This window comes from Haliotis cracherodii, unplaced genomic scaffold (assembly GCF_022045235.1).
Source record: "Haliotis cracherodii isolate W230 unplaced genomic scaffold, xgHalCrac1.p SCAF_4, whole genome shotgun sequence".
NCBI classification, from domain to species: domain Eukaryota; kingdom Metazoa; phylum Mollusca; class Gastropoda; order Lepetellida; family Haliotidae; genus Haliotis; species Haliotis cracherodii.
The window spans coordinates 46,092,912-46,152,806 of record NW_027266297.1 but is presented as its reverse complement, the minus strand read 5'-3'; the positions used below and the strand labels follow the sequence as shown (position 1 = coordinate 46,152,806).

The following is a 59,895-nucleotide window of genomic DNA, read 5'->3' as shown; positions in this document are numbered from 1 at the left end:
GTGACCTACTTTGTTCTCTTTGTTTTCAGATCAGTATCAGCCCAACCATTCACACCTAAAGTACGTGACCTCCTCAAACATATGTAAACCTGCCTACAAGATATGCCTGACAGAAACCTTTAAAACTAAATACACAATAGAAAGTAAGCTGACCATAGAAACTAAAGCAGAAAGATAAAAGAAACTTGTGCACAGTGCATGTACATGTCTCAGAACCTGGCCTGACCCAGTAAGGTGGCTATTGTTAAATGCAGGATGCAGGGTGCAGAGTTAGGCTTATTGTACTGAGGGCTTGTATGACTCTTAGGGTTTGTAGTGTACTGTATGTAAAGTTAAAAGCTGTAATGAAACATCTAAAATATCTAACTAATATGGACAAATACTTAAATCTTGACTTGGTCACACAATGACTGATAATATCATTTATATATTATTAACTCTGAGTCTTTGCCCAGAATATACACATACTCCACAAGACTCAAAAGAGTTGTTCCTGTTATTCTGCATGCCCCCAGATGATATGAGGTGTAAGTAGTACATGTATAATGTCATAACCCAGTACCCCTATCTGATGTTGTGTTGCAGTTAAATCCAACTTGTTAGATCTGGAAATGAAACATTGTCATTACAGGTATTCACTAGTGTGGGATTAGCTGACTGGTGCTTGTGTATAACCCTGTTTAAGTGAAACCTGGTTAATCTGGATATTACACTCACAGTGGTTCTGTTTTCTTCTCAACTTCTTGTGCATGGGTCGCAATTAACCATGCAGAGTTATGGCCCATAGTCATACCAGGTTATGCTAATCCTTGAATTCAAATACAGATCCAGATTTTGATCTTTGGTTTATCATAACTATACCCGTGTATGTTTCACCAAAGTGTTAAAGCTCAACTACATTTGATATTCGTCACTTAGGTTTTCCTTCCATATTAAACACTAGCCGTGAATACTGTTTACAAGGCCATGACCCGAACTTTTTCACTGTCCATGTCTACGAAAATGATGCACTTGACACTATTATTGATGAGCTGTCTGAATGGGCTCTGTGTATAATCAAGGACGTTAACCGTATTTCAATCTGGGCTTATATGTCGCAAGATCAAATTAATCCCAAGAAAACCTAAACCATACAAAACTGTATTAGGACCCAAACGCTTAACCATTATTTGACAAAAGATATTCTTTCAGTTTGATTATTGAAGTAAACAAGTCTAAGCTCCTGATTATGCAACCTTGTTTCTCATACTGTTTCCTGTACCAGCCACTATGATTGCAAATAGTGTCTTCAACTCAAGCCAGTTAATTTTATAACAACACCCTTTGGAAAATAATATTGACGGCCAAACACTGAAATGTCGTGATCCTGCAGACTTCAGTACAGTGCCGTTTAGAAATTGTTCAACCGATTGATAGAATACATATATAATAACATAAAACAACTGTAGAGATGATCATCTAGTGACATGGATGTAGAGGCTGTGCAGGATGATGACGATGAGGGCTCCTTTTTTTGGTACTCATAAACACACTTTTTAAAGTAAATAAATACATTTGGTTATCCGGTGACGCTGTTAGAATGATAACAGGCTTTCTTCCTTTAGCATACACAGAATCCATGTCTTTCTAAAATAAGTTCTAAAAATACCAGTACATAAATGTTTGCCTTATGTTTGTTGGTTGTTTGTCTACTGCCGCGCTCAGCAATATTCCAGCCATATGACAGCAGTCTGTAAATAACCGAGTCTGGACCAAATGATCCAGTGATTGACAACACGAGCATAGATCTACACAAATGGGATATGACAAGCACTGCCAGATCAAAAGTATATCTTCTGCTCAGTTACACAAGCTTTGTCTCATTCTCATCAAACCACGGTACCTATGTTAACTCTGCATGCAGGTAATGACGATTTGGCAGGTAACATTACATTTTTAAGGCGAATATTTTAACTGAAAGCTTTTCTCTATTGCCTGGTTGTTTATAGAAGATAACCATCGTGATGTAAATGAATCTGTTTATCAGGTTACAATATGAATAGCAATTTTCATAGTTTAACTGTTCAGAAAATGTTATAGAATAGAAATACTGTTTGCTTATCTAAAATGTGGGAGGTTCCTGGACAAACAGATGGTGCTCTGTTGTCAAGAAGTCTCTTAGTGAATATGTTGAGGCATTATTCTCCAGCGTGCATCATAACAAACCAGGACAACAAACCTTTTTATGAAATTCACCCGACAGTGAGTATGCATGATCATGTTGCGTTTGGCCGACATGCAAACTACACGTATCCTCCAGGATGTATCCGACATCAATCACACCTGGTGATGTAACTTTTACTGTGTGCCATGCCATAGTACCAGACAGCAGAGCTCCAGATAAGCTTTTGGTGTTGTGGGTATTTTACCCATGCATTTTAAAACCATTGGGTATCAGTAGTTCTATCTGGGTATTCAAATTTCTGTTACCCACTAGTTTTTACACATGTGGGTATTTAAGTTAAATATTTATAAACAATATTCATGTAGTCCCTGCAAACTGGTGTCGTGTTGGTTCGAGAGCTTTATAGGACTCAAAAATACCACGATACTTCCACAAGAAAGTGTGATGGCAAATGATCATGATGTAACTGTCATCGTGGAGTTTGGCAAGGTTGATGGAATGTCCGTTTATAATTTCAAAATATGTTGCTGATTTGCTAATCGAATACGCAGGGTTATTTCACAGTATTTTGATGATACGCACAAGTTTTACTTTTGTAGCGAATCTGTAATGTCCGTTGCGTATTTGATAAGCTTGGATTTTATTTTACTGCTTATTTCTGCATTTTTGGGGGGTATTTTACGCAGATACGCAGGTTATCTGGAGCTCTGCAGACAGTAGAATACATGTCATCATTGGTCCCGTGAGGATTCTAGGTTAGAATTGGTCGTCAGCAATCTATGCTGGTCGCAAGGGTCGACTAACAGGATCGGGTGGTCAGGCTCACTGACTTGGTTGATGCATGTCGTCGTATCCCGTGTAAGTTGAAATGTTTAAAATGTTAAAATGTAAATATCAATATCAATGTTCAGTCCAGGTGAAGAAGATGCAACACATGGGGTGGTGTAGTGGGGTTGCTGTCCAACCACAGTATGCCGACTTCGGTGTTGGCCTGTTCTCCCTGGAATGGCTGCACCCCGTCGTAGACGTTAGGGTGCCTCTTCCTGGCTAGCTGGTTAATCTTGTGTTGCCACCCTTCAAGATTGTCGTTTGTCCGATGACAAGAGTTGCCAATTGAAAGTGGTACCAGACGTCAGGACTGAACTGCCTCCCACTTCAACCCGTAGTCAATGAAGGTGATGATCTTAGGTCCTGCAGGGCTATTGGCAATCGTCTCCACCCACACAACTTCTACCTTGTCGAGCGGCTCAAGGGGCAGGGCAGCAGCATCCCTATCTACCTTCTGATATAGCCAGTCCTTCTTTCTACACACGTCTCCAGATGCATTGGGGGTAATGGAAGAAGCTGCATGAGCTGGACATGACGAGGGTTTCAGCACCCTGTTCCAAGTATACTTCCTGATCAGAAACGTTCCAGGTTTATCATCTTTTGTGAGAATCCTAAGAAACTGACAATAGTAACAATTCAAATCCAATCAGGTTGTCCCCACTTTCAAACAACATCTGCATGCCCTGGATTTATAACAAATATCCAGCTATAAGACAAAACACTGTCGTAAAGGCCGACTTTAGAATTTTCCAGGGATGCCTTTGTCAGGGGATGAAGATAAAATAAGTGCAAACAAATGGTCAGAATCGTGATCTTGGTTCACGGACTTGCTTATGGTTTACTTTCTCTTGGTGTTGGAAAATCAACTCTTTTCAGTCATTTTAGAAATTCTCATCTACTTCATTATTTCAACATGTCCAATAATCATCCTGACAATACTTTATAATAATCTGTAATTTTCAAAACTGACATTCCAATGTATATTTCTGCATGTCATTGTGAATATCAAGGTGAAAATAACTGTGATGCATGCACATCTATCCTCTGGTAAAAAAAATCTGACTTGTCATGCAATTACAGAGGAAAGTTGTGTGCAGACAGCCTGAACTGTTAGTTAGACACAATGTCGGGAGAACAGCAACACACACCTCACCAACTTACATCTCTTTAAGCAGCAATTGGCTACAATAAACAACACACACCTCACCAAGTTACATCTCATTAAGCAGCAATTGGCTACAATAAACAACACACACCTCACCAACTTACATCTCATCATGCAGCAATTGGCTACAATAAACAACACACACCTCACCAACTTACATCTCATCATGCAGCAATTGGCTACAATAAACAACACACACCTCACCAACTTACATCTCATCATGCAGCAATTGGCTACAATAAACAACACACACCTCACCACCTTACATCTCTTTATGCAGCAATTGGCTACAATAAACAACACACATCTCACCAACTTACATCTCTTTATGCAGCAATTGGCTACAATAAACAACACACACCTCACCAACTTACATCTCTTTACGCAACAATTGGCTCCAATAAACAACACACATCTCACCAACTTACATCTCATCATGCAGCAATTGGCTACAATAAACAACACACACCTCACCAACTTACGTCTCTTTACGCAGCAATTGGCTACAATAAACAACACACACCTCACCAACTTACATCTCTTTATGCAGCAATTGGCTACAATAAACAACACACACCTCACCAACTTACATCTCATTATGCAGCAATTGGCTACAATAAACAACACACACCTCACCAACTTACATCTCATCATGCAGCAATTGGCTACAATAAACAACACACACCTCACCAACTTACATCTCATCATGCAATAATTGGCTACAATAAACAACACACACCTCACCAACTTACATCTCATCATGCAGCAATTGGCTACAATAAACAACACACACCTCACCAACTTACATCTCTTTATGCAGCAATTGGCTACAATAAACAACACACACCTCACCAACTTACATCTCATCATGCAGCAATTGGCTACAATAAACAACACACGCCTCACCAACTTACATCTCTTTATGCAGCAATTGGCTACAATAAACAACACACACCTCACCAACTTACATCTCATCATGCAGCAATTGGCTACAATAAACAACACACGCCTCACCAACTTATATCTCTTTATGCAGCAATTGGCTACAATAAACAACACACACCTCACCAACTTACATCTCTTTATGCAGCAATTGGCTACAATAAACAACACACACCTCACCAACTTACATCTCTTTAAGCAGCAATTGGCTACAATAAACAACACACACCTCACCAACTTACATCTCTTTACGCAACAATTGGCTCCAATAAACAACACACATCTCACCAACTTACATCTCATCATGCAGCAATTGGCTACAATAAACAACACACACCTCACCAACTTACGTCTCTTTACGCAGCAATTGGCTACAATAAACAACACACACCTCACCACCTTACATCTCTTTACGCAATAATTGGCTACAATAAACAACACACACCTCACCAACTTACATCTCTTTACGCAATAATTGGCTACAATAAACAACACACACCTCACCAACTTACATCTCATCATGCAGCAATTGGCTACAATAAACAACACACACCTCACCAACTTACATCTCATCATGCAGCAATTGGCTCCAATAAACAACACACATCTCACCAACTTACATCTCATTACGCAGCAATTGGCTACAATAAACAAGACACACCTCACCAACTTACATCTCATTATGCAGCAATTGGGAATATCGCTTTGGCAAGATCCTGCAACATCTAATCAGATCAGTTTTAAACTTAAGTCGTGTTGGAAATGGTATATTTGATTTGAAAAGACTCTCAGGTGAGATTCTCTAACACTGTGTGAAGCCCACTCACTCACCGGAATCACGAGGTTTGCTGCAAGTCATAAATCGAGAGGCACGGTGTTGCTGTAATAGTGACATGGTGCAGTGTTCAATCATTCAATTTCACCCTCTGATCATGAATTTTTTTTCATGAACATGTTTATCTATTTACCAAATGATATGTCTTTCGTCTTTCGTGAAGGTATAAATTGTTTTGATAAATAGCTATAAAATATATTTACATCTACCAAAAGAAAGTTTATTGTCACTTTTAAAAAAAGAAAAAGTTTTTATTAAAAGGACCCACCGTGTAAGTGGGTAATCGTCCTCGTGCTTTAACTATAAACGTTCGTGATAAAACAAACTACATGTATAATACCTTATTACACAATATATTGCGGTGGAGAAAACTATATTTCTTAATTATACAGTCCATTTGGTTACAATATTATACAACTGAGTGAGTTATTTAAAGCTCCCGACAGTATTCTTCCTAAAGACATGCCTCGTGCGATTGTATTAAATGCGCTGCCGTTTGGTAATCTTATCCATATTGAATTCATAGAAGGATCCCAGTCCTCCGAGCCAGCGACAAGAGGCTACAGCTTCAAAAGGATTGGTTGAAAGATATCACGTGATCCAGCGCCATGACAGTTGTCAGTGGTAATTATGACGCTATAATACTCCAACTCACTGAGTGAGGCGTGGATTGTTCACCGTCCAAAACCAAATGACAATTAGATCTTTCACAACAATGGGTAGTGCTAGTAGTGGTCCAGCTGTAGGAGTGACCGCCAACCCGCGTGTGGTGTATAACGAGAAACTGTCAAAGAAAGAAAATAAGGTAAAGATTGGTCTCTACGAGAGTACACGCATACTACACCAATGATCGTTATAGTTTGTATTGTGGCATGGCAGGGCGACCGGGTGATACGTGTAGCCCCAGTTGTCTTTGCTACGCATTATACAGGTGTGGTCATCTGATTTTTCAAAAGTTCTGTTGTTCGTCTCAGCTAATTTTGTTTATTAATTACCATTAGTATTAAAATAACTGGGTTTTTTTCATGTAAGATCTGAAACCAAGGTGTAAATATTATTGGTAGCCCCTGTGTGATAATGTGATACATCTGTAAACTTAAGATAAATGGATGTCAGTTGTAAATTTGGAAACCCAAGAATTCAGGGTCCTTTTAGAAACATCCCATTGATAATGTAAAAGTATTAAAGGGGCACTGATCTAAAGCAATTCCCAGGCTCAGGTTGCCTTTGTTATTGTTTTTTCCCTGTGAGTACCAAAGTAAATATTTCACCGGAGTATTGCATATTTTGACAGTCAAAATGTGTAAAATTTTCACTTAGGCAATTTATTAAGCGCCTAAATATTCAGTTATTTTACAAATTGACTGAAAAATCTGTCCATTTGTATTATTATGATAACAAATTCAAAACATTTTTATGTTATAATATCATCACCAAGTGAAAATGTTAGGATTAAAAGTACAACTCTATATTGTTTTCGGCTTCTAATTGTAGCATACTTAAACTATTGTGATGTCTATAAGCCCTTTTGAACGTCTTAATCATTTTAAGTCAAGCTGTTGAATACATTGACAGCTATTTCAGTCAATTTGTAAAACGACTGAAATATTTAGACATTTTATGAATTGCCTGAGTGAATCACATTTACACGCTTACAAAGGAAAAGACTCGTGAAAACAATGTCTATCGCGCATTGCAGAACTTCCCAACCAAAAAGTAGAGAAACAAGTATGATTCTGTTCAATGCTACAGCAAATGAATGAAAACAAAATGCAAATATCATAATTACAACCTACCTGTGTTATAGGTATAATTTTAGACAGCTACCTTTTTCGAGGAATGTATCCGTGAATATCCTCATAAAGGAACAATATCCCATACATCTGCAGCTGTACAGAGAAACTTATTCGATGTCACTGTAACAATCAAATATTTCAAAATATGTATAGCGTTTTGGGATATTATAACCCGTGTTCTCAACTGATCACTCAGTTTGCTTTAGGCGTTTCACATAGCCTAGGTGTCAAGTCTCAAAGGTCAGCTGAGAAAACCCATGTGACAACTATTTTCATAATGTCCACGGTTCTTTAAAAAAGTCCACTGAGTTAGATAACAATGAGCACTAAATCAATGTATTATCGGTTAACCCTTTGAACAAAGTATGTTGTTTTTACATCAGCACTTCACATTGGTCTGCTTTAGAAAACCTACAGATGTAAACACTTACTTTTGACATACAGTTTCCTCTGTGCAAGATGACAGTGATTAATCAATCAACATATTCTCTGTTGATCCTTTGATGGCTAGGAATGATCCATTGAGTTACAAAAAAGTAAATCAACTGATAATTCTGACGCTTAGAATAATAACAGGCTTTCTTCCTTTAGCATACACAGAATCCATATCTTTCTAAAATAAGTTCTGAAAATACCAGTACATAAATGTTTGCCTTATGTTTGTTGGTTGATTACTGCCGCGCTCAGCATTATTCCAGCCATATGACAGCAGTCTGTAAATAATTGAATACTTTTCATGATCAGTAACTTTTTTTCTCAATCCCATATTTGAATCTAAATGTGCCATTTAACTTATGGATACAGAGTTAAATATATATATCATGTTTGGTCAATGTCTATCAGAGCAACTTACATTAATTTCTATTTACTTTCCACCTTCTGCTAACCAGGTGGGCTCAGTTGCTAGGAAGCATATACTAGTACATTAGTAGTATAGGTAATAGGGGTTCTGGCTCACTTCCACTGGAGCCGGATTCATATACCTATACTGCTACTACAGGGGGATTTTTTATGCGTAAATGACTATGCGATTCAACGATAGTCATGAGATTCAGCTAAATTGACCACCACCTGGAGTCTATGATATAAATTTTTATAGGTAATAGGGGTTCTGGCTCACTTCCACTGGAGCTGGATTCATATACCTATACTGTTACTACAGGGGAAATTTTTTATGCCAAAATGATTATGCGATTCAACGATAGTCATGATTTGTATTAAACGAAACATCAATATTAATTAATAATGAATAAAATTTACTATAGCCCACGAGGATATTGGAAAGGTGTAGGAGCAATAAAAAAATTAGCCACCGCTGCTAAGGTATCTAAAGATGTGGCCAAGGATTGGTTAAAGAAACAAGCGATGTGGCAAATATATTTACCGGCACCGCGTTATATACCGAGGAAGAAGTTTGATATTTCTACGATGAATGAAGTTCATCAGGCTGACCTCTTGTTTCTTCCTCACGATAAGGTAAAACGCAAAACGTATAAATACGCTTTAACAGTAGTGGATGTGGCTAGTCGATACAAAGAGGCTGAGCCATTAACCTCGAAAGATTCAACAGAAGTAGCTAATGCACTGAGTCGCATATATAAACGCGGACCGCTAAAATGGCCTAAGCTATTTCAAGTAGATCCCGGTCGCGAGTTTATGGGATCGGTAACTAAACTGTTAACAAAGCACAACGTCAAAATCGTCCGTGGTGAAAGAGGGGCCCACCGTAGTCAAGCCATTGTTGAAAGATTTAACCGGACTCTAGCGGAACGTTTGTTTGGCTATCAGTATGGGATCGAAATGAAATCCGAGCGATTGAGATCAACCGAATGGGTGACACGATTATCAGCCGTTGTATCAGCACTGAATAATGAAGTAACGAGATTAATAGGGAAGAAACCATCCGATGCTATTAAAATGAAATCCGTGACTTCCGAATCTTCAGCACCGAGGAGAGGCAAAGAACGAAAACTTCCGGATAGAGTAAGGGTAAGATATTTATACCAGCCCGGTGAACTCGAAGGAGGCCTACGTCGCGCAACCGATCCCATATGGTCCCTTAAGACGTATAACATTAGTCGATTGGTTACGAAAGAAGGAGAGCCTATTCTTTATTATCTTCAAGATGGACCGGGTAGGGCATTTGTACGAGAAGAGTTGTTCATAGTTCCCGACGGTACGGTATTACCACCATAACCATAAGCATAGGTAGTTACACCATCATTATCAATCCATCTCTTTGTATCTAAGGGGGATAATGATGTCTTGTTCATTCTTAATCCATATATCCTATGATCATAACTTCTTAAAGAGTTCATCTCGTGTTTGAACGTTCTACCGTTGAATAATGATTCTTTATACTGTTCGTGTTTGATATGCTTTTTTACCACATACTTCTTAACACCCTTAGCTTTTCTTATCTCTCCATTATCGGACTTTTTTATAGAATACATCTTAGGTCTTAATCCTACATACTCCGCTATAGGAGTCCCAGCACATTCATCCTTCATCTTACCTAACACCTTTTTATTTACTACGCTGTGCAGTGGATTATCTTTAGGGTAATTGCTCGTGTCGTACATATCTATTTTTTCTGCCATATCTTTATACACATCCTCGGTTTGTATTTCCATCAACAAAGAATCTGTGTCGGTATATAACACCTCGCATCTATCGCCGTATTGCTTCTTAAGTTCGTTGTAATAAAAGTCATACATTAAGTGTTTTGACAAGTCGAGAATACTCATACCGACGTACACCGGTCTGTTGAATTTTATATTACTCTTCTGCATATGCAACGCGGCTAAGTCGTTATCGAATATCTTGCTTCTGTTAAAAGCCGGACTGGCTATAAGTTTCCTGAGTCTTTCTTCCTCATTAGATCTGACTAATTTAACATCAACACGCTTCCTTAGATTCTCCATAGTTTTACCGAATACCGAGTTATTCATGAGCTTATACAGATTCTTTTCGAAATCGCTGGTGGCTATCTTTCTTAAATCTGTGTTCAACCTTATATAGGGCTCCATCCAAGGGCTTTGATCGAACTTAAGAACTCTGTGTATTTTCTTAAGTTTCATACCTAACGATAGATACAACTGGAGATTTCTGTAGTGAACTATATATTTTGTCTTATCCATCAAATTTGGTACGAGTTTTTCTACGTTAGCTAACCTATTATTACCCATCAAGGAGCGTTTATATTCCGACATCCAGTCTTTATTAACCATTAATCTTTCGGGAGCTAGCGGATAACTGTTATGGTCTTTATGTAAGGAACTCGGATATTCCAAGTCAACTTCTAGTATGTACCCTTTATTCTCATCATTCACATTGATATCATTCGCATTGACCCATTCAAAACCACCCGTGGGTAAAGGTTGACTCATAGCCCATCCGTACAAATTGTTAGCGTCGAGATATAATATGTGCGTGTCGGGTTTACTCGGATCGTATCCTTCCACTAATTTATTATTAGCCTTAGAATACCTTTTCGCTGCCATCGATATACCCCCTCTTAATCCTTTCTCAATAAACAAGTGCATATCGTAATCTGTGAGTAGTTTTAGTTCTACGCCGGTCTTCTTCAACAATGCATCCCACGATAGTCCGGGACTGGAATAGTACCATGCCGGGTCCAAGCCGTATTGTTTTAAACACGTCTTTCTAAATATCTCGAATATATCGGCGAGTAACAGTACATCGGTTTTTAAGTACAGATCGTGATAATCACCTAAATTCTTACAACCTAATTTATCCCAGACCGTCAGAGCGTGTTCATAATGGGCATCTGTTATTTTAGATTCTGTTAAGTTACTATAGAATGATTCGAGGGGTGGTAATTCAGTTTCTTCGAATCTAGACCAATCATCCATATATTCGTAAGGATATACACCTTTTCTCAGCAGCAAATGACGAGTTATCTTATCTGTATATTGATTTGTTATAGCGAAGTCATCGGGATTGTTCGCTTTAGCTAAATTGTCCAGGGAAGATAACAGAAACTGTACGGAGTCTATGAATCTAAGCCCATTACTTTGCTTTATTCTAGATTTCCCATCCTTGTCCCTATAATGTATAGGTTTAGTCAACGAGAACGATATGTATTTTTCCATATTGTTAGGAATGCACGTTAAACCGCCGTCGGTCTTTGAGATAGCTTGCATAATGAGATGTGAATCGTATCCCCTAAGGTTATGAAACACAACGGGGATGGGTATTGTTTGAGCATTCATTTTTAGTTTCAAGTTACACTCGTTATGAGCGGCTCCCCGATAATTACCCGTGACGTGACAATGATCTCTTACGGAATCCCCATCCAAGGGTTTATTACAAACGTGACAACTCGTTGACTTCTTGTGGGCCCTCCAATCATCTATCGTCATACGCATGGGTTTCTTACACGATAATTCTTCCCTGATTATTCTCTCTTCATTTTGTAGATATTCTAGGAACTTTCCAGCTGCATCGGGACCTCTGTAAATCACGGGAGTGTTTGTTTTCCCATCATACCTTACAACTATATATCCAAACCCACAAGGAATATGTTCTTGAGTTTTGTAGGTAAAACTACTCTCTTGATTATTATGGTTGGTATTTTCTATGGGTTTGATAAGCGCTTCGAAGTCGGCATAAATTACGTACGGTACTGGCATTTGATTACAATAATGTTCAAATTTTAATATATTTTTTCCCTCTTTAGGCATATCGATCCTGATAGCTGTCTGTCCAACACCTCTACAGTCTTCTTTATGCGATTCTAATAGATCTTGTCTGCTGTACCCATGCAGGCATCTTTCGCAGAAATATTTCTTTCCCTTATATTTAGTTTGATCGTATAGCACCCTGTTTAAACTCTTTATCCACGTATAATGATATTTACCATCTTTTTCGATCAGAAATGAATTGATTCTGGGAATATGTTCCGGAGCGGAGCTTATCCTGTGTACAACAATTCCTTTAGAATGTCCGAAAACATTTATAGCTAAATTATTTTGCTTTTCCACCTTATCAATTTGTGATATTGGTGTAGGTTCGTCTATACCATCGAAGTTGAGTCCATCGTTTTGGGGATAGCTAGAAGGTCTGTCCGCATTTTTGTCTACGGGGAACAATGCAGATCTTATCATCATTCTTAAACAATCATCGGATTTATTTTTTACATTAATTATGGCTTTTTTCTTCTTATAATACGGGGGTAAATCTATATAAGATCCACCTTTGAAAGGCATATAATTTGCTATATCTAAATATAAACTATCGATTCTATCCACACCCCAACCCGAACCTCTATTAGTCCAGCGTTCTAAAGTTTCCTGTATCCTCTGAATTGATGTATCTAATGATGCGTTTATATTATCGGATTCGGTTATAACTTCTTGATTGCTTCGGAAATATGGTTCGGTATATTCGACGCTATCATCTGCGTTACTTTTACTCAATGTCATTTTAATCGTCAGCTGGTATTTTATACTTTGTAAATCATCTAATTCCTCGTTAATTTTACTCGATATGATGGGCTTAATATCGTTAACATCCATGTTGGAATTAATATCCATCTTCCAACCTCTTAGATATTTACCAACGCCGGCGGATGTGGGTACAAATATTAATTCTTGTTGTTGTTGATTATCATCATTATTATGTTGAATATCATCCTCGTCTTGTTGATTATCATCTAGTAAAGCAATCAATTCAGCTCTTCTCATTCGAGAATAACCTCTCAGCCCACTGTTTCTCGCTCGAACTCTGAGTTCTCTAACAGTCTGGGGTGGTTCCAAACCGAGTAAGGTAATCAATTCAGCTTTTCTCATTCGAGAATATCCACGTAGACCACGTTGCTTTGCCATAGCTTTTAACTCTCTGACAAAAACCATTGTGGTTGAATGGTATATGCAAAATGATTCATTTGTCTAATTGGTTGTTTTCATATATCTAAATACGTATCCTCCCCAACCTATTCCTCTCATTGATGTAATCTCTCTTCCTAGCATAAATAATCTGATTCCTGACCCTATCAGCACCATGTTTCTTACATAAACAATAATGACCTTTGACCCCTATCCCGCATTCAGAACACTTATAGTTTATGTGTCCACGCTTGATGTAATAATTGTGTATACCGCAGTAAACATCAACACAGCGGCGGTTACATAGAGTCGTCTTCCCCATGAGTGTAAACTTGCAGTTATTCATGGTATATACATCTATCACATCATTTGTCTAAATGCAAATCACATCTACACTAGGGAATAGCTGAAAATCAATACTGCGGATAACCCAATAATAACAAATGCGACCTCTCGGTCTTTCTGAGCCTCTGACGGTGTATAAAACTGACTCATTGTTGGTCTAGGTATTGGGTCGAGTTTTTTCCCATAAACGAGGTAGTATTCGTGCATGGCAGATTCGACATCCTTAAACGTTTAAATTGAATGTCCTTCCTTAATCAGTTTTTCATGAATAAAGTCTAATCTCTTCATTCTCTGCTGCGTATATTGTAACTGAGCTGCTTGGTATTGTTCTAATGCTTTATTATGTCGTTTACGCTCCTCTTCAACTTCTTTAGCGTTTGATTCCCTCATACTGGAAAATAAATAATTACTCCCCGAAAAAGCTAGAGCATTAACAACAGCTCCACCGACCATCATCGCAATTGATGCCATATGAATATAAATATTCAAATGTTTAATTACTTCATTATGTCTTCCGGGATAAGTCCTTGTTTGATGAGCATATCCTTCGTTGCCATTGCTAATCCAATATCCAGAATCATCATACCTATATCATATCCATTAAAATCTAGCTTGGGAGGTGTGGCTTTAGTAAGCATTTTAGCCATACGGGCATAGCCAATGGCCAAGCCGGTGACCACCGCTGAATGATAAGTCGCGTTTACCAACATTTTACCGTCTGTAACTGGAGTAGTCATGCTTCTTATAGCATTATATGAGGACTAACCTCTAATTGAACTTGTTGTTGCGGCGGGGGTGACGTTTTCTCTTCTTCGGTCTTATAAAAGAACCATACAGCCGCTATACCAGCAACTCCTACTAGTGCCCATGTTTTAATCGGATTTGAATTATTTATTAATTTTGCTTTGCGCGCCAGCCCTCCCTTCCTTCCTGCGGCTATTTTTTTGGGGTTCTTAGTAACTCTAGCTTGTTTTTGTGTTTGTGGTGCATTCACTTGTGGTGGTTCCTCATTCACTTGTGGTTCTGTTTCCGCAATCTGTTGTTGCGTTTCCGCAATCTGTTGTGGTGTCACCTGTTGTGTCTCCATTTATATTATTAAGTGGGCACGTATGTTTAAATTGACAATACCTAGCCGTTATTAAAGCTGTGGTGAACGGAGCTAAGAACATTCCGAATCTATGATAAAACTCACAGCTCACTGAGCTTATAGCGTGTTCGATGAATGGGTCTTTCTCTAGAGATTCGCATAAATACATGCGATGTTCTGCCGGGATGGGGAGAAACGTACTAGCTACGACTGTGTATAGTTGTAATATAGACGACCCTATCGTTTTAGTCATTGTAGCTCCCAGTCTAGACTCGTAACGCGCGTACAGTTTTTTAATCTCTTCGTCGGTCATGTTATCAATTTTTTCGATGGTATAATTTTCTCCCAAATATTGGGAACATTTTCCACCGGCTACCAAAGCCGCGAGTCTTTCTCTATGTTTATCTGCATGTTGATCAGGATCAGATTCTTTGAGAATTTGTTCGATGAGTTCGTCGCATTCCATAATGTAATACCTAAGGAGATATTTAAGTCTAACATAATATAATATGACGTATCCAATACATCCGGTAATAATGAACTGTTGCGAAAGAATGATGATTTCGAACCACATTTTATGTAATATTAACCGCTAATGTTCAATTTGCTATAATTTTGCTACAATTTTGCTACAATTTTGCTATATTTGCTATAATTTTGCTATAATTTTGCTACATTTTGCCAAGCAATTGCATAAGCAGCTGGTTGATCGGTTTTTAATACGAGTTTACAGTGCTTCGTTGCAGCTAACACTTTTCTGACTTTGTCACGTTCATTCTTGGTATAAATGACATCATTTTCGCGTAAACATTCCTCGAATGAATCTTGGTCTTTGCAATGAAACAGCGCTACCCATTTGGTCTGCTCTCTGAGATCTTTCAGGACAGAGTTGTATTTTTGAGTAAGTACCCAAACGCTATGTTGAGTATGCCGACCGGAGAATGCTAAATACGAAAGCATATCCTTCTTTTTTGTGAGTTCTTTACTCGCGCTGCAGTCGTCTATTACGAAAAGGGTTGATTCTCCTTTGTATTTTTCGTGACATACTCGGAGACAGTCTTGTAAACGATCGCCCGGATCGACTCTGTGTATTCCGTCGTCATTCATTACCCAATCTCTCGATAAGTATGTTTTATTAACGCTTATAGTCGGGCACAGAATAATAATATGATCGAAAACGTCCCGATAATGACTTTCTAAAATATCTAGAATAAAGGCTGTTTTTCCGCAGCCCGTTTGCCCGCATATGATAGCGCAGTGCGGATCTTTAGGTAAAAGATTATCAATAGATTGCTTGCACAAATCTCCCATTTTGTATATTAAGTTGCGCATCCATAATCACGTACAAATATATGTTTAATTTACCAGCTGATTCGAGAAGCTTCGTTATCTGTATGGTGGCACCCTCGCTAGCATTTTCTATTCTCCTCCCACTGCCGTGTAGTTGGTCATCGTCCGTTGTTCGCATGTCGAGCCATAGCGCGTACTTCGAGGTGAGGTATTCACCCATCGATACACTCCCTAGAGACAGATCTTTCACGACCGCGTTAACTTCCGGAGAGCGTTTTATAGAAGGAAGTTTTTTAATCTCATCCCACTGTTGATGCGATAGCATTCCTGGGCTATATAGTTGATTAGGAACGCCCTCGATAGTCAATTCTACTTTCGTAATCTTGGGATTGTAGAACTTCTCTGTATTTCTTTTAAACGCATCGGAGGGGTCCTCGAACAACATTAAAATACCCTTCAACGACCTCGTGGGGACGTTTAGATTGATATTCCACAACGTATCTTTTTTGTCCATCGTGATCTTTCGGTGTCGCAGCACGCGATCGTACAAAATGGCTAAACTTCCCGAATACTGGTTACGAATTTGTCTGGCTAATTCGGGATCCGTTATCATATCGTACTCGAGCGAGATATTGTCAATGGAATAGCTAGCATCTTCAGCAGCTCTGATTACTCTACCGTAGTCGTTAAAAGTGAGTTCGTATTCTAACCTATCGCCTAGGGATGCTTGATAAAAGGGCATGTGGGAATCTAGTAATTCAAAGTCTAGGGGAATATAGAATCGGTTACCTAATGCGTCGGCAACGGCCTGATCTTTTACGACAGTACCATCACCACTAGAAGCATCTACGCGCAGTCTCAAAGTGTTCTTATTACAAATACCTTGGTACTGTAAGTTTTCCCGCTCTTTATCCGTTCTCCAGAGATCCATGTAACAATAGTATACATCGCTATCGTCGATACTCAAAACCTCATTACCGCTAATTTTAATAGCGATTTTCTTAACGATAGCACGACCTAAGTTCTGAACGGGCTCCCTGTTAACGTCGGCAGAATTCAAAACAATCGTAAATGCTAGTCGGACAGTTCCCGGAACTAACACATCGTGTGCGCCGAGATTAGGAAAGCGAACCGGAAGCGTTTGATTCTGATCGATGGTACTAGGATTATTAGTTATAGTTACAGACTGACGAATTGCTTTGACCCCTAATGGATCTCGAAGTCTGCGTTGTGGGTTTAACTTGCGTCCGTATTGCGAAGACATTGTTATATTGAAAACATGTACCCTATGTTTAATATAAAAATGACTGATTTTGAACATAATGACTTTGATCTAGATAACATAACTGATACTAGTACAATCGAAGAGGGTACTGATGAAACCAGCTTTATGATCCCAACCGTAAATGATGAACTTTTAAAACCAGCCGTTGATGATTATTACGATGCATTAAAAGATGATACTCCAATAGGTCGTGAATATTCAAAGTTTGAGATAGATAGTAAAGGAATATTGCGACTGCGTGGCGCTCCGGATATTGATCTTATGCATTCTCGTACTCGTAAGCCCCTAGCCTTGTCTACAATAGCCGCTAAAAAAGGCATCGGCTTTGTTCGTGATGAATTAGGTTTTGTAGACTACCGACGACTTCCCGCGAAGACTACTAAGGCTCTTCAGACTATGAGGAAAGAACTCGTTAATACAGATGATTTGGAAGCAGCCTCGATGGTGGCCTCGGACGGACTCGGAGAAATCTTAGATACCTATTACGATAATTCAACGCATTCGGAGTTCAGTATTCGGGAATTACGAGGTCTTGACAAGGCAATGCAAACTATGCGGGGAGAACTCATCAATAATATAGCCAAGCTATCCGAAATCGACAAACACATAGCTCAAGAGAAAACAAAACTCGAACAGGCGGGCGATGAATTCAGTAGACGCCGCGTTGCTGAAAGATTGCGTAACCTAGAAGAGGAAAGATTGGCTCGCCTCGAAGCAGCTTCCAGTAATAGAAAGGCACTTCGTTCGCAAATCAGTCGTATTCGAGAAACTATCGATCAAGTCCTAAACGATGACACTACACTGGCCGATAAAATTAAAACATTGTTCAGAGAACAGGGAATAACAATTGCTAGTATTTTAACCGCGTTGGGATTTATTATATCGACTTTGACTCTCTCGTTAACAGGTGGCACAGGTGGCACAGGTGGTAGTACACCGCCTAACGATAAAAACGGTATAAGAGAGTGGATAAAAAAGCATTTAAAAGCATTAGGTTCAGCACTGGGAAAGCTAGCTGAGAAAGCCGCGGCCGCACTTCCCGGTATAATAGGGAGTGTTGTTTCCTGGCTATTGAATTTATTAGCTAAGACCACCACTTGGCTTAGTCAAAACTTGTGGGGGTTGATCGTAGCAATTGCAGGGTTGTTGTACGTATTCGCTAAAGACTATTTAACCACCAAATCAGTTCGCTAAGAACTATTTAACCAAATCATGAGTAAACCAACCGAGACTCCACCCACTACAAGCGCTGTTTTTTCATCGATATGTTGCTGATTTTTAGCTGCAATATGCGGTGAGACTTGTGCATAAGTAGATGTTTGCGCGATAGTTGGTGTTTGTGGCTTGACTATTCCCTTTTCACCAGTGATCGTTTGCGTTATTAATTCGACGTTCATATCTGAATTTATACCTGGTTTTTGTTGATCGGTAGCGATAACAATTTTATTATTATAACCTATCACTTGACCGATCTTAAGTTCCATATTACTCGGAGACATGTATAGTCCCGGTGCATAAACAAAGTCCACTTTGGATTGAGCGTACTGTAATGCATCTTGAAAACGCTTTATAGACGATGGTATGTCAACTGGTGAATTAATGGCGTCCTCCACGTTTGAGACAAACTGTTTTTGCGCATCGAGCGCCGTCCCAGAACCGATAATGGACGTTCGTGTTTGCGATTGTGCTCCGAGAATTGCCCATACATAAGTTCTTATCGATTCATTAACTCTTACAAATCCTGGATTAGTAAAATTATTTTCCGTTTTATCATTAAGGAATTCATTCCAAGCGTTTGCGGTATCGTTCATTTATATAAATTTTGTAACAATGTAAATTAAACCACTCTTAAAACTCATAATATCCCCTCTCCAATCGTTACTATAAAGTTCCCAGCCTTTATACCAATCACCGGTTTTATGCCAATGATCATATATTCTTGCGTAAAGTTTGCTGGTACTATACAACTTACCAAAATTAACTGGAGGTTTATTAAGTACTTTATATACATAATCGCTTTCTTCTTTGACGGATTTATTTTCCTCTGCGTAAGGAACACCTAGACCATGGTTTGCTCCTTTAATGCGCCAATCTTTACTCATAGAAACATTAAATTCCTGACAAATACGCTCATACGCGGACCTATCATAATTATTATTTGTGGAATTCCACGCTCGATCCTGCGGTAATGGAGCACTAATTTCTTTAAGTATACGTCTAATCTGATAGTACACGTGAAATGACATAACAGACTTATTCAGTTCAAATCCTGGAGCGTAAAGAGATACGCCACATCCCGTTGTGGCACACCATATGGCAAAGTTTAACTGATTCTGCCAAAATTGCATCGGATTGTGAAACCAATCGTGCACCATTTTATCGCTAGTTGCCGTGACCCTGTACTTTTCAAAGATATCGGGGAATTTAACTAAAAAATTCAGCACCAGAGGCAGTTACTATAATCGATTGATTAGTAATGTAAGTCGATTTCATATTTAAGTTATGATATAGTATCATTGTATATTTAATATGTATGTTACACTCCCGGGAATAACAAATGGCCAGTCTATTGAACTGCTTCATACAATCGATAACTCGGATGGACAACTCGAAGTCGCTCTATGCGATGTAACGTATTACCCACGGTGGACCAATATAAGTGCTGCAAAAAGAAATAATAAGATGATTATACAAGGTGAAAAAAGGGGTATTGATGACATTCGTATTATTATACCTGATGGGTATTACAGCATAAGCTCACTCAATGATGAAATTTTTAAGCCTAATGGAATTAGTATCACACAAAATGAGTCGAATGGGAAAGTGAAAATATACACTGGAGAAACAGGTATAATTATTGAAGAGAACTTAGGAATTACACTTGGATTGGGACAGTCAGTAATATTACCAGTCAACAAAACAGTGACTGTAAATGCATTACCCGATTTAGTTCCCTATAAAGAGTTGTTCATTCATCTTGATCAAATAAGCACGACGGATAATATTCAACTAGAAAGTCCTTCAACTCTGCTCAGAAGTGTTCCGGTCAAAAATGAAAAATACAATAGCGGTAGAACGGAATCTTTCTCATCATTACAATATAAAAAATTGAAGCGTGGTATTATTTCAGACCTCAAAATTTCTGTATTAGATGTAAAACACCAACCTGTACATATAGGATACTTAAGTGTAACACTCCATATTATAAATAATGGTTGATTCCATATTTAAGTTATGATATAGTATCATTGTATATTTGATATGTATGTTACACTCCTTGGAATAACAAATGGTCAGTCTATTCAACTGCTTCGTACTATCGATAACTCGGATGGACAACTCGAAGTAGCTCTATGCGATGTAACATATTACCCACGGTGGACCAATATAAGTGCTGCGAAAGATAATAATAAGATATTTAGAAGTGATGACCATAATAGAATTATTACTATACCTGATGGGTATTACAGCGTATGCTCACTCAATGATGAATATTTTAAGCCTTATGGAGCTAGTCTCACACAAAATGAGGCGACTGGGAGACTGAAATTATCCCCTGGAGGAATGGGTGTAGTTTTTACTGGGAACTTAGGAATTACACTTGGATTTGCAGCCGGTTATACTGTAATAATCGATTCATCAAATGAGGGAGATACATTACCCGATTTAGCTCCCTATAAAGAGTTGTTCATTCATCTTGATCAAATAAGCACGACAGATAATATTCAACTCGAAAGTCCTTCAACTCTGCTCAGAAGTGTTCCAGTGAAAAATGAAAAATACAATAGCGGTATAACGGAATCTTTCTCGTTATTACAATATAAAAAATTGAAGCGTGGTATTATTTCAGACCTCAAAATTTCTGTATTAGATGTAAAACACCAACCTGTACATATAGGATACTTAAGTGTAACACTCCATATTATAAATAATGGTTGATGCATCAGGCCCTGGAACGCTCAGACAATGTAATACAATTGCGCTTTCCGATCTCGGAGACACGGAAGGATTCGGTAAACCCGGTACCAATGGTAAGTTATACGCTTTACACTTACACGATAATGTATACAAGCGGAAAGAAGTCACATTCACGGGTAATCTAGAAGATTTAAGCGATGTCGACGTTAGTAGACTCCTTAAAACCACTCCATACAATATTATTTACAACAGTGAGAATAAATGGACTATGGTCGAAGCAAACATCAAGTGGCTACTGAATATCGTCATTACCCCACCTTATGCGATGATGGGTAAGGGACATAATTTAACTAAGATAATAAATAGTGGCATCGTACTCGCGGCCTATATCCCGTCAAAACGAAAAAGTGTGTTAGTCACTCCCCTGCCAGAAAAACCAGGTCATATGTTATATAGTTGTCCGGCAATCAAAAATGTTAGTTTAAATTTGGTTACAGAATTCGATGATATTAAAGTTAACTTGAGTGCAATACCTAATATTTCTACGCTTATTATTGAAGTCTTGTTCGGAGATGCACCGGTAGATGCCTTCGAAATATTACCAGGTCTATCGATTAAATGGCTCAAGAAACACGAGCGTCAACGTTGCAGTATTATTCATGTCGGTGCATCACCCGTTACATCCCTCGAGGGGGTTCAAATTATTAAAAGTGGTAGTATTTCTCTTTCTAAGATATTCTTGCCGTATAATATACATTTGATAAGGTTGATGTATACTCTCAAAACATTTAAGCAAGACCAATTAAAGACTATTATATATTCGTAATATACACTATGAGTTTATATCCAGCGCTCGATGAAATGAAGGAAACTGTTGATGGATTTCGATTACATCAAATAAGCGACATAAAACATCGAATAGAAAAGGATAGGGAGTTGAGACTTGGATTGTATAAAAAGTATCGCAGAGTCGTGAATGCTCTGGACGGAGTTGACACCGCTCTTGTAGTAGCTGGCATGGGACTCGGTGTAGCCGGTGTCGGTTTACTATCAACTATAATCGCCGCGCCTATCGTGCTCGGCATGGAAATAACCGCCGGAGTCTCGGGACTGGCAGGAATAGCGATAAAATTCATTTCTCGTAGGTTGCAAAAGAAAGCATTAAAACACGATAGTATTCGGATACTCGCCGATGCAAAGTTGAACAGCATCGAGGATCATATTTCGACAGCAATGGCCGATTGTAAGATATCCGAGGAGGAGTTTCGTTTAGTGCTGTCGGAACTCACCAAATACAATGAAATGAAGCAGGAGATTCGATCAAATTCTCGTAAGACCAATGGTATTAGCGAAGACGAGAAAAAAAAGTCCATAGAACAAGGGAGGCAACAAGCGCGTCAATTATTCCGTGCCAAAACCAAAGAACTGGTTGGAGATTAAAAATAAATTGCTTACTATCGTGTGATTACATTTAGACAAATGCATACATAAATATATAATAATGGAAAAAACTATTAAATGGAGAGAATTACCACAAGGGTTTTATTATATCAGTGATGTCAAACCAACCAAATACGGTAATCAATTGTTTCTTATCAATTTACAAAAAGAGTGTAGTTATATAGTCTGGTCTCCTAGTAAAATGAACGAAGAACTTAATAAAAATGTTGAATATCGCTTTATCGATAAAAATAATGAAGAATATTTTTATTACCATTTAGACTCATCTAAAGCAATGATTGGACCCAGGTATTGGTGAGCTAGAGCCATGACTATCGTTGAATCGCATAATCATTTTGGCATAAAAAATTCCCCCTGTAGTAGCAGTATAGGTATATGAATCCAGCTCCAGTGGAAGTGAGCCAGAACCCCTATTACCTATAAAAATTTATATCATAGACTCCAGGTGGTGGTCAATTTAGCTGAATCTCATGACTATCGTTGAATCGCATAGTCATTTACGCATAAAAAATCCCCCTGTAGTAGCAGTATAGGTATATGAATCCGGCTCCAGTGGAAGTGAGCCAGAACCCCTATTACCTATACTACTACATTCTCTTTCGTTACATGACAGGACCCGTCACGGCCGTGAAGATCCATGCTTGCTGTAAGAGGCGAGCATGCTTGTCATAGGAGGCGGCTAACAGGTTTGGGTGGTTAGGTTCACTGACTTGGTTGATGCATGTCATTGTATCCTAATTGCGTGGATCAATGCTCATAATGTCAATCTCTGGATTGTCTAGTTCAGACTTGATTATTTACAGACTGCCGGCATATGGCTGGAATATTGCCGAGTGTGGAGTTAAACAACAAATAAACAAACAAACAACATGACATCATAGCATGCCAGAGTGACATAAAGTCTGTCTCACAACTGATTTTTATCATAGAGTGCTGTGGAAAATTAACTGATAACTTTTGTCTTTTACAATTATATCTCAGTTTTTGAAACTGAGATGAGCACTATATAAAGTTCCAGGTTTGTTTGAGCCACATTTGTGTTTCTCATCACATTTTCTTCGGGGAATTTAATTTATTTCTTCTATTTCTTTAGTCAGCTACTTATCTATAAAAGTAAACTTGATTCTTATGTACATGTGACATATTAGGGGTTGGCTTGACATTAAACATTTATTTTTACTGACATTACCCAAATACTGTGGAGTGAGTGAGTGAGATTGGTTTTATGCCGCTGTTAGCAATATTCCATCAATGTCATGGCAGGGGGCACCAGAAATGTGCTTCACACATTGTACCCATGTCGGGATTTGAACCCGGGTCTTCAGCGTGACGAGCGAACGCTTTAACCACTAGGCTACCCGACCGCCCCTTCAAATACTATGGAAAGCAGCAGCGCGTCTCAGTTGACTCCCCACTACAGCTGCTCTGTTTATCTCCCTTGTGCAGGCCTCCGTGATGGACTGCCCCGTCCTGGTGGATGTACAACATGGCACGATACGCTACCGTCGTGGCAGCTATGATGGGGAACCAGCAGACAAAACGAAAAGAATTGAACGTCCATTTGAAGGAAAGGACACAAATTTCAAACAGCAGTACTTCTACCATGCAAGACTGAATGATTTCAGTCACGGTAAGATTCTTCACCTAGTGATTCTACACAGTATTCTGTTAAATCCACTAGGGCAACAGCTTGATTATCACGAAACCCTATGACATATTATCCAGTCATTTTGAGTAAGAGTCAATGTCATTAAAACTTTTACTCCTTTCATCACCCTCTGCATCGAGGTCTGCGGACACCTCATATAAGGTTTCATCAGGTAAATCCTGAGCGAACTTTGGCTGCCAATTCTAAATGAAGGAAGCATGTGTTAATGAGCCAGTCAGATGTTAGTTTTCTAAAATGATTTGGTTTCAATTCTTTATTGTTCAGAAATTTGATTGTAACGAAAGAAAAACCATGAAGAACATATATATATTCCTTAAGTGGCACTCCCCTTTGGGTGGAGATGCCATGTCTCAGATAAGACAGAGTGAAGCAAATATCTAGTGGCGTGGCTTTTATCATTTTCATCACACCAAGCCAATTGATATTGTTTTTAAGATACAGACAGAACTGAATGCTTCACTAACTCACACCAATAATTTAGAAGCCTTGCGCTGATTGGCTGATTACACTGTTCCTATGGAGATGTCCTGAGATCTTCACTGAGAGAGAGATTGTATTGGAGTAAATCTGTTGATTGAGTAAAAGAGTAAGAGTATGTGCCACAGATCTTCACTGAGAGAGAGATTGTATTGGAGTAAATCTGTTGATTGTGGAAGAGTAAGAGTATGTGCCACAGATCTTCACTGAGAGAGAGATGGTATTGGAGTAAATCTGTTGATTGTGGAAGAGTAAGAGTATGTGCCACAGATCTTCACTGAGAGAGAGATTGTATTGGAGTAAATCTGTTGATTGTGGAAGAGTAAGAGTATGTGCCACAGATCTTCACTGAGAGAGAGATGGTATTGGAGTAAATCTTTTGATTGTGGAAGAGTAAGAGTATGTGCCACAGATCTTCACTGAGAGAGAGATTGTATTGGAGTAAATCTGTTGATTGTGGAAGACCAATGAGCAGCTGTGTACTACCGAAGTAGTCACCTGCACTCTGAATGTGAACTGTTGCTCAGCGGGGGACAACCATCAGGGCCAGGGGACTGTACCTGTAGTAGTAGGTGTTTACAAACATAACAACCCAATATCTGCCGCTTTCTCGTGGTTATATGTGCAGGATCACCAACAAATAGGACAGTCTGTTGGGGAGGGTCTTAACAAATGGACATGGAGAGGGACAGACAAATAATATTACAAGCATTAGTTGAGGGTCAATATTTTCAGTTAATCAGTGCATCAACAACCTCTGACACCCCATGCATTATGCAGCAGATCCTTGCCACAATGTACTTGATCTGTGTCATGGAGTGCTTGTCCAAGAAGGAAGTAGTTGATGCACCCTTAAAATGACTTTGATTGTGCTTTGATAAGACATGCCACTTGAGTTCTACTACAAACTGTTATGTGCTATAGGCTACTGAACATACTTTGAGCTAATGTCAGAAATAATTTATCAATGATGAAAGTGACCACATACCGTGTAGGTAATACGAGGATATTTTGGTAAGATTTGGTGATAACTTAGTAGACAGGAAGTCATTATATTCTTCATGGGAAGACCCGATTTACATCCCAACATGTGACCTTTCATGCAGTCTTTTTTTGTAACAAAGTGTACAATTTGAAGTGTGCAAGATCAAGTTGTTAGCTCACCTAACTGAAAGTCAAGTGAGCTCATGTCAGTGGCTGTTTGACTGGCATCATTAATCTGTTGTGTGCGTTTTCCAGCATTCACGTTCCTTCAGAAACCAATGAATCAATGAAGCTGAAACTTCACATATTGAAAAACCTATTTGTAGCCTTTCCACTGCTATTTTTGTTAGAGATGTTGAAATCTGGTATATGTATATGTGTGTAGTTAACAGTGGGGTCCACATATATTTTCCTGACTTTCCGACCATATTGAAGTTAAAACTCAAGTCCATTACTCAGCCATTGTTGTACAGACTGTAATTTTGGTACTTGTTTATTTTGTTGTGGTATTCAACAACTATGTTCTGTTTATATGGTTCACCTCATGCAGAAGATTTATGTATTTTTTATCATATTTGAATATCAGCAACATTTGTTAAGTGGGCATCTTTACTGAGTTATAGACAACATTTCCAGGTGAACTGAGTTATAGACAACATATCCAGGTGAACTTCAGTGACCAGGCACTGTATTCCATATATTCATTCAACAGAAACATTTGTGTCTACCATTTTAAGTTGTACACTGTACATTGCCATCATTTTTACATTGATTATGATATGACAATTTCAGATTCTTCATTAAGTTCATAAAATGAAGATATGCCATTTCTAATTACACTGGTACACAATAGGTGCACAGAGTATGACACTGAGCAAGGCTCAGCCCACAATAGGTGCACAGAGTATGACACTGAGCAAGGCTCAGCCTACAATAGGTGCACAGAGTATGACACTGAGCAAGGCTCAGCCTACAATAGGTGCACAGTGTATGACACTGAGCAAGGCTCAGCCCACAATAGGTGCACAGAGTATGACACTGAGCAAGGCTAAGCCCACAATAGGTGCACAGAGTATGACACTGAGCAAGGCTAAGCCCACAATAGGTGCACAGAGTATGACACTGAGCAAGGCTCAGCCCACAATAGGTGCACAGAGTATGACACTGAGCAAGGCACGGCCTCGAGTTTAAGGGTGTTATTTTTTCATTCTAGTGTGGTATTCAAGGATGATCAAGGCTAGAATTGAACCCTTTGCAAAGTAGCAATATTTTTTATCGAGAATCAATTCCTTTTCTTGGTAGTTAAAACCAAATATGCTGAAAGAAATTTCAATATTAATCAGTGGAGTCATTAGTTCAGTCTCTCAGTCTCCAGGCCTTAACCATTTGATTAAACGTAGGCCACACTCACCTTTTACTTGCTTTACAGATTTTTTAACGAAAATGCTTGTTGGTAGGTGGGAAACAAAATAATATCAATTCAAGTTTTGTCCTCTACTTCAAGTCTAAAATCTAAAATGGCTTAACATGGGAGTGGCAGTGGCAATGCAAACCTGACACATCAAGTGGCACTACTGTACTAGCGGTGGTTGTCTGCACTGTCTTGTTTGTAGTTTAGATCATGGATGCAAAATTATTAATGTTGGGTCCTTCTTTAGAAAATATTGTTTAGATATGCTTTCAGCTTTTTGGCGGGATAAAAAAAGAAGAGCCATTCCAGAATTGTTTTTCTTTTCCATTTCAACAAACTTTACAGTCAGCAGATCCAAAAAGCTAGTAAAAGAATAGTGTGACCTTAGTGCAATCTAGCCAGTAGTTACACTCTGTTGGAGTACTTCCGACAAAATGCTGGAATAGCAGACACTTGCTCCTGTCAAGTTTTTACAACAGAATAACGAATGTCCAGGTGCCACTTCCAATTTACAATACAACAAATGTTGAGCACAGTATTTATAATACATCTTGCAGCCATTGCAATTTCAGCTTTTCGTAAGATGCTTCCATCAGCACAGCACGCAAGACAATCTATTCCTAATCATGAGGTACAAAGCCTGCATTTCCAGCATTGCAGAAAAAGGCTGCCACCCAAAAATCACTGCTACTTGGGATTAGTTTCACAAAAAAAGTCCCCAAAAGATTATTAAAGTGAAATTGTGTCCTCATTTTTATATCAGGCATGTTTGTAATGCCTATTCAAATTTTATCTACAACACTTTTAACAAAATGTTAGTCCTCAGGGAAAGCGTTGGTTCTTTGCTGTGTTTTACAGACTGAGTGATCCCAACACTTAACATCACATACTTTTGAAGATGTAATATACTAAGCTTTTTAGTGTGTGTGTGTGCTAATTATAAAGTGCTAGCCCACTGTTTAGCATGAATAACCTACCCAGACACAGTATATTGACTCTGAGCTGACCAGTCCCTGTTTTATCCCCTTAATGCCGAACAAGAAGTACCATTTTTTAACATCTTTTGGTATGACATGAACAGGAATCAACCCCCAACCTTCCACTTTCTGGCCTGACAGTCTAGACCACGGAGGTGGTCTGTTTTTTGTTGTTGTTTTTTAAGGATCTCGTTAAGTTTGAGAGTGTACATCTGGAAAGGCCTCTTTTCTATTAGTTTGATATTAGGATATATTTTTCTAAAAATCTTGATGGGTGGTTGAAATAAATGTAAAAGTAAATTTAGACCCGTCAATTATAATTTTGTAAATCAACACGGTCAGTAGGATGAGAAAAAGTAACATTTGAAATTCTCAAGTTTTTATTTTTTATGAAATGGGAAAGGAATGTTAAACATTTGGTAGTGCTTACCTTGGAACAAAGCCAAACACTGTTTGGAGTTACAGTGAAGCTAGGAATAATAGTTGTCTTGGCTTCATCTCTGGTTTTCAATGCACATTTACTGGTGATTGAGAATATATCACTTATCTGGCTCAGACAGGAAACAATTTTTTGTTCACACTTGAGATTATAGGGCTTATCTGTAATAAATAAATTTTAACTGGATCTTTTCTTCTTTCACACTTGTTTATTTTTTGAGAACTACTGTAAAGTTACACTGCATTAGCTACATATTTTGATGTATGGTCTTTGTTCTATATTGAAGAGGGAAAATAATGTACCACTACAAACACACATGGCCACCACCCTATACAGTGAAGGTTAGGTAATCAGAACACAAGTAACAGCAAACTTCATGGACCCCAGCTAGACACCCTTACAGCTTAGCAGATAGTGATCTTAATCCCAGAAACATTTACATGATCTACAGAGCCTTGCAGATGTACAGTTTATAACTTGGTGGTCTGTATAGTTTGGCTGTCATAGATGGTGAGATACAGCGGCTTAGGACAAACTGGAACCGGCAGCTAATGTTGCAGGTGCTGACCCCAGCAAGGAGGATGCCTACAAGTTCCTGTATGTCACCAAAGGCCCAGCCAGGGTGCAGCAGAAGAAGCTGTTCTATGTGTATGGCCGTGGAATGGAAGCAAAAGATGGCACTAGGGTCAAGCCCACACAGACCAAGGAGGAGGGCAGAGATTACTCCTGGCCAGGACTGAGAGTAGCAAACCACCTCTACTACAAGCTGACTTTTACTGGCTCTGGTAGGCTGTTTAACAACAAAAATATTGAAAAGGACGCTGATACTAAAATTGTATGCTTCTCAGACCAAATGATCGATGCTTTTAGTCAAATAAAAATATTTTGGACTGATATGATATTACTGATGCTCAAACAATGAATTCTGGAGGTGTGCTGCTCAGTGTGAATGTATGATGAAATGGGAGTACTTTCATTTTTTTTAAAATTTTTATGCTGATGCTGCTTGTGATATTTCTAATGTCTACGAAGCAAATAATATTGCACTTCTTCCAAATGTGGATTTTTTGTGTGCATGTCAAGAGAAGGTGGAAAGGCCAAGGTCACAACAATAAAACTCATCAAAACATTTGTGGTTACACTGTCTCTGCATTCTCTGCATACTCCGTATAAACCTTTTGTAGGATAGGGCCCTGCTTTGAAAATGTTTGATCTTGGTAAGTCAAAGGTCAAAGTTAGCATTGATTTTGTTTGGTAAAATATGGTTGTTATTCTCAGCTTCTGAGTCGTGATTACAAATACAGGCATAAGACTATATCATCAATGTCAAATGTTAAGGTCATCTTTGAGCTCCTTGTGAAAAGTAGTTGTATGATACTTTCTCTTGAATATGGCGCTTAGATTATTATCCCCCGCCCAACGAAGTTGGCGGGGGATATAGAAACGTGCTCCGTTATTCCGTCCGTCACGTTTTGTTTCCGGAGCATAACTTAGAAACCGTTCAATATATTTTCATGAAACTTTACAGGTCTGTCAAGTACATGCTGAACTGGTGCCTTTTGCTATTTAGAAATTTTAGAAATTTTTATTTTTGATGTTTTCCTTGGCAACAAGATGGACTTACCGGTAGGTTCTGTGAGGGTAGGGTTCGTTTCCGGAGCATAACTCATTAACCGTTCAAAAAAATTTCATGAAACTTTGCAGGTTTGTCAGGTACATGCTGAACTGGTGCCTTTTGCTATTTAGAAATTTTAGAAAGTTTTATTTTTTACGTTTCCATGGCAACAAGATGGACTTAGGTTCCAAACTTCATTTTTTTACAATTTCCATGACAAGTTCCACCTCGGTTAAAAAAGGATAGGGTTTGTTTAGATTTAATTATGGCATAAATTCTGCAACAGGGGCGGGGGATATAGCCACGTTAGTGGCAAACTCTTGCTGATATTAGTGGATATCCTACAATTGTCTTATGCCACATGGACTATTCTTTCACATGTCATAAGAAGGTCAAAGGTCAAAGCCACAAGATAGAAAATGTTCACTAAAAGTTTCAAAGGTCATTGTTGAGGTTATTGTGAAATGTGGTTGTATCATTGTATCATTTCCAGTTACTGTTGCATGAATACAAGGACAATATTCTGAAACTTGGTAGTTGTTGCATACAAAGAAGATTTCTTGATTAAAGTCAGGCTTTGGAAATAATAGTTTTGGACGGGAATTGTGTGGTGGTATGTTAAGACTAAATGAGCTTTGATTGAAATGATAATGAATGGGTTCCTTTTGGTTTTGCAAATACAGTCAAACATGGTTGTGTCGAACTTATGGTTGTCTCAGAATGAAAGATTGGTTCCTGTGTATTCCTTCTTTATTCATCAAGTTTCAGGTGCGTGGAACCGCGTGAACTCGGAAGTATTTACGTAGGTCCCTTCAACATGGACACAACAGTGTTTGACTACTTGCAAACACCATTACCATGTTATCACTAGTGAGGAGCACATGGCCTCAAAAACATTCATCAGCAATACTACAAATGCAAGATATTTGTTTGATATTTGATTTTACCATATGTCTGGATGAAAGCCTAGCCATTGCTATTGTGCCTTCTGTTCCGCTGCAGATAAGACGAGGATGGGAGAGAGTAGCAATCATGTAAATGAGGAGGATAGAACCATAACTGATCTCCAATCCACACCTGACAAGTCCTGTATCAGGTAGGCAGGACTCCTATAGTAGTAATTATTCATTCAGTCTTTATGTTTGTCACTGGTTTTATAGGACACATCAAACAAAGACATGTTTGATAACTTTGCTGGTAATACACTGATTTGATAACACATGGTATAGACTTCAATGCCTTACCGCCAGTAAAATGTACTTTTCCACTTATATATGATGATGAACTATCTTCTGAAACAAACATGTTTCTATGACTTTGAACCATAGATGTTAGTGAACCATATGTAGACCTTCTGTCAGCAAACAATAGATAGCTGTTGTTCAATAGGGAAGCCTCATGTCACAAACTGTTGACTTCACCTCCTAGATTGACGCTAACAGCGGACGAGAGGACTCGAGATGTGAAGGCGAAGATCGCAGTGAAGATCCTGAAGGCTGCCAGCGACATTCACATCTGCTATGGGAACCTCGAGCTTAGGTCAGTTCCGTCTCCAGCAGTATCAGGTCACTCCTTCATACATGTGGAATATGTTGAGTTACAGGTTCCGTCTCCAGCAGTATCAGGTCACTGCTTCATACGTGTGGAATATGTTGAGTTACAGGTTCCGTCTCCATTAGTATCAGGTCACTGCTTCATGCGTGTGGAATATGTTGAGTAACAGGTTCCGTCTCCAGTAGTATCAGGTCACTGCTTCATACGTGTGGAATATGTTGAGTTACAGGTTCCGTCTCCAGTAGTATCAGGTCACTGCTTCATACTTGTGAAATATGTTGAGTTACAGGTTCCGTCTCCAGTAGTATCAGGTCACTGCTTCATACATGTGGAATATGTTGAGTTACAGGTTCCGTCTCCAGTAGTATCAGGTCACTGCTTCATACGTGTGGAATATGTTGAGTTACAGGTTCCGTCTCCAGTAGTATCAGGTCACTGCTTCATACATGTGGAATATGTTGAGTTACAGGTTCTGTCTCCAGTAGTATCAGGTATTTACCTTGAGATGCTGTGTTGCAGGGATGAGGATGTTGTTGGAGAGTATCGTGATGAGTCAGACAGAGGCAAGGCTAACATGGAGGTGGATCTCAGGTTTATCTAGACCTGGAGATGATGGACTTGTGCATGAGAGGAGATGGTGGACTCGTGCATGAGAGGAGATGGTGGACTCGTGCATGAGAGGAGATGGTGGACTCTTGCATGAGAGGAGATGGTGGACTCGTGCATGAGAGGAGATGGTGGACTCGTGCATGAGAGGAGATGGTGGACTCGTGCATGAGAGGAGATGGTGGACTCGTGCATGAGAGGAGATGGTGGACTTGTGCATGAGAGGAGATGGTGGACTTGTGCATGAGAGGAGATGGTGGACTCGTGCATGAGAGGAGATGGTGGACTTGTGCATGAGAGGAGATGGTGGACTTGTGCATGAGAGGAGATGGTGGACTTGTGCATGAGTGGAGATGGTGGACTTGTGCATGAGAGGAGATGGTGGACTCGTTCATGAGAGGACATGGATTTGAGGGTGGGTGGGGGTGTAAGAAAGATGGGGTATATCGAGGAAGGGCTGGGTATAGATATTTGTAGGATGGGGTATGTAGGGGGTGTGGTGGGGAATGTAGGATGAATGGGTCATAGATAGGGGTTGGTATATAGACAAAGGGGTGGATATAGAGGTAGATGTGGGTATGTGCAGAAAGAGGTTTGTATACAGAGTTTATTTTGAGAAATGGGATGGGGGTGTACAGAGAAAGGGGTAGGTACATAGAGAATAGGGTGGGTAAATAGAGAATAGGTTAGGTTTATAGAGGATAGGGTGGGTATATAGAGAATAGGGTGGGTATATAGAGAATAGGTTAGGTTTATAGAGGATAGGGTGGGTATATAGAGGATAGGGTGGGTATATAGAGCGTAGGGTGGGTATATAGAGGATAGGGTGGGTATATAGAGGGTAGGGTGGGTATATAGAGGGTAGGGTGGGTATATAGAGGATAGGGTGGGTATATAGAGAATAGGTTAGGTTTATAGAGGATAGGGTGGGTATATAGAGGATAGGGTGGGTATATAGAGGGTAGGGAGGGTATATAGAGGATAGGGTGGGTATATAGAGGGTAGGGTGGGTATATAGAGGGTAGGGTGGGTATATAGAGGGTAGGGTGGGTATATAGAGGATAGGGTGGGTATTTAGAGGATAGGGTGGGTATATAGAGGGTAGGGTGGGTATATAGAGGATAGGGTGGGTATATAGAGGGTAGGGTGGGTATATAGAGGGTAGGGTGGGTATATAGAGGATAGGGTGGGTATTTAGAGGATAGGGTGGGTATATAGAGGATAGGGTGGGTATATGGAGGGTACGGTGGGTATATAGAGGATAAGGTGGGTATATAGAGGAAAGGGGGTGGGGGGGGGGGTATATAGAGGATAGGGTGGGTACATAGAGGATAGGGTGGGTATATAGAGGGCATGGGATGGAAAAGGGTGTAAGGGTAGTAGAGGAAGGTGGTGGTGTTTAATTAGAAGTGCCATCAGCATTATACAGGATGTCCCAGTCTTGTGCATACAGGTACATCCATCATATCAACAGGAGAACACATTCTTCTCTACAGCAACACTGTGATACTAATATCGTGCTTCTGAATTCTGTTAAGTGTGATGAACATGGTTTAACAGGAATAACAGTTTTGAAAGAAATGAGTTTCGCTTCTGTGAAAAGTTGGAGAAAAGTCTTGTTACTTCCTGTGCTTTGAATTCAAATGTCAATTCGGAATTGAGATAATCAGACCATGAACACTGCACATGTTAAAGTTACTGCATGGATTGTCTGAGGTATCTCTTCCAGACTTGGTGGGTGCGGCTGCCAGTGTTGCCCATAGTCCTGAGTCACGTCTGGCAGAGGTACAGAAGGAAAGTAGGCAATAACTTCTTAACCAGGGATCATCTTTGTCAGGCTATGGGCATTGTCTCAGTCATATCACTCTGAAGTGTGACAATCAGAAAATGGTGCAGTCATTGGTGAGGGACCCTTGTTTAACAAGTTCACATACTCCATGCATATATATATTATTGTTATTTCATTGTACATATTTTTCCATACTATAATAAGGAGCATCATAAGTTCATTTTAAGCATCTGTGATATGATATTGGGGCTACCATGACAATGGCAGTGATCGGTTGTAACACGTATAACTTATACTCTACCTATTTTAGGGTAGGGCAAAACAAGTCTTTGTAGTTAAGTATTTCTGCCAATGCCTTTTTCTGTCTCCTTTTAAGCTCACCCAAACAGAAAGTTTGTTGCCCTTTTGTTTTTCAAATATCTTGACCCCCACACAGATTAATTGCCATTTAGGTAATTCTAGCAGTATTCAAACAGTTTTTTTGGGTTTCACTACAACCTTAAAGATGGTGATGCATTTGTCATTGATTGCTCCCTGCTTATTTTTTATTAGCTGACATATCCATCTGTATTTGTGGGGAAAGCTGCAGCTATATTTCATGGTAGTTTGAAAGTGTGTGTCTAATTGATCACTGTGTCCCAGCTTCTGTATGGGAATTCCATTAGTGTTACTTGCAGTTCTATTGACATGCATGTCTATTTGCCATTTCCACCAGACCACACTGCTGAACTTCAGGTTTGCATTAAGCTCCATCTTCTACACCCTGTCCTCATGACGCCATTGGGTGGCATAGTTCTTGATAGTTAATTTGAAACTCTTATACAGCCATGTTCATATTTCTGTAAAGAAGCTATATGGGACTAGTTTCAGGATTTTCTTTTTTATAATGATTTAATGTCAATAAATATTTCAAAACTTTTTCACTTGTTTTATACTTTCAGCTCAGCTGGACTGAATGATTTAGGATTTGATGGTACTTTTCTGTCGTCCATCCATCCATCCATCCATCCATCATGAATGTTTACTTTCTAATTATTAAGTATAGATTATCCAGTGTACTGCATCTCTATTCTATTAGGATACATACCCTTGATCTATTGTCTGCCATAGCTTCATGGTGAACCCTGTTCAAAAGACACACTGCTATAAACAGACATCATTCAGATTTCAGCCATGAATGAGAGAAATCCTGTGATAAAAAAGATTGAGAGTTAACATGTTATTTCCCAGTTGAAACTTCCCTGGGGAATTCCAGACACAGGGTATACATCCAGTAGACTGGTGCTATAACACACTTGATACTCGAGGATGATGGCTGATGATATTTTGAGTTTACATGTGTGCTCACATCAGTGGTATCTTGAAAACAAATTGTCCTTGGTTTCTTTACCTGAATATTATCATGTATATGCTCTGTGTTGGGGCGTTTTTCCTGCCCTGCCTTGAAGTTTTGACCATCAGCACTTGTGCCTAAATCTACCAAAAGCACTGGATTGATGAAGCTTACATTTTATGCCTTAGGCCAGATACAAGTTAACATGGACCAGCACCAACACATACCAAACAATTTAGTCATAACATTCCATTAATCTGATCAAAAGAGATACCAGAATTCTTACACAAGTTTATTAAATAAAATCACTATGGCACATATGAGAGTGTAATAATGTCTCAATAGCGCATTACCCTTTTGAAACCCCCTTAGAAAAATGCACTGATTAAGATATTTGCCAAAGAAAAGCACAAATGTCACATCACGTTAACAGTGTTAAACTATGATGTCATTTCTAGTGTGACGTCATTCTGACCCGATAAGACGATTTGAATCGTGTCAATGCGTCTGGATGACGTAAGCAATATACTGGTGTGTGCGTGAAGTCATATTTGCTCTTGTACACATTAGATTATTATGAACTCAGTTATTTCTAACCCTAGTCTTGTACAGAGCATGTATGAAGTGGAGGCAACAGAATTACATTAGTCACTAAAGGATTTGGGTACTTAGCAGATTACAAGTCAGAACAATTCTTTCTTATGAAAACTTCTAAACATTACCTAAATCTTCCAAGACGAAAGTGTCTCTTTTGAAACATCTCAACATTACTTAAACCTCCTTTTAGTTTGAATTTGTCTCTTTTGAAAACAAGGTGATCAATTATGTTTTTTTGATATTCTGTCTGTTATCAAAACTTCAAAAGAATAAATAATGGAGGTCAGGAAATCCTGCAGCTTCTTTATTTTCTTAACGTCTAATCAGTTCGGACATATTGCCCATACAGGATATGTTTAGAATAGAGAATCTTGGCTCTAAAATCGCCTCGCAGACAGGAGACCATTCTGATAATATATATGGGAACCTCTGAATCACACTTTCCACCTCAGTCCACAGAGCATCCAGACAGAGCATGAAGTTGTAGGACATGACATACCCGGGTCACAGGTCATCCAGACAGAGCATGAAGTTGTAGGACATGACATACCCGGGTCACAGGTCATCCAGACAGAGCATGAAGTTGTAGGACATGACATACCCGGGTCACAGGTCATCCAGACAGAGCATGAAGTTGTAGGACATGACATACTCGGGTCACAGGTCATCCAGACAGAGCATGAAGTTGTAGGACATGACATACTCGAGTCACAAGTCATCCAGACAGGGCATGAAGTTGTAAGACATGATATACTCGAGTCACAAGTCATCCAGACAGAGCATGAAGTTGTAAGACATGACATACTCGGGTCACAGGTCATCCAGACAGAGCATGAAGTTGTAGGACATGACATACTCGGGTCACAGGTCATCCAGACAGAGCATGAAGTTGTAGGACATGACATACTCGAGTCACAAGTCATCCAGACAGAGCATGAAGTTGTAAGACATGATATACTCAAGTCACAAGTCATCCAGACAGAGCATGAAGTTGTAGGACATGACATACTCGGGTCACAGGTCATCCAGACAGAGCATGAAGTTGTAGGACATGACATTCTTGGGTCACAAGTCACCCAGACAGAGCATGAAGTTGTAGGACATGACATACTCGGGTCACAGGTCATCCAGACAGAGCATGGTTGACAGCGTTCCATCACATAGTGGGAAGACCTATTTCTTCTGATTGCAGCATGACAGCAACATTCCGTGACTGCCACCACACTCAGAAATGACGTGCGGAACTCCGATGGCGATAACATTTCATCTCCGAAAGTGCATAATCGTCTCCGAGAGGCAGGTCTCCACTCACGGAGGGCATGCATGTGCATCCCACTGTCCCGACATCACCACCAGGCACGTTTGGATTGGGCTGAAGATCACGTCAAATGGACAGACCAGGACTGGGCTCCAGTACTTTCCACTTACGAATTGAGTAACTGCCTAAACTTCGCAGATCGTCGTGCCGAGTGTGGCGTAGACAAACGATTTCAGAATTCCAACGTAGACGAACATGCCCGCGATGGAGGGGGCTCAATCATGATTTGGGAAGGGATAAGTAGAGTTGGAAGAACCGATCTCCTGTCCTTCAGCAGGGTTGGATAACATGCGGGCTGAAGAGATGACAATTTGGACGTGTACGTGAGATCATATGCTGGTGCAATCGGACCGGACTTCATCCTAATGGACGATAACGCACGTCCTCAACGTGCCAGAATCGTTGATGCCTATTTAGAACAGGAGACCATTGACTGCATTGAGTGGTCAGCCGTCACCAGACCTCAACCCTATCGAAAATGTGGAACAACCTCCAGATCGCTCTCCCACGACGCCCTCTCCTTTCGGCAACTCTACAGGAACTCGGCAAAGCTCTTATTGAAGAGTTGAGCAATCTTCCCTTGGAAACCATCCAGAAACTTATTGGGAACATGAGACGGCAGTGTCAGAATATAATGTGAGCCAGAGTGCAGTTCTATACTTTGGATGTTCAAACAATAAGGTTCAAGTATGCATTTTCCACATAGGCAATCTATTAAATACGCAGGTGTATATCATCATCACTTGAACGTACAAAATCTGCATGTGAAAAGTTACGTATGCTCATCAACACTAATCATCATAATGGGTTGTATTTTGGTGGTCTGAATCCTATATCTGCAGCACGTATCTGGGAGAGGGTCTCATCACGTGGCCTCCGTGGATGCAGCGTATGGGGTAAACTCCTCTTGAAGAGTATGACATGCTTGAAGCTGTACAACGTCAATTTTGAAACCAGGTTCAGGAACTACACAGGCGCACTCCCAGTGTTGTATTGGATGCTATCGGTATGATGCCACTACAGTAGTACATAGAGAAAAGAAAGTTATGTCATGCAAAGTATAATGTTTCTAGTTCGCCTGGCTCAATTTATGTGTGCAGATAGTTTAACACGCAAAGAATGGAGTAGAAAATGTCCGATATATAATATGGCAAAAGTAATCATTAATGTAAGCCACTTACAAGGAAATGGCCATACCTGCCAAAACACTTGTATGTTTATGAACATGCATAAATATACCCCCAATGCATGTAAATCATGTAACTTAATTAACTCTGCATATTGTAATCGTCATTCAATTGCATCAAATAAAGAATGTCTATATATCTTCCTGCCTTTCGTTTAAAGTATTCTCGATCAGGGCTGGTGTGTTAGTTAATTATGACGCGTCGCGCATTGTTATTGATTAACATTTGCATCAGTTACTCACAGCTCACGGAAGAAAGGCAGCAGAAGGAGTTCGCAAAGCTAATTTAATTAATCCACATACACACAATACTTGTAGTTTCTGAATATGCCACATTAAGCAGTAATTGCTAATATGCATCAAGGGCACACACAACTAAAAAATCATGCTTAAAGGCTCTATTGTTTAGCTAAATAGTGTTTAATATATGTGCGTGGGAGTCACATACGCTTGATCATATAGTAGTGTTAGTGGAATGCTGTACCGCAGCCGTTGTTGCATAGCGAGTTACCAGTGGATTGGAGGGTGGGACTTCCAACATAATAGGCGAGTACTTTGGTGTTGTAGATACAAGCGGGAATCTGGACACTCGCATATTGTCTGTGTCAGAAGCTTTTGACCAAGCATTTCATCAGTCATCACTAATATTGAGTACTTGGGGGGAGTAATGGCAATGGCATAACTGTATTTGATTCTCACTCTAGGAATAAAGAAGACATATTTTTAGAATTTGTTGCTGCAGTACTTTTATAATCTGAAATAATGAATATGTTTACGTACCCGTACTATCATTTCCATTTATCGAGTGTTATCATTAATGTACATGACATGGCACAGTTTACTGCTGTATTGACCATTTGAGATCAATGCCAATATCGACGAGGTCATTTTGTGAAAATTAAACCGTCACCTCACTGAACTCTCATTCCAACAATTCCAACAGTTTCAATAAAGCTAGTAATATTATTGGTAGTGTCTTCGAGAATGAGTTTGTAGTTTAGTCACAAGTGAATGTAAGTTAGGATCTTTCATTTCTGATGGTTTAGATCGATGTACGAATGACAGAAAATACTTTTTGATATTACCGAGAGGACATTAAATTACATTAGAGAATCAATAAAACGGATCTTGCTTAACTAAATCTCGGGCGGAGCTGAAGTGATTGGATTCTGTGAAAAGGGGCATTCACAAGGTACAACTTGTTGTAAGCAACTGGTTTCATGCAACAAATTGTATACAACTAGTTGTACCGTGTGAATGCCCCTTAAGTACACTTCTGAAGGGTCACTATGGTTCGCTCGTTCGTTAAGTGTTTATTTCCATACAGGTCAAAGGCCAAAATACAAATAATAACAAAAATACGTTATGCCTGTGTGTAGTATAGACAGATTATTTACCTCAACCCCGTCCCCAACCCACTATTCCTTTAACGTATCCTTTAAAGGAGGACTTGTGCAGAACAATGATCAATCGAATGCAATGTAACCATTGAAGTGATATCGCAGGAACTTCATTTTAATGGTTGGTTTATCATACGAGAACAATTCCTTTTGCTACCAGCCTGGGCGTGCACAATTCACAAAGTACAAGGAACAACTGTTTTACATTAGATAAGTGTGCTTTTTCCACTGGAAATGACATTTTTGAAAACGGAATGGCACACGTAGCATTAAGTAGAGTGCGAGATTTAAATGGACTCTTCATAACACACCTCAATGCAGAACAAATACTACAAGAAAAGGCAGTATATGAGTATTTGAGACTACGAAAATTACACAGATAATTAGACAATGTTTCATTGAACAACATTTACTTCTACAACTTACTTCTTCCAATACTTTTATGTCTCCTTCAAATACATGAGTCTAGTTTTGTTTTCAATTACTACCGTATGCAACAATTACAATACAGACTACCAATCACGCAAAATAACGCATGTATGCATACATATTTAACAGCAATTTGCCTTGTATTGTCTACGTCCTTTGTACCCTAACCACCATTAAGACATACTCAATATCTCATCCTGCAAACAAACTTTTCTGCTATGCAACAAGTATCCACTGCTATATATTATTCTCAACCCTGAATATATATTGCGTAAAATATAGCGTTTCTGACACTATCTTTAGTGTTCATTTACTTGACTTACTACAATATCTTCTATTGCTTTGAAATTGTAATTATTGCTGAAACAATTAATATTATTCCTGATGATGGTAGTTAAAGTTGCAATTCAGACAGATGTCGAATTCAATGTTCATATGATGGCCATTCAAACTATCAGTGTTCAAATCAGGCCCCGGTTCATCCAAAGTGGTAAACCTCTGAGACCTGCTTCACTTCGGGCTTTCCTCCCACATTAAGCTGACACATCGTGATATAACTGTCCTGCAAAGTGCAATAACAACATCCTGCAAATCAAGGACCATGAAGATGGCACAATTAAGCTGGTTTGTAATCAGTGTGAATAATTACTTCTGTTGATTCAGAAAGTGCTCTGCAGATTGTGGAAGATCTCATTACAGCCTGCAACCAGCTATGGGTTATTAATTTGATCTGGACGCCAAATGAACCAGCTAGTGTCTCTTATTGGTGACAAGTTCAACTATGGCCTTACACAAGGGGTCATCTCCTTCCTTATGGCAATGAGATTGTAATTCTGAACTTTACATAATACAGTTTATATTAGTCACGATAATGAAATTGTTACTTTTCCAACTTCTGTCTTTTGTTCTCAGTGACGGTCGGGTAGCCTAGTGGTTAAAGCGTTCGCTCGTCACCCTAAGGACCCGGGTTCGAATCCCGACATGGGTACAATGTTTGAAGCCATTTATCGTGTCCCCCGCCGTGATATTGCTGGAATATTGCTAAAAGCGGCGTAAAACCATACTCACTCACTCTTTTGTTCTCACTCGCATGACCATATGATTACACTGTAAAATCTAGCTCCCCAACCAGTGGCCACGTAGCAAAGACTATGGGACCGTTATCAGACACACGTGATCTTCACGCATCCGGTCGACCACGCATCACTACTAGAGAACAGGACAGATTCATACGGCTACGTCACTTGCGTGAAAGAACCACCACGGCCAACTCTACTAGTACAGCAATACCAGGATTGCGTAGGCTATCAGCCCAGACAGTAAGGAACCGTTTACGCGCTGAAGGTATTCGCGAGCGAAGATCAGATCATTTTTACTGACCTGCATGCTCAGCTGCCACGTTAATGGTGTCAAGATCACAGAGAATTGCCATAACTGCGATGTTTGGTTCAGTAACGAGTGACGCTTTATTCTTCGCCAAGCGGATGGTAGACGTCATGTTTACAGGCGTCGCGGCTAACGTTATGCACGAAACTGCATACAGGAAGTGGACAGATTTTGTGGTGGTAGTGTGATGATGTGGGCAGCCATCTCCTACACTGGTAGAACAGACTTGGTGCAAGGGAAATTAACGGCATAACGCTACACGGATGATATTCTTCGGCCACACGTCCTGCCCATCATGCAACAAGCGAACGTCATTTTCAACAAGAAAACGCCCGACCTCACACGGCAGGACTGACAACTTTTTCAGGAATCACAACATCCAGGTCCTGGCATGGTCTTCCGGGTCTCCAGACGAACATTTACATGTATGGGATGCACTGGACCATCAACTGCGAGCACGTCAGCAACAACCACAGAACCTCCGACAGTTGGCACAAGCATTGCATGAAGAGTGGGTGAACATTCCACGGGGCACAATTCGGGAACTGATTGCTTCCATAAACGACGGTACCAATTAGTTTTGGACTCTTATGGTGGCCTTACAAGATATTGAGAACAGATGACCTTCACCTTGAAAATCTACTGTCCCATGTGTGCCATATTGAACAATGACAACAATGTGTGCCAATTTTAAACAATCGTTTCCAATCTGTTGATTATTTATATGATCGATAAAATCTACATCTAAAATCACTTTTGCGTTTCTTTTTATGCAGAGTATATGATACGTACTACCCAATGTTAAATCTCACTGACTCAAAATATGCTCCAAATATGACAGTTCAGTTACTGAATGATTATTATTTTATGCTGCAAACCTCTCAGAAAATGATATTGCCTTTGATTGATGCAATAACACAAACGCTGCCCAAACATATTTATTCAAGCAGGTAGTATACCTTCCTATGATAAAAAAAAATCGTCAATTGAGCATCAGAGATATACAGTATTCTCGGGCTGTGTTTTATGGGTTGATGTTTTCAGGTTCATAGAGACTGGGATTTGAAGGTAATAAAGTCTGCAATATTGCAGGGTCCCCCAAACGCAAGGCGGGGACGTTAGGAGTGAAAGACAATAACGACCTAATCACTGTCTGGTGGGCAGTATGTTGGCCGACCTAATTACAGTCGCAGCCCTATATAGCGGATGTAAATAGATATTCCCCTTTGAGGATCGCGGCATTAGGCGACAAGTAGCAGCCGCTGCATCCAGCTTCCTCCCTGGGTCATATAGTTATACACTTTATGACAGTTGCGTAGACTTTGTTGACTTTGGAAGTCCGGAAGATGTATGATTTATACATTGAAGTAATGGCTTTCTGCGGACGTGATAGCGCTTTTGCTTGATGTATGATTCATGATATGAAGTTTAATCAAGCATGTTGAGAGGATGGAAGTGATTACGGTCGAAGAACTGCGGCTGTTTGCAGATGATCTCGGGGGTGAATTTGTCTAAGTTACTTGTTAAAATATCAGTCTGAAGGCAAAATGGATAAGAAGAACGGTTAGTTATTGTAGCGTTGATAATGTGTTTCACAATCGGAACAGGAACGCTGACTCTCATATCCACATGCTTGCACTGGATCTAATGTAGCAGGTACCATGTATGAAGCAGGCGTGTGTAGTGTATTTAGCAGGTGTACACAGTAGCAGGATGTGTGTAGTGTATGTAGCTGGTGTGTATAGTGTATGTAGTAGGTGTGCACAGTGTATGTAGCAGGCGTGTGTAGTGTATGTAGCTGGTGTGTATAGTGAGTGAGTGTGAGTGAGTATGGTTTTACGCCGCTTTTAGCAATATTCCAGCAATATCACGGCGGGGGACACCAGAAAGGGGCTTCACACATTGTATCCATGTCGGGAATCGAACCCGGGTCTTCGGCGTGACGAGAAAACGCTTAAACCACAAGGCTACCCGATGTATGTAGTAGGCGTGTACAGTGTATGTAGCAGGCGTGTGTAGTGTATGTAGCTTGTGTGTACAGTGTATGTAATAGGCGTGTACAGTGTATGTAGTAGGTGTGTACAGTAGCAGGTGTGTGTAGTGTATGTACAAGGTGTGTAAAGTAGCAGGTGTGTGTAGTGTATGTACCAGGTGCATACAGTAGCAGGTGTGTGTAGTGTATGTTCCAGGTGTGTACAGTAGCAGGCGTGTGTAGTGTATGTAGAAGGTGTGTACAGTAGCAGGTGTGTGTAGTGTATGTACCAGGTGCATACAGTAGCAGGTGTGTGTAGTGTATGTTCCAGGTGTGTACAGTAGCAGGCGTGTGTAGTGTATGTAGCAGGTGCGTACAGTAGCAGGTGCATACAGTAGCAGGTGTGTGTAGTGTATGTAGAAGGTGTGTACAGTAGCAGGCGTGTGTAGTGTATGTAGAAGGTGTGTACAGTAGCAGGTGTGTGTAGTGTATGTAGCAGGTGTGTACAGTAGCAAGTGTGTGTATGTAGTAGGTGTGTACAGTAGCAAGTGCGTGTAGTGTATGTAGTAGGTGTGTACAGTAGCAGGCGTGTGTAGTGTATGTACCAGGTGTGTACAGTAGCAAGTGTGTGTAGTGTATGTAGAAGGTGTGTACAGTAGCAGGTGTGTGTAGTGTATGTAGAAGGTGTGTACAGTAGCAAGTGCGTGTAGTGTATGTAGTAAGTGTGTACAGTAGCAAGTGAGTGCAGTGTATGTACCAGGTGTGTACAGTAGCAAGTGCGTGTAGTGTATGTAGAAGGTGTGTACAGTAGCAAGTGTGTGTAGTGTATGTACCAGGTGTGTACAGTAGCAAGTGTGTGTAGTGTATGTAGAAGGTGTGTACAGTAGCAAGTGCGTGTAGTGTATGTACCAGGTGTGTACAGTAGCAAGTGTGTGTAGTGTATGTAGAAAGTGTGTACAGTAGCAAGTGCGTGTAGTGTATGTACCAGGTGTGTACAGTAGCAGGCGTGTGTAGTGTATGTACCAGGTGTGTACAGTAGCAAGTGTGTGTAGTGTATGTAGAAGGTGTGTACAGTAGCAAGTGCGTGTAGTGTATGTACCAGGTGTGTACAGTAGCAAGTGTGTGTAGTGTATGTACCAGGTGTGTACAGTAGCAAGTGCGTGTAGTGTATGTAGAAGGTGTGTACAGTAGCAAGTGTGTGTAGTGTATGTACCAGGTGTGTACAGTAGCAAGTGTGTGTAGTGTATGTACCAGGTGTGTACAGTAGCAAGTGTGTGTAGTGTATGTACCAGGTGTGTACAGTAGCAAGTGTGTGTAGTGTATGTAGAAGGTGTGTACAGTAGCAAGTGTGTGTAGTGTATGTAGAAGGTGTGTACAGTAGCAAGTGCGTGTAGTGTATGTACCAGGTGTGTACAGTAGCAGGCGTGTGTAGTGTATGTAGAAGGTGTGTACAGTAGCAAGTGTGTGTAGTGTATGTAGAAGGTGTGTACAGTAGCAGGTGTGTGTAGTGTATGTACCAGGTGTGTACAGTAGCAAGTGTGTGTAGTGTATGTAGAAGGTGTGTACAGTAGCAAGTGCGTGTAGTGTATGTACCAGGTGAGTACAGTAGCAGGTGTGTGTAGTGTATGTACCAGGTGTGTACAGTAGCAAGTGTGTGTAGTGTATGTACCAGGTGTGTACAGTAGCAAGTGTGTGTAGTGTATGTACCAGGTGTGTACAGTAGCAAGTGTGTGTAGTGTATGTACCAGGTGTGTACAGTAGCAAGTGTGTGTAGTGTATGTAGAAGGTGTGTACAGTAGCAAGTGTGTGTAGTGTATGTAGAAGGTGTGTACAGTAGCAGGTGTGTGTAGTGTATGTAGAAGGTGTGTACAGTAGCAGGTGTGTGTAGTGTATGTAGTAAGTGTGCACAGAAGCAGGTGTGTGTAGTGTATGAAGAAGGTGTGTACAGTAGCAAGTGTGTGTAGTGTATGTAGTAAGTGTGCACAGTAGCATGTGTGTGTAGTGTATGTAGAAGGTGTGTACAGTAGCAGGCGTGTGTAGTGTATGTAGCAGGTGCGTACAGTAGCAGGTGCATACAGTAGCAAGTGTGTGTAGTGTATGTACCAGGTGTGTACAGTAGCAGGCGTGTGTAGTGTATGTAGAAGGTGTGTACAGTAGCAGGTGTGTGTAGTGTATGTACCAGGTGTGTACAGTAGCAAGTGTGTGTAGTGTATGTACCAGGTGTGTACAGTAGCATGTGTGTGTAGTGTATGTACCAGGTGTGTACAGTAGCAGGTGTGTGTAGTGTATGTAGAAGGTGTGTACAGTAGCAGGTGTGTGTAGTGTATGTAGTAAGTGTGCACAGTAGCATGTGTGTGTAGTGTATGTAGAAGGTGTGTACAGTAGCAGGTGTGTATAGTGTATGTAGCAGGTGTGTACAGTAGCAGGTGTGTGTAGTGTATGTACCAGGTGTGTACAGTAGCAGGTGTGTGTAGTGTATGTAGTAGGTGTGTAGTGTATGTACCAGGTACGGCCACGACCACCTCCTGTAACGTCACAGCGGAAAGACACGGCGCTGCTACGGTAAGTATGACGACTGACAAATGCAAGGGGTCCCATCCTGAAGCGACACCGGCTACCCAATCAGTGTCTGTCCTCAAGAACAATGAGGAGCCGCTTTAGAGCAGCAGGAATGATGCCTCCGACTGACAGACCTCCGTCAGAGGCTTCGTTGGGCATGGCGTTTGCACGGCGGGCTTTGAATCTAAGAGCCTGGGGAAAACTCCATTGGTCCTGCTTGATGCCACGGATGGACGACTGGTGGGTTGGAGGCACAGGAACATCAGGCAAAGTGACCCTTTGCGGGGAGGCTCGCCACAAGATTTCCATTCACAGATGATAACGCAGTCCCCATCTTTCCCAGAAAGTGACAGCTCTGCCTTGGCAATTAATCCAGATCTGAATCTGCTGGAGCATATTTGAGACATCCTATAAAGTTCACTATAGCCCCCTGTACATAATCTGCGTGAATTGGACGTCTGACGTTTGGAAGCCGTCATCCGGGCACATGGAAGGTTCACTTGCTATCTTTGACCTATTCATCTTGAGACTCAAAGTGACTTTTTTATCCAGAAAAAGCTACCTGAAATCGTCGTATAAGATCTGCAGCTCCATACTCAAAATGAATATTGTTCAGAAGGAAAACATTGCCGGTGTTAATCTAATTAAATACATCCTCATCTGACAATTGTGATGTTGCCTTGTTGCCAGAGAGTTGTTCTTACAGATCACATTCGTTTATACGAGTTCATTGTGGCAGTATTTCATTCAAGCGCTTGTTTCAATGGTCACTGAAAAAAGAAAGGGGCGCTTTACCTTTTTGACAGGTGTATATTATTTAAATAAGCACGTTAGTGAATTCAGCCGTACATACCTAAGCCAAAACAGGAGAGGCGTTTTAAAAACAGTTCAGACGATTTGTTGTAAAGGGCTTTACACGACTGTCACAATCACATCTCATCTCATCTCCCACCAGGGGTTTTGGTAGCAATACGCTTCTAATTCTACACCACAGTATGCACCCAATCACACTTTAATTGAATAAGACTGACGAAGTGTACATCACAAACAACACAATGAGCCGTTGTAAGTAAAGATGCTTCGTTGAATACCTTGAGGACAGCAAGACGAGTCTATAAACCATGGGTGCGTAGGCGTTCATGTCACGAGACATTTATGTCTGGGATTCTGATCGGGGATCAGATCCATGTGAAATAAAGTTCATACATCTCACATATGAGAGATGAGAGAGACGTGGATTGGCGTATATTATGTACAGGGAGATGGCAAGAGTAGATTAAACCATCGTTTTAAAAACATTTAACCACTCGTTGCTTCGGGTGTGTTTAAAAGTGTTGGTGTTTGGTGTGACTATGTACAAACCTTTTGATTAAATGTTAATTGAATGCATAATCCTTTGAGATCCGCGTCATGTTCAGTGAGATCTAAGCTCCGTGAGAGTGTTGGTGAGATCTAACCTCTGTGAAAGTGTTGGTTAGCTCTAACCTCTGTGAGAGTGTTGGTGAGATCTAACCTCTGTGAAAGTGTTGGTAAGATCTAACCTCTGTGAGGAGCCAGGTGTCTAACTTCATTCGTATCAGTTGATGCCCAAAGCATACTCTATTTGTTACTTGTAGCGTATGATATAAATTAAGTAGCTTTGGACATCTCACGCAGTGTTTTATACCGGACACAAACCATCAAAAATGGTATTCATCTTCGACGTAACCTCATTACAAAGAGTGCGCAGTTTCTACTTTGAGACCTAGGAAGAGCAACGAAATTGTGTCATGGCAACACGGAAGTTTTCAATTGTTATATGTTTAAGGTTTAATTCCGTTCCAAATGTACCTTTAAAGAAAGTCTAATTCTTAGTGTTAGAACTGCTGAAAAGAAAGGTGTGCCACCTTAATCTTGCTATTACTTCCCCGATTAAGGATTATTTGCTCCTTACTGTTTCTGATTCCCACACACAGCCAAATCCAAGTCGAAACAGCAAGTACTTCAATTTGGAAACCAAATTATTGTTGCCATTGTTTGCTGCTTGTACAAGCATATTATAATCCTTTTGTTGATAGCTTACATTTGGCATATGCAATAATCTAATATTTTATTGAACGATTGAATGCAAAAATATGCAAGTGTATCTGCCACATTAACCCGATACTATGTAATTTGGTGTCGAGATCTTCACTCCAAGAAAACGTTCACATGCAAACATGTGAGTGACTTCTATATTTGCTAAACTATCCAACCCCCAAACCGGAGACCCATACAGTAACATAGGCATAATGTTAGTATAAAATATTCTAAAATAAAATTCAAAAGGAATTGGTTTAAATCTATGTAATATCCTTGATTTGCTCACAAAACTTTTCTAGCCTGAGAAGCCGTATCTTTGGTGTGTTTATCCCAAGATAATATTTTACTAAAAGTTATACCCAAATACTTATAGAATGGCACGCACTCGATACATTTCCGAATATAATACCGTTTTTCTCTTCTCGAGAGAATACCCCGATTCTTAACAAAAACACCTTAGTCTTAGCGAAATTTACTTTTAACTTGTAATTATTGCAATATGATTTTGATATACATATTCTTTTCTGTAGACCAGAAACTGTATGAGATATCAAAATGACATCGTCGGCAAACAATAACAAAAACAGTTCAATCATCTCTGGATGAAACTGTATACCAGGTTTACATGTGGATTCAGTTTCAGGTGCTTATACATTGATACACATAGAGAATCGATATGGACTAAGGACACAACCCTATCGTACACCCAATCATAATCAAACATGTCCGAGTACATATTATTAAACTTAACACATTAACGTACTTGATGATAAGTAGCTTGTATTCTATTTACCAATTTTGGAGAAACCACTCTCCTTTTTAAAACCGTCCATGATTTGACCTATTACCCAAATCAAAAGCTTTTGAAAAATCGACAAACAGAACGTAAACTTTCGCCATTTTCTTTGATAAATACCACTGAAACACGGACTGTGAAATGAGTATATCGTCAATGGTGGAGTATCCCTGACGAAATCCGACCTGTGTTTCCACAAGTCTATCAGGGAGGGTGTGCAGAATCAAATATGGCATTGGATAATACTACTTGTCAGTCAGTACCTGTAGATTTGTTACATTTCAACCCGTACTGCTTCTTCAACTGTATCTTCAGTGGTCGGAGAATCGACGATAAACTGTGTCATGTCATCAAAACCTTTATTAATATCGTCTAAATCTATACCTTCATCGTCAACTAAAATGATTATGCCATTGTGCTGTTGATATATTGGGCCGACGTGTTGAACTGTGTGAAAGCCTTTTGAAAACAGACCAAAACACTTTACTATTGTGTTGTGTATTATCTAACAAATTGTCACAACAACTGATACTATGGTACGTTTCTTATCTCTTAACACTGATGTATACTTATTTCTCGCCTCCATATATCTCTGCAATGAAACTGAATCCTTATGAGACCTGTAATCAGATGATAGATTTTACACATTGACTGTAACATATACATGCCTACAAACGAAAAGAAAAGGCTTGTGAATACAAAGACTTAATGTAGTCTGGCTGTCTCGTTTCAAAGAACGTCCCAACGATAACGTGAATGAACTTAAATGATTCTGTCCAATGTTACAGCAAATGAATGAAAACAAAATGCAAATTTCCTAATTACAACTGATAAACGTTATATGTGTCATATTAGGCAGTTCCCTTGTTCCAGAGTTGTATCCGTCAATATCCACATAAAGGAACAATATCCCATACATCTGCAGCTATACAGAGAAACTTGTTCGATGTTCCTTATCTTTGTAGCAATCTAATATTTTAAAATACATATAACGTTTCGGGATATTATAACTCGTGTTTGTTTCTCAACTGACAACGACAGTTTATTTCAGGTGTTTCACGTTAGTGTCAAGCCTCATTGGTCAGCTGAGATAGCAAAGGGACAACTATTTTCATGATGTCCACGGTTCTTTAAAACATCCATTGAGTTAGATAACAATGAGTAATGAATCAACGTATTATCGACTAAACCTTTGAACAAAGTATGTTGTGCTGTTATGGGTGTATTCCGTCTGCTTTAGTAAACCTACATATATTACATAAACACTTTCTTTTGACACATCCACAGTGCAAGATAACAGTGATTAATCAATCAACGGATTATCGGTTAGATCGATGTCTTATTTGCATCTCAACTGATCATCTCTTGCTGCGATGCCACGCGCATATTTAGAAAACATGTAATGCATTCACCACAACAGACCTGGATCTATAACCTTCAATACACGAAGAAGGAACGGTGGGTTAGCATTGTGGTTAAAGCAAGCGTTCGCTCGTCATGCAACTTCGTGTACACATCAGGCATACACTGAACTGGCGCCTTGTGCTACTCAGGATTTTTCTTGTTTGCGTTTTCATGTCAACAAGTTGGACTTTTTTACATCCAATAGTCAATAGTATACAATAATCATGCAATATTAAAATGGGGTTTCATTTACGGCCTTAGATAAATCAAATGTTTTTTTAAAAAATTATATGTCTATTGAGATGGCATCATTATATAACATGATTAAATATCAAGCTATGAAACACAGAAATGGTATCCAAATCAATCTCAGCCATTATAGCGTCCACGCAATCAGAAATCCGAACATTCTTTCACTGCGGGAATACGTTGTTTTATTAAACTATAACCATCAGGGGTACTTCCAAATAACGGCATCCGATGAGCGTTCTTTTTGTCTGTTTCAGTTAAAGAAATTTATTAACGTGCGCCCCTTGTTATATGGAAATCTTCATAGATCACGGTAACCAATCAGTGTTATGAAATGCGTATAGACATTGCCCCAAAGTTTATTTCCGCTGTCCTTACAAACGGTAGCCCAGTCTCTTGTCACGATCAGTTGCGATGGCCAGCAAATCGACTCACTGCAGCTAATGAGCCCTGGCGGGCAGTGTCAGACAGACGGATAGAGGCCACAACCAAGGGCCCGTTTAATCTGAAGTACTGGAGCCAAGGCGCGGACGTCAGAGTAGCTACCCTCCGCTTGGATGGTTCTTCACTCCAAACGGCTAGCCAAGGCTATTAAGGATGTTTGTTATCAAACGTTAATCCTGTACGGATGAGCATTTAAACTAACAGGAGTATTAATACCATCATGATAAGGCGCAGTGTTTGCACTTTAAGAACACGTTTTAAATACAATAAAGGCCCAAGTGGATATTTGGTTACCTTCAAAAGGACCAAAAACCGGTGGAAAAGTAAACATTTACCCTACATAGCGATAAAACAACAAGCAGGCTTACCCTCGATCTGGACCTCGTTACATGGCCCTCCACGATGTTAGTACATTTGCATACATGCAGGTGTGTATATCACTGAAATAAAGATCCCACGGGTCTAATACATACAATACACGTAAGGCGTACACCCCTGAAGATCCAGGTTAGAATAGATCTTCAGCAACCCATCCTCGCAGCAAGAGGCGACTATGCTTGCCTTCAGAGGCGACTAACGGGATCAGGTGGCCAAGCTCTCTGATTTGGTTGTTACATGTCATCGTATCCAAATTTCGAAGATCGATGCTAATGGTGTCCATCACTGGACTATCTGGTCCAGACTCGATTATTGACAGATCACCGTCATATATCTGGAATATTGCTGAGTGTGGCGTAAACAACAAACAGACAGACAAATTAAAGGCGTCATAAACACGAATTAGCACACGTGTGACTGAGGCGCACTACATACGTCCAGGTCAGTCCGAGACAGGGGGAGGTGCTGTCAGGGGGGACTCCTGCCAGGCCCGGGGGGAGCGTCTGTCACCGCATTGTTGTCACTCTTGTCACACTTGGGACATCAGGGAAGAGTGAGTCGAATTCTGTGATCAGCTTCATCAAGTCGTCTGGCTTCAGTTGACTTCTCCAGCTTGATGTCCAAGTAAGTCCAGACCTCGAATAACCAAGGGAAGCAATCGAAGGGAAAGCCAAATAACTATTGTCAAGGAAAAGTTACAAATCGTTCCCTTACATAATCACTTAATGTCACTTTGTAAACAAAGGAAAATACGTTTCGTCAGAAAATACACAGAGGTTACGTTTTAAAGAAATGTCTATTTCATATGGAAATATACTGTTTGCGTTAATAATTATATTCCTTCTGTATATATATTATGCATGATGCATATTACAGAAATATAATCACACATGTCTGCAAAACTAAAACAATGCCATCTTTGCAACATATCTACAAGACATTGGTTACAACCTTTGTATTCAGTAATTTCACCAAACATGTCAAAGATAAAACTTATTTAATTAAGTTAAAGGTGACACAAGTCACGAACAGGGCACAAAGAAACTAATGGTCATACTCTGGGCGAACCTGGGACTCGTACTACGGATCCTGGCACTGTGACGCAACACTGGGTAACCCTTCACCCTGTTGCCATCTTATATTCTTGATCATTATGATTGTGATGCATTCTGCATGTCTAGATTTACTGACCGCCTCCGTGGTAGAGTGACTGGCGGGTCAGTGGTTCGATCCCCGGCTGAGTCATACCAAAAGACGTTAACAGATGGCACCCTGGCTGGCGCTGGGCAATAAGGAGCAAAAACAAGGACTGATCGGTCAGTAACTATTGTGTCTGAGTGGGGTATTCATGTTAAACTGCGGCATGGTATCTCAGTGGGCTAGCACTATAAAATCGGCATTAGTCCGGACTAGTACAAGCAGCCACACACACACACACACACACACACACACACAAACACACACACAAACACACACACACACACGTGCATGCACGTTGCTATGTAAGTGCAATAATCTTGAACACAAGGTTAAACCTCTTTTTATAACTCTATTTAAATTGAAAAGGAGGCGGCATGGGAGATGGGTGATTCAGACGGGCTGAACCTGAGGAAAATTTACACTTGCCTCATTTAGGGTTTTTGCATTACAGAAAGGACTGGGCGGAAGGAAAGGTAATATGGCTGAGGAACTGTGAGCCAGACTACTGTCATGATCAGTAACGCCCCTAAACTGAATCACAGACCTCATTCAGATCCTCTCACAAAAGCATCCGAAAGCTCCCAAGAGAGTCTATTAGAACTTCTTCTTCAGTTTCAGGAAGGGATTTTTGTATTCCTTTGCATTACATCTAAAACGTCAACGCAAGATACTCGTCTCGATTACCCAACGAAACATACCTTGGATGTTATCAAAGGCAAAAGAGCGGTGAAAATTATAAGAATGGATTACTAAAAATCAGTGATGTCACATGTGTTCGCATGTAGCATTAATCATTTAACCCGAAATAAATCTTTAAAATATTATCTGATGAATAAAAATGCGTAATCTATCAAAGCAAAAAGATAGGAATGGGTGATTGCTCATTGTGGCTGATCGACTATTATACACCATGATAAATTTGCTGAAGCTATATTTCTCGTTGGTTTCTTCTGGACCTCCATAGTATAGCCGAGTCCGAGATGATACAACATTGGGAGGCAAGTATATTATCAAGTGTGATTAATAGTCATCATCAATAGGATGCATTAATATAGTCACCGGGTGTACGACGCCACTCTAATATAGCACCTGGGAGGAAAGACCAGTCTGCAAACCGAAGACAACCAGAGACATGCCACAAATGAATCATGTTTTAAAGCTATTGTCATTTTTCCCTTATCGATGTCACGGTGTACAACTTCATCGGAACATATTTCCGGACAATCCGCAGGCAAACTGGATCTCATAGCCTAATATTGAATTTGTTGAACCTTCTTTGATGACAGAAAAGTCATGATAGGCAATTATCTATGATATAATGACGTATATTATAAGCCGTAGTCGGTAGGCAGCCCTCGAACCGAACAGGTTGATGGGCTTCTCTCTACTGTGAAAAAAGGAACGACAATCTGACGACAACAACACGCACTAGCCAACACGCTAATTCTATTTTCATTTGCAGCAAATTGGAAATAAGAGGGTTTAAATTCAATACCGGCCAATGTACTCATGTGCTTAATGGCAGTAGTGTTCTAATCTCGCACAAGGAATAAAGTTGCTAGATCGAGTTTCAGGTTTGATGACGGAGAACGGTATCCCCACCATTGCATGCCGGGACAAAAGGCTCGGGCGTCTGTTTCTTTGTGCCGTCCCGTGTCCGTGAAGGCCACGTGGCACGTATGGCCGTTCTTCCCCATCGCACGGTGTGGCATTCAGAAGTGTGTGCCCTCATGACCTTAGTTGTGCAACAGGGTTCGAATATCAGATTACATCAAATCGTGAATAAAGTAGCCTTTCTTTCATCAACAATGCGTATGAAAAAGAGGGAGGAGAAAATTAATAGATGCTACGTCCTTGTTCAGTGGATCAACGTCTTTTTAGGAAAATTAAATGTTTGTGAAAATGTTTTTGTCACAGAAGATTCGATGGATTTAAGTAGTATTGTCATATGCATGAAAGGCTGTTTTGTACAGAGGGCTCTCACTGTTATTTATCACAGAGGATTCGATGGATTTAAGTAGTATTGTTGTATGCCTAAAAGGCTGTTTTGTACAGAAGGCTCTAACTGTTATTTGTCACAGAGGATTCGATGGATTTAAGTAGTATTGTTGTATGTCTAAAAGGCTGTTTTGTACAGAAGGCTCTAACTGGTATTTGTCACAGAGGATTTGATGGATTTAAGTAGTATTGTCATATACCTGAAAGGCTGTTTTGTACAGAGGGCTCTCACTGTTATTTATCACAGAAGATTCGATGGATTTAAGTAGTATTGTTGTATGCCTAAAAGGCTGTTTTGTACAGAAGGCTCTAACTGGTATTTGTCACAGAAGATTTGATGGATTTAAGTAGTATTGTTGTATGCCTAAAAGGCTGTTTTGTACAGAGGGCTCTCACTGTGATTTGTCACAGAGGATTCGATGGATTTAAGTAGTATTGTTGTATGCCTATAAGACTTCAACGTAAAACATCCTTCATTCACACGCTCACTTTTGCTCTGGTAACAGATGAAATGCTATTAATAGATTGACCTATCGCAATCTTGTGTTGAACGCAATTCCACCTACCTACCTACCTACCTACCTACCTACCTACCTACCTACCTACCTACCTACCTACCTACCTACCTACCTACCTACCTACCTACCTACCTACCTACCTACCTACCTACCTACCTACCTACCTACCTACCTACCTACCTACCTACCTACCTACCTACCTACCTACCTACCTACCTACCTACCTACCTACCTACCTACCTACCTACCTACCTACCTACCTACCTACCTACCTACCTACCTACCTACCTACCTACCTACCTACCTACCTACCTACCTACCTACCTACCTACCTACCTACCTACCTACCTACCTACCTACCTACCTACCTACCTACCTACCTACCTACCTACCTACCTACCTACCTACCTACCTACCTACCTACCTACCTACCTACCTACCTACCTACCTACCTACCTACCTACCTACCTACCTACCTACCTACCTACCTACCTACCTACCTACCTACCTACCTACCTACCTATGGACCACCTGTTATCACAGGTAAGAGAGCGATTCACAGTGAGGTGGTCACAGTAGTGATTGGTAACTTGTCATCTTACATCGACGGTCATTGCCCATGCTGTCAATAGCTAGGTTTGTTGGGTAAAAGTTATATATACTGAACAACAAAGGTTCCTCCGACCACACCCAAACCCACCCCGACCACAACATCCAGTGGAACAACATCAAGATACTGGCTAACAATCAATCAGACTACAAAATCAGGAAACTCCTAGAAGCCATCTACATCAAAAGGATCCAGCCAGCAATGAACAAAGACCAAGGCTATTACATCCCACCTGCTTACCATCACCTAATTGCTGAATCCTTATGTCCATCCAATTAATCCACTGGCTTCCATCATCTCTATCAGTCTGCTTGTTGACTCTGTGTTATTAGTCATCCACTGGCTTCCAATTATCTTAATCAGCTCTCTGTGTCAATCAATCAATTTACTGTATAAACTTTGATGTTCATAAGTATATATACCTATGTTGTTTAGCACTAATAACATGCTTCTTGGGACCAAGGAAATCAGTCGCAGTTTGTACTCCAAACTAGCAACACCTCTCCAGCCTACCAAGCCACCCAAGCCAACCAGCCACCAAGCCAACCTTACACAGCAAAGCCTCCCAAGCCAGCACAGTTTCACTGATAGCCAGCAGAGGAGGTAATTATCAAAACACACACCCACATTCTCTCTTAAATCTACTCACACCCAAGCCCGCAAATCCACAAAAACACTAAAAATCCTCATAGGTAAACAATAGGATAATCCACAACCCCTAAATAACAATCTCAAAAACCTAAACACATCTCAACAAACCTGCTCAACCAGTACCCACCACCTACTCCCTAAAAACACACTCTCACTACCAACTCACTCCACACAAACCCACTCACCACATCCACTCACCTCACCCCACTAGCCGCAAAACATGTCCGACTCCCGCAACACTACCCAGGCAGACATCCACCAAACAGAATCACCCACACCTTCGGAAGCCCACAACACTTCCGGGAGGACATCCATCCCACTCATACCTGACGGTTTCGGCTCCAAATCACCAGTAGCTTCACCCACCAAAACAGCCGTATCGCCGATCCCCACAACAAACACCAAAAAAAGGAAGCTGGACAGTTCCAACACACAACTACCACCAAACATGTCGCCCGCATCAATCATCACCACATTCGCCCTTTACTTTTGCGCTACAGGCCCCATAAACGTCCTTTCTAAATGTCTCACAGCCAATAAAGTAGGAATCTGGTTCAAACAGCACAAAATTCACTTCGACAAAATTAAAGAGGCTAACAAAGGTTTCCAAATAATTTTCCCAGACCAGGACTCCCTAAACGCAGCCAAAAAAATCACCCAAATCTTCCAATACACAGTAACTCATCAAACCCCAAACTGGCAGCTATTCACTAGGGGCGTAATCAGAGTAAATCCTAAAGAAAACAACGAAGACTTAGACATGTACGCACAAGACGCTAACGATAACCAAGATATGTACCCCCAACCTAAAATAACTAGCACCCGAAGAATAACTTCAAATAGAAACGGTAAAATCTCAAACACACCAATAGTCATAATCAATTTCCAAAAATCAGCTAAATATCCAGAAGCACCTAAATTTATCTCCTTCGGAGCAACCACTAAATTAGAAGTCAAACCATACATAAAACAAGTTAAACAATGCTCTAACTGTCTCCAATACAACCACACAGCCAATGAATGTAAATTCCAAAAAACTAAATGCAGGAAATGCGCCCAAACTGACTGCCCAGGGACATGCACACCCTGGTGCATACACTGTAAAAGCATACAACATTCCTCACTATCCAACCACTGCCCTCATAGACACACCCTCACACAACAGGCCAACAAACACATCAATATCGACACGGCCAAACTCCAAACAAAAAGACAAGCACAGCATACAAAACAACCTCTGCTACCCACACCACAACCAAACAACACCCCACACTTAAACTCGGCATGGGATGGCATCCTGCAAAGAGTACATCCAGCACCCAAAACACACATCCACCACACGTCCATCCCACAACCCTCCACTAGCACATTCACAACATCCACACCTGCACGCAAAACAAGCAACAATACGCCCGCCACAACCCAACCCGGCACCATACAAACCACAGCCGCTATGGCAACAACAACCGATCCCAAGCAATCACAACCCGAAAACCTAGACAGTAAGGAAACCACATCCAGACCACAAACACAAGCACGCACGCAAACCACCCCCATGGAATGTGAGGAAACTAAACTTAACAACACAGAAGAATATGAATGCACAACCGAGGAAGACATAAACGAAATAACTCTCTCAACCCCCCCAAAAACCAAAACCTTTAAACACAGGCCTCAGCAAATGTCAAACAACAAACTAAACAACTTAACCATCCTTCTCGCATACATGCTAAAGGAAATAAACCCAAACGCTAGCACTAAAGCTTTCTATACCGTAGCAAATAAGCTTAAACTGACAACCCTTACCTTCGAATTCTTCAGCATAGGCCTCGAATTAGTTAGCCCTACCTCAACCAAGTAAAAACCCCTAGCCTAAATCAAAACCTAACCTCCAAACACTAAAAGCCCAAATAATGGAAGGCCTAAACATATTTCAGTGGAATGCCAATGGACTAAATTCCCACGGCCACGAACTAAAAGCAAAATTTAAACAAGATAAGGGTCCGCACATTGCCTGTATCCAAGAAACCAAATTCTCAAAAAAATCTAAATTTACTCTACCAAACTACAACTCAGTTAGAACAGACCGAGCCAAACCTAAAACCGCTAGAGCCGCAGGAGGATTAATAATACTAATCAGAGAAGACATTAACTATGAAGAAATCAAAATAAACACACCAAACCTAGAAGCAAACGGCATCCAAATAACTCTCAAAAACCAAAAAATAAACATCATTAACGTATACCACTGGGCAGAACAAAAAATTCAAGCTGAGGACCTAAACAAATTACTGCAAATAAGCAATAAATCAACTATATTCCTAGGAGACTTTAACGCTCACCACCCCACCTGGAGCATAGATGAAAAAATAGATAATCATGGCAAACTAATCTCTGAATGGATAGAAACAAATAACCTTGTACTCCTAAACAATAACCAACCAACTAGATACGATAAGAAAAACCATAAAATGTCGGCTATCGACCTAACCATATGCACCCCAGATCTGGCCCAAAGTACTCAATGGGAAGTTCACGACGCCCCACTAGGTAGTGACCACTTCCCTATAAACATTACCATAGGCAATACAAACGTTCCTACCCAAACAGAAAACCTAGAACCAAAATTCAACTATAACCAAGCTAACTGGGACAAATTTCAGGATATCTGCAACCAAGCCAACCTAACCAAACTAGAAAATAAGGACCCAGAAATCTACTGCAAAAACCTAACAGACTACATAATTAACGCAGCCAAAGCATCAATACCTTATAAAACAAATAACGTAGGCAGAACCCTCGGTACCATGGTGGAACGAGGAAATAGAACAAACTAGACGCAAACGTAAAACAGCCTTCAATAGAGCCAAACGCGACCATAACCATATAACGGTAGCTCACGAACTAAACCACAAGGTCC

General features: G+C 40.1%; 1 protein-coding gene across 2 annotated transcripts; it reads left to right on the top strand.

Moving 5' to 3' along the window:
- The first annotated feature begins 6,557 nt into the window (after positions 1 to 6,557).
- LOC139479177 (uncharacterized) lies at positions 6,558 to 38,155 on the top strand. Of its 2 annotated transcripts, none has more exons than XM_071261983.1 (6): positions 6,558 to 6,739; positions 24,412 to 24,595; positions 29,483 to 29,707; positions 31,540 to 31,633; positions 31,966 to 32,076; positions 37,609 to 38,155. In XM_071261983.1, the coding sequence occupies exons 1-6, from the start codon at positions 6,626 to 6,628 to the stop codon at positions 37,649 to 37,651; spliced, it is 771 nt and encodes a 256-aa protein (XP_071118084.1). In that variant the 5' UTR covers positions 6,558 to 6,625; the 3' UTR covers positions 37,652 to 38,155. The 2 variants fall into 2 exon arrangements, with proteins under 2 accessions (XP_071118084.1, XP_071118083.1); XM_071261982.1 differs by lacking the exon at positions 37,609 to 38,155 and adding an exon at positions 32,611 to 33,394.
- Positions 38,156 to 59,895: the final 21,740 nt, after the last annotated feature.

Excerpts from the sequence above, each read along its gene's own strand:
- LOC139479177 (XM_071261982.1), top strand. The coding sequence starts at position 6,626 with ATGACAATTAGATCTTTCACAACAATGGGTAGTGCTAGTAGTGGTCCA. Across the intron at positions 6,740-24,411 it reads TGTCAAAGAAAGAAAATAAG|GCCTCCGTGATGGACTGCCC; the intron begins GTAAAGATTGGT and ends TCCCTTGTGCAG. Across the intron at positions 29,708-31,539 it reads GCTGACTTTTACTGGCTCTG|ATAAGACGAGGATGGGAGAG; the intron begins GTAGGCTGTTTA and ends GTTCCGCTGCAG.